This window comes from Camellia sinensis, chromosome 1 (genome assembly GCF_055761805.1).
Source record: "Camellia sinensis isolate YWXY chromosome 1, ASM5576180v1, whole genome shotgun sequence".
Classification (NCBI taxonomy): domain Eukaryota; kingdom Viridiplantae; phylum Streptophyta; class Magnoliopsida; order Ericales; family Theaceae; genus Camellia; species Camellia sinensis.
In genome coordinates, this window is record NC_138961.1 from 247,329,052 (window position 1) to 247,401,140 (window position 72,089).

At 36.0% G+C, this 72,089-nt stretch overlaps 4 protein-coding genes across 5 annotated transcripts; 3 read left to right on the plus strand and 1 right to left on the minus strand.

Moving 5' to 3' along the window:
• The first annotated feature begins 1,945 nt into the window (after nt 1-1,945).
• On the plus strand, nt 1,946-4,735 carry LOC114318457 (putative pentatricopeptide repeat-containing protein At3g01580). Its single transcript, XM_028265357.2, is given in 2 exon segments — nt 1,946-4,151; nt 4,153-4,735. Coding segments are annotated over 2 exon segments (2,046 nt in total). The 5' UTR covers nt 1,946-2,165; the 3' UTR covers nt 4,213-4,735.
• A 2,850-nt stretch (nt 4,736-7,585) lies between these two features.
• LOC114318456 (uncharacterized) lies at nt 7,586-24,741 on the minus strand. The gene is made up of 21 exons (XM_082900799.1): nt 24,377-24,741; nt 24,215-24,276; nt 24,064-24,128; nt 23,589-23,632; nt 23,324-23,366; nt 22,741-22,801; nt 22,589-22,656; nt 21,662-21,713; nt 18,966-19,030; nt 18,795-18,861; nt 18,585-18,645; nt 18,450-18,508; nt 18,285-18,365; nt 18,030-18,141; nt 15,493-15,581; nt 15,204-15,260; nt 9,235-9,358; nt 8,788-8,954; nt 8,591-8,663; nt 8,372-8,501; nt 7,586-8,280 (listed from the first exon to the last, which is right to left on the minus strand). The coding sequence occupies exons 1-21, from the start codon at nt 24,651-24,653 to the stop codon at nt 8,139-8,141; spliced, it is 1,899 nt and encodes a 632-aa protein (XP_082756925.1). The 5' UTR covers nt 24,654-24,741; the 3' UTR covers nt 7,586-8,138.
• Nucleotides 24,742-44,588: 19,847 nt separating this feature from the next.
• Nucleotides 44,589-49,250, plus strand: LOC114312675 (serine/threonine-protein kinase STY13). Its single transcript, XM_028258956.2, has 6 exons — nt 44,589-45,353; nt 45,799-45,931; nt 46,094-46,289; nt 47,930-48,054; nt 48,151-48,309; nt 48,631-49,250. Exons 1-6 carry the CDS (start codon nt 45,223-45,225, stop codon nt 48,937-48,939), a joined length of 1,053 nt encoding a protein of 350 aa, XP_028114757.2. The 5' UTR covers nt 44,589-45,222; the 3' UTR covers nt 48,940-49,250.
• A 3,901-nt stretch (nt 49,251-53,151) lies between these two features.
• Nucleotides 53,152-57,962, plus strand: LOC114312676 (SUPPRESSOR OF GAMMA RESPONSE 1). Of its 2 annotated transcripts, XM_082900808.1 has the most exons (7): nt 53,160-53,514; nt 54,941-55,073; nt 55,367-55,553; nt 55,763-56,244; nt 57,028-57,115; nt 57,200-57,333; nt 57,414-57,962. In XM_082900808.1, the coding sequence occupies exons 1-7, from the start codon at nt 53,507-53,509 to the stop codon at nt 57,477-57,479; spliced, it is 1,098 nt and encodes a 365-aa protein (XP_082756934.1). In that variant the 5' UTR covers nt 53,160-53,506; the 3' UTR covers nt 57,480-57,962. The 2 variants fall into 2 exon arrangements, with proteins under 2 accessions (XP_028114758.1, XP_082756934.1); XM_028258957.2 differs by having other exon boundaries at nt 53,152-53,514; nt 57,028-57,333.
• Nucleotides 57,963-72,089: the final 14,127 nt, after the last annotated feature.

The following is a 72,089-nucleotide window of genomic DNA, read 5'->3' on the forward strand; positions in this document are numbered from 1 at the left end:
ATCAATAAATTGCTTATCCAAATTAGGCACCTCATAAATGAATTTAATTCACAATAATCTTAATTCCTAATCCGTATAACTTAATCAACTTCAATTTGGACCCAATTAATCAAATCTTAATTTTATAAATCTGAATCGAATATTTAATTAAACCCCCATATGATTCAATATTCAAAATTAAAATAATTCAATTCGTCATTTATACTATCTTGAGCCCCTTAGGCTTTCCCTTTCTAATTCCAAAAATTAATCCTCAATAGAATCATATAGGAATCAATCTCCATAATTTTCATAAATCCCAGAGTAAATCATAATAATTGGCAATCAAATTTCAAATCTCCTCAATTAATTAAGTGCTAATCATTATACGTGATGGGGTTGTTACAATACCTGATCAAACTTGAACAATAATCAAACACATGATCGAAGCAAAGTCTCTAAAATTGGATCAACACTCTCAATCTTGATGAAACTCTCAAAATCTAATACAAATTCGTACAAATTTGAAATATAAAACTCTTGTTGATACAGATTTCGAGATTATTGGAGAACATGTGATTAAAGCAAATTTGGTGAGATCTTCAAATTTTGAAATCGACTTTTTACGAGATCTTCACTGATTAAATTTTTACATATATGAGATCGTGTATATATGGATCAGATTTTCAAATATATGATATATATATATATATATATATATGTATATATATGAAAGGGCAATATTGTCCATAAAAAAAGAAAAAATTATGGTATGTCCTTCCTGAGCTACTCTCCTCTTTTTCAAGGACTTTTTGAAGCTAAATTAATTAAGTTATCATTTATCCTAGAAAAAAGTCCAAAAATGGGGGTTCATCAAAAATTACTTAGTTCTTCCAATACAATAATAAAAGTATTTGAATTATTAATTAGAATATATTTTTGGCAACATTAAAAATTATTAATTGACTTGATAATTTATTAATAAAATGAGTCATTTATTATGAAATTAAAAATTTTAAAAGATAAAATGTAATTTCTAAAATTACATGAGCTCTTCATATTTTAAATAAATCAGTGTGTGTATTTATAATTTATCCAATATTTTAATTTGGATTAACTTTTGAAAAGCTTATATGTTACAATAATAATGGGGGTGTTTGGCAACCCAAGTTTAAGCTTAAAATAGCCTCAAACATTAAAAAATCCATAGTTTCAAATAGTATCCTAAACCAATGATTAAAATAAAATAAAAAACCGCTCGGCAGTGGAGCAGCTACACTATCACGTTGACAGTGTAATGGCAACCTACCACAGTCATAATGGCAAGCAAGCGCATTGTTGGTAAATGACAATTTTGCCCCTTTAGATAAATTTTAAAAAAAGTGAGATTAAAGATAAATTTGTCATTTCAGTCTCAAACATCATTTTAAACACGTTTTTTAATATAATAATTAACCAAAAAATTCAACTCAACTTCCCAAACACAAAAACAAAGATAACCTACCAAAATCTATACTATATATTAAGCAAAAAGTGATTTTTAACCCCCAAGGCCTGTGGGAGTTTCAATATGCCAATCTGAATTTTCTAAATTTTTTATTTTTTATTTTAAAAAAAACTCAGCATTTATTGATTTGGTCAAAGTCTCCTGATCAGTATTTATTAACTTTTTTTTCAATCTACACGTTTTTCCACATGCCTGCATTTATTGATTTGGTCAAAATCCCCTAATCAACATTTAAAATCCTCTCATACAAATAATTATAGATAAATCCGTATATAGTTACTGCAGTACCTTTTCAACTTCTCTCATACACTATGCTTAGTGATAGAATTATTAAATTATTTTTATAAAAAAAAATTTAAAAACATAATTTATATATTAAAAAAAAACTAAAATAAATATAAATATGTATAATTATGCCATGAATAACACGGGTAATAAATAATTAAGAAGCCAAAAAAAACAGCCACTTCCCAACAAACACACACACAACATGTTTTGTTTTCTATACCCAGAATACTACCTAAACTAGCAGCGGCTTAACAACTTCACTCAAATACTATCAGACAATATCATATTATACATATTCTATGAACGAAAAACCACCTCAATCTTCATAATTGTATACTTTTGGTGGGTTCTAGTCGTCTCTGCTTGGTGTATTTCTGAGAGAGTTTTCTGTATGAATAAGAGCCAATTTATTGCCAATCTTTTCGAAGCATGTAAAGATGGCAGATCAACCGCCCAACTCCATTCCCAAATCATCAAAACTGGTCGCACTTGCAACACTTTCTTTGCCACCAAACTAAACATTTTATACTCCAAATACACACCTCTCCACACTGCACGCAAGTTGTTCGACGAAACGCCTCACCCAAATGTACATTTATGGAACTCCATTCTCAGGAGCTACTGTAGAGAAAAACAATACGGGCAAACTCTACTTCTGTTTTGTCAAATGCTGTCTGCTGAAAAACCAGACAATCTAACTCTACCCATTGTTGTAAGGGCGTGTGCGAGGTTGCGGGCGCTCAAATTTGGGAAAATGATTCATGGGTTTGTTAAGAAATCTGATAATTTTGGTTTGGATATGTTCATTGGGTCGGCGTTGGTCCAATTGTATTCTAAATGTGGATTGATGGATGATGCTTTGCGAGTTTTTGAGGAATATTTTGTACCAGATGTTGTTTTATGGACTGCAATGGTTGGCGGATATGAGCAGAATGGCGATCCTGAAAAAGCGCTTGAATTTTTCATCCGAATGGTGACAGTGGAAGGTGTTAGTCCTGACCCGGTAACACTTGTTAGTGTGGCATCAGCTTGTGCTCAATTGTTGAATCTAAAGGTTGGGCTTAGTGTTCATGGGTTTATGATTAGGATGGGTATTGATGCTGGCTTATCTTTGGGCAACGCATTATTAAATTTATATGCAAAAACAGGTGCTGTAATTACTGCATTTAGTTTGTTTAGGACAATGAAACAAAAGGATGTGATTTCGTGGAGCACTATGATTGCTTGTTATGCTCATAACGGAGCTGCTACTCAAGCATTAGACATTTTCGATGAGATGGTTGATAAAAGATTTGAGCCTAATACAGTTACTGTGATAAACGCACTACAAGCATGTGAAGCAAGTTGTAATTTAGAAAAGGGCAAGAAGATTCATGAACTGGCTACTTTGAAAGGGTTTGAGTTTGATGTATCAGTTTCTACAGCCTTAATTGATATGTACATGAAGTGCTCTTCCCCTGATGGAGCCTTTGATCTGTTTAAAAGAATGCCCAAGAAAGATGTGGTTTCATGGGTTGCTTTGTTCAGTGGATTTGTTCATAATGGGATGGCATACAAGGCAATGGGGGTCTTCTGCCAGATGTTGTCCAGTGAAATTCAACCCGACTCTATTGCTATGGTGAAGATTCTAACAGCTTGTTCAGAATTAGGAATTCTCCAGCAAGCTTTTTGCCTTCATGGTTTAGTGGTTAAAGGTGGCTTCAGTCATAATGCTTTCGTTGTGGCTTCACTCATAGAATTGTACTCAAAATGTGGAAGCTTAGACAATGCTGTTGAGGTATTTGAAAGCGTAAATTGTAGAGATATTGTCATATGGAGCTCAATGATAGCAGGCTATGGAATTCATGGGTGGGGGGAGGAAGCACTGAAGTTACTTGATCGGATGGTAAGGAATTCACCAGTTAGGCCTAATGATGTAACATTCCTTTCAATATTATCTGCTTGTAGCCATGCTGGTTTAGTTAACGAAGGGATAAAGTTGTTTGACATGATGGTGAATGAATACCAATTGACACCTGATTCAACACATTATGGGATTTTGGTTGATCTGCTAGGCCGCAGTGGAGAGTTGGATAAAGCCATGAGTATTATTGATCAGATGCCGGTGCAAGCTGGGGCCAATGTTTGGGGTGCTTTGCTTGGTGCATGTAGGATCCATCAGAACATCGATGTGGGAGAGCTCGCAGCAAGTAATCTCTTACGTCTAGATCCTAATCATGCGGGGTATTACATCCTGTTATCAAATATTTATGCTGTTGATGGGAAGTGGGCTAATGCAAAAGATCTTCGTACTTTAATTTATGGGAAGAAATTGAAGAAGATGATTGGGCAAAGTGTGGTTGAGGTCAGGAATTGAATCCCTAGCTTTGTAGCCAGCCACTGACAAATTTCACCCTGACTCTTGACAAATTTACAGTTTGCTGAGAAATTGGACGTGAAAACAGAGTAGTGAATTTCAGAGACACAAGTTGTTTGCAGCAGCCCAAACCAAAATCATGTGTCACATGGATTTTGAAAGAGGCAATAATCATGCTCCTCTGTTCTTAGGTCTAGATGATATACCTGCTTAAATAAGGGGTCAATAAAGGGAGATGTTAAGAGAGACGAGGAAAGCCCTTCTAACTTATTTGTAGAGCCTTAAATGTCCTTATTGAAAACTAAAGTGCTAATGAGCAGAAAAGAGAGGACCACACTTGAGTGAGGTACCAGGCTCTATACATTTTGAAAACCACTTTGTCAGCCAACCACTTTGTTTGGAAAATATCAAAAGGTGAACATTTTGTGGCTTCATTGGATGTTACACTTTTGAAAGCGAGGCAAGCTTGGAGAGGACATCGAGTGAGGAAAGATTAAAGAAGTCGAGCTTGGCATCTTCTCGAGCATAATTATTGTGAAAATGGCATCCATAGAAATGAGTCTTGGACAATTTATTTATGAAAAATGCCGTCCTTTAATTTTTAAGGCTCTCCTTGTGATTTTATGTTCTTTTACATGCATATTTTGTCAAGAGGATTAGTTGTGTTGCATAATTGTATAGTTCAAAGTGGAGATATTTGAAGCTTTTATTTATACAGAAATGTTAGGTATCATGAAAAATCTTTCATGAAAATAATCATGAAAGTTTTATGACCCTTGGATTACACTTAGAATAAAGCACCACACACTAATCCAAATAATTCAAGGATCATAAATCTTTCATGATCATTTTCATGATAAAATTTTCATGATCCCTAACTTTTCCCTTATTTATAATAGCAACTGCATAGTAATTATTTTTTCACCAATCAACTTTTTCCCTCTCTTTTAATATTTTATGCAGCACAGGAAAATAATTTAAAATAATTTGAGATTTATAACACTTTACCTTTCAATACTTGATATGAAATTCAAATAAATAAATAAACTTAATATGAAATTATCAAGCATTTTTTAAAGGAAAGATATTACATTCATTATATTTTGTCAACAACTAAAAAGCCACAATTTTTTTAAATTTTTTTTACCTTTAGTGACTTTTTTTTCAAAATTATGTCAATTTTTTTTTAATTTTTTGGTTCATCTTATGTAGACGAATCTAAAAAGTTTTTTTTTTTTTTTGAAAAATTAAAAAAAAATCTATTATTACTTTTTGCTTATTTTTGTCTTTTTAAATTTTTTTAATTAGCTGAATTGAATTTGAAAGCTAAAACTTTTTTTAAAAAATTATAAGTTCACTAAAAAAAAAATTAAAAAAATTAAAACCGAAAGACCATAGTAGGTTTAGGAATAAATTTTTAAGCCTCTGTTTGGGAAGTAGATTGACTTTTTAATTTTTTGACTTTTTTGACTATTTCAGTTTGGGTTAAAAAACTTAGTTTTAGAAGAATTTTTTGACTTTTTTAACTTTTTTGTGAGAGAAGAGTATAATAATTATGGATTGAATATGATATTTTGTTTCTTATGATTAAAATAACTTATTTTATTTTTTGTGACTAAAATAACCCCAAACCTCCTCCCCAAACAATGGCTAAATTTCTTTTACATTGTGTTTGGGAACGTATGAGAAAAAAGAAAAGAAATGATTACTTAAATAATAAGAGAAAAGAAATGAAATGTAATGTAATGATTGTGATTTCTCTCATTTTGTTTGGATAAGGAATAAATAAAACAAAAAAAAATGATTATGATTTCTCTCATTCTTGTTTGGTTAGATTTCATTAAAAGAAAAGAAAAGAAATTATTTTATGTTATATTACCAAAATAATCTTTTTATATTTTTAATCATTTTATTTCTTTTATTTTTGTAAAGATAAAATTGGTATTAAGAAAATAGCGGTTTCTTTTCTCTCACAATCTCTCCACTTTTGGAAAGATTGAAAATGATGTTATAAGAGAAATGAATTTCTCTCCATTTCTCTCAATTTTTTTCCATTTCTCTCCAATTAAGTTATCCAAACAAGTAAAAAAAATACATATCCCTTCATTTCTTTTTTTATCTTTCGTCTCCAAATCACTCAATCCAAACATATCGTTAGATCAAAAGTTTTGCTTCCCAAGCAAGGCAGGCAGACCACTTGTGTAGCCATCCCCGCAAATGCAATCTTGTATCTCCATCCCAAACGAGGAAAAGACAAACCCTAGAACAGAACAGAGCAGAGGCCATGGCATCGTCGTCTCCATCCTTTCCTCATCAACTTCACGAGAGATCCGTGTCCGTTCGAGGACTCTCAATATGTTATTCCTTCATCTTGAATCTTCTGGTTCTGGTGGCAGGAGAGGCTTTGGTGATTACATACATACTCATTGAACAAGTCCAAGAAGATCTCTGATTTCAGTTGCTGTGCTGCGGTGGGCTTTGCCACTTATAGTATGGGCGGTCGTAATTCCTCTTGTGGATTTTCACGTGAGGCTCGTTGTTTGGATACTAAGAAACCATCCTCCTGGCAGAAAAGCCATTCACAGATGCTTAATGGTAGATCATATATCTTCAATCAGTTTCCCTCAATAGGAAGATATATGTGGTAGATGGCGTTTACCATGGGCCGAAGTTTTTGATCCCAAATCAGGTCATTGGGATTCCCTTCCTTCACCTTGACCAAACCCTAAAATGTACGGTTTCTTTTGTGGCTCTACATGACCTTAATAAGGTTCTAGTAGCATCATGTGAAAAAGATGACTTTTTTCACACTTAGGACGCCACAACTAAATGCTGGGAACCATTGGATCATAAGATGAATGATCTCCCCTTTAATGTGAAATCGCAGTTACTGGTTTCGATAAATGGTCCTACTCCGGGTTAATATATGGATTGCGAGGATGGTTCCATTAATGAGTATGCTCCAGTATTGCTTCACGTTGCTGGGGATAAGTTCTGCTTGGTTTGCTTAGAGCCTCTCCGTGTCAAATGGAGTCTAGTCCTGCTGCACAGTATCAAATTTCATGTTTCTAAACCTGTTTTCCGACGTGGCAGGGTATTCTTCGATGCTGTTGTCGGGTCTTATCAAGCCTGTTTTATTAAAATTCCGATAATGATTGATGATGTATCGCTGACCTAAGTGCACATCTTTGATCAATATTAGTTTAGCCAATTTATAGTATTTTTAAATTGGGATCATATTTATTTCAAAAATTTTGATTGCTTAGAGAGATATCTAAGCTAAGAATAAGGCAGGCAGGCAGGCAGGCCTCTTTGTTGTTGGGTGAGAATTGGGAAAAGCCTTTAGAACATGTGGTTTACGGGTCTAGACAGCCGTCAATGGGTTTTACATACGCGCTAAATTCAGTTAATATTCTGCAGAGTTTCTTCAATAATAATAATTTAACTAAGAGATCTTAACAATTACCACAGTTGAGCCTCATCTATTCAATGATATGTTTCTGAAAAGCAAAACATGAAAGTTCATCTCTAAAATCAAAAGACACAACAGATCAAGTGAGACAAATTGAAACTCAGGCTTCAAGTACAACAACTAAGATGCTATCAATTAACCAAACAGCTGCCATCTTGGAATTGGATCTTTTACATCTAATTGGAATCAATCCATAATCTGTATAAGCATTTCAGCATGTCTGCTTCTTCTCACAATGCATTAGTACTTCCAGTTGGGTTGGAACGGGTTTGACGACTGTCAACTAATCAGCATTCATAGTCTCATCTGCGAATGGGCTGATTCCACTTTGGTTCACTCTAGCCATCAGAATTCCACCTTGTACCCTACTTCTGGTAATTTCAGTCCCTGGTGAGTAGGCTAAGTTCCAAAGATCCGGCCACATCATGGATGATGATTAAGAAAACTCTCCTACCCAGTTTCAGTTTTTGGTGAGTAGGCTAAGTTACAAGATCCATCGTTGCCGCAAATGAGAAATGAGCAAATTCATAAAAATATTATCTTTTACCCAGTATCCTAGCGAGATCTCTCACCATTTGAAATCCTGACAAATGAAGCAACACAAGTGGAAAGAAGAAGGTAATCATCCCAATAGTACCAGCCAAAGAAATGGCAAGAAGCTCTTGAATTTTATGGAATCTGCAAATAGACAAAACGTTTAACAAATTAAATAATACGAGGATCTCTAAAGAAAGTACTAGAACTTACTAAAAAGAAAAAGAAAAACAACCTTATGGTGAAGACGGAAGACAACACATTGCAAATCATCTTGCAGGCGACAGTCGTAGTGAAGCCAGATAAAATGCAACAGAGAAGCAGAAGCAAGAGTGGACAAAGTAATGCAGCATAATCAATTACGCCTGTAAACATTTCCAGAAGTTACTTAAAAAACAAATCACTAGTGGCAAATTCGCTTTACATAGACAAGCATTTATCAATTATATTTTACCTGATAGTTTCTTCTGAAGGAGATGGAACAAAATTAATACCGACAAAGCAGTTGTGAAAGATGTTGAAATTGCCTTGGTTAATGCATAAACATTGTCAAGATAAAGAAACCAAAAAAAACAACTCGTGGACATAACAAATTTCTCTCTGCATTTTCTTCCTCTCCAGTTATAAGAAGAAAATAAAATTGAAGCATACCAGTCCCTGAGCTCCAAAATAGAACTTGGAGATGAAAAGCCAGTCCAGGGTGGCATTTAAAGCAGTAGCACCCACACTGACAAGAAAAGGTCGTTTTCCATCTCCAAGGGCATAAAACACCACAACAAGCAACTCTCTGACAATGTAGAACGGTGAGCCAAGAGCATCTGTGAGGGAATGGAAGAACTTGCAAATTAAGCTGCAGAAAATTTCCTAGGTGGTTTTGCTTGTTACAACTCAAGATCAACAGTTAGACTAGAAGTTCACATTCTCTAGGTTACTTGATAAGTTAACCAGGGTACTAAATGACGAAAATAACATAGTCCAGCAGTGACCAGCTCAATTGTGCAGAATTGGTACTATGATGTAATTCAATAGAAGCTAACCAGCAAGAATGGAACAATAGTAATGTTAGATTTTCCATTAAACAACTAATCAGGTACTTACAAAGAATAAACAAAGAAGAAACTAGGGTGCTTGCTGCAGAATCAAATGCATAGCGCTCAAATAAGACACAGATAATTGGCTCTGCCAGCACACACATTATTGTCAAAATAGGCAAGATTACCACCTGCCAAGATAAAGAAATACCAAATCTGTTAAAAAACAATCTGTCACGCTATCCTCCAATCAATGGCAAGGATGGGTTGATGTCTGTAGATAGAACAGGATAAATTCAGACTCCATTGCTTGGGGCAGGCACACCCTAATACTTCGCTATGAAATCATCAAGAATACATTTTCCTCTAACAAAATAAGACTACAAGTTGGTGACATTAAGGACAAAACTTCCACAAGAGGCAACTCAAAACAACCAAATGTCCATTGATCAGTATGCTCATACTTCAAACCTCCATATGCAAATAACAAGGCCCATATATGTCCCTATTAAGTTCAGTGTATAACTTAAACTTAGAAAATATGAGGAAGAAGAACTCCGAAAATATGAGGAAGAAGGAATATATTTCTGTTATATTCAAAATTTCTTATTTTACAAGACCAAATGACACTCCTTATATAGGAGATATTACAAACATCATTATAACTCATTATAAGCCACTTACATATTATATATTACCACTATCTACCACTATCATATTATATACATGCCACTATCTACCACCAACACCACTATCATATTCTATACATGCCACTATCTACCACCAACACCACTATCATATTCTATACATGCCACTATCTACCACCAACACCACTATCATATTATATACATGCCACTATCTTATTATATGCATTAACACAAATTTTCAGCACTCCCCCTCAAGCTGGTTTGAAGATATCTTCCATAGCCAGCTTGCTAGTCAGCTTATCAAATTGCTTCTTGTGTAGTCCCTTCGTTAGCACATCAGCTAATTGTTCACCTGTTGGAAGGTAGGTCATACAGATTATGCCAGCATTGATTTTCTCCTTGATGAAATGTTTATCCACTTCTATATGTTTTGTGCGATCATGTAGAACTGGATTATGAGCTATAGATATAGCTGCTTTGTTGTCACAATAGACCTTCATAGGTGTCGGGTGAGAAAGCTTTAATTCTTCAAGAATTCTTTTAATCCACATTACTTCACAGATTCCATGGGCAACAGCTCTGAACTCTGCTTCTGCACTACTTCTAGCTACCACATTCTGTTTTTTACTCCGCCATGTAACTAGGTTCCCACCTACAAAGGAGCAGTATCCGGATGTTGATCTCCTGTCTGTAACACTTCCTGCCCAGTCTGCATCTGTGTATACTTCAACTTGAAGATGTCCATGTTTCTTGAACAGTAAGCCTCTCCCTGGAGTTCCTTTCAAATATCTTAAGATCTTATAAACGGCCTCAAAGTGCTCTGCCCCTGGTGAGTGCATGAACTGACTTACCATGCTGACTGCAAAGGCAATATCAGGCCGCGTATGAGACAAGTAAATCAATTTCCCGACAAGTCGCTGATATTGTTCCCTCTCTTTGACTTCTTCAGCCTTAGCAGCTTGTAACTTCAAGTTAGGCTCGATCGGAGTCTCCACCATCTTACAACCAAGCATACCTGTTTCTCCAAGGAGATCAAGAACATATTTTCTCTGATAAACGAATATACCTTCCTTGGATCTTGCAAATTCCATTCCGAGAAAATACTTGAGGGCTCCCAGATCCTTAATGTGAAATTCTTTTGCGAGTTTCTCTTTGAGGGCTGCTAACTCTGCTTCATCATTACCAGTTAAAATGATGTCATCAACATAAACAATCAAAATTGCAATTTTACTGTTTTTTGAATGTTTATAAAATATTGTGTGATCTGCTTGACTCTGCGAGAAGCCACAACTGATAACTGCCTTCCCAAAGCGTTCAAACCACGCTCTTGGTGATTGTTTGAGTCCGTATAATGACTTGTTCAATCTGCATACTCTGTCGCTCCCAAGTCTCTGCTCAAATCCCGGCGGTAGGCTCATGAACACCTCCTCTTCAAGATCACCATTGAGAAATGCATTTTTAATGTCAAGTTGATATAGAGGCCAATCTGAATTTACTGCAAGAGATAACAGTACTCTGATGGAATTTATTTTAGCAACAGGAGCAAACGTCTCCTGATAGTCGATCCCATAAGTTTGAGTGAAGCCTTTAGCCACCAGTCTCGCCTTGTATCTCTCAACGCTTCCATCTGCGTTACATTTTATCGTAAACACCCATTTACACCCAACTGTTTTCTTGTCTTTGGGTAGATTAATTATCTCCATAGTACCACTTCTCCTTAAAGCATTCATCTCCTCCATGACTGCTAATTTCCAATTCGGATCATCCAATGCTTCCTGTATATTCCTTGGAACAAACAAGTGTGAAATCCTAGATGTGAAAGCTCTATGGTTTTTAGACAGTCTTTGATAGGAGAGGTAATTTGCAATAGGATGTTTAATGCAATTTCGGACACCTTTCCTAATTGCTATAGGAACATCAAGGTCGGAAATAGAAGGAATAGGATTACCTAAAATTTCGATGCCAGAACTCGGGTGGACATTCGGGTCATTAGGATGGACATTCGGGTCATTATTCCTCAGATGAAATCACTTCCTAGTATAAACCTGAAGCTCAGGATTTAGATCATTTTGTAGTACTTCTCCCCCTAAACAAGAATCTTCTTGACTAGGCACCATAGAACTTGGTTCTCCTAAGTGATCATTATCAAACAGATGTGGTTTTTGAGTAGGATAAATGACATTGGGGAGCGGGATAGAAATATCCCAAAAACGGTCTTCTACTCCACTTGTCTCCCCCTGAAAAGAAGTGTTGGGGAAATAGGATTTTGTTTCCACAAATGACACATCCATACTCACATGAAATTTCTTGGTTTGAGGATCGAAACACTTATACCCCTTTTTGTTTGAGGAATAACCCAAAAAAACACATTTTATAGCACGGGGGTCAAGTTTTGAACGAAATTGACTAGGAACATGAACATAGGCAGTACATCCAAAAACTTTGGCGGGTAAATCAAAAAACAACCTCGTGTCAGGAAAAAAAGTTTTGAGACAATCGAAAGGTGTTTTGTATGTTAACACCTTTGTAGGCATCCTGTTTATCAAATAAGAGGCTGTTAAAATTGCTTCACCCCATAAATATTTAGGAACATGCATGTAAAACATTATAGCACGTGCTACTTCAAGTAAATGTTTATTTTTTCGTTCTGCAATGCCATTTTGTTGAGGGGTATCCCGACATGTAAATTGATGAAAAATCCCCTTTTTTTCCAAAAACTCACCCAACTGCTCATTGAAATATTCTGTTCCATTATCAGAATGTAAAATACACAATTTTGGTTTGAAATTGGTTTTCAATCATATTGTAAAAATTCGTGAATAAATTTTTCATGTCAGATTTTTTATTCATCAAATAAATCCAACATAAGCGGGTATGGTCATCAATAAATGTAACAAACCATCTTTTACCAGAAAGAGTAGTGATTTTAGAAGGCCCCAAACATCACTATGAATCAAATAAAAAGGTTTGGAAGCCTGGTAAGGTTTTAGCAAATAAGTAGAGCAATGAAATTTTGCAAAAATGCAACTTTCACAATGAAAAGAAGAACAATCAATCCCTTTAAATAATTCTGGAAATAAATGTTTCAGATAAAGAAAACTAGGATGTCCTAGCCTATAGTGCCATAGCATTATTTTTTCTCGAACAGAGATTGAACTAGTACTATTAAAGCTCTGAGCTTTTTTATTACTAACAGGTACTTCATCAAAGTAGTAAAGACCTTCAAGCATCCTAGCACGCCCAATCATCATCCCCGAGTTCTGGTCCTGAAATTCACAATGGGATTCAAAAAATGTAACACGACAATTAGAATCCTTAGATAGTTTACTGACAGACAAAAGGTTACAGGCTAAGTTGGGGACGTGAAGAACAGTATTGAGATTAATTTTCTCAGTTAGTTTAATAAATCCTTTTCCTGCAATAGGTGAAAAACTACCATCGGCTATTCTGATTTTGTCATGACCAGAACAAGGGAAATAGGTACTAAATAAATGGGAAAAACTAGTCATGTGATCGGAGGCACCGGAATCTATGATCCACGGAGAGAAGTTTAGGCAAGAGAAGGCTTTAGGATTTCTACCTGTTTGTGCCAACAAAACACTAGGAGTACCGGATGAGGAGTTGGATTTTATCAGCTTTAAGAGTTGATCAATCTGCTCTTTGTTGAAGGGACCTGAATCGGCTTCATTAGCGGTAGGAAAGCCACGATTCTTCTCTCCTTGTTTGCTGCTTTTCCAGTTGACAGGTTTGCCATGGATCTTCCAACACGTTTCGCGTGTATGGCGAGGCTTGTTGCAAAAATCACACCAGACCCGTGGCTTATCATCAAACCTGCGCTGGTAATTTGCAGCCTTGTTGGCCGCAGCATCGCTAATTAAAGCAGAAATTTCAATTGATTCACCAGTACCTTTTTTCTTAAGCATGACGCTCCTTCGGCTCTCTTCCCTTCTGACTTCGGCAAATACTTCGCCAATGGATGGGAGAGGAGGTCTGCCAATAATTCTTCCTCGCACTTCATCGAACTCAATGTTGAGGCCGGCAAGAAACTTGTAAATACGGCTGTCTTCCACAGTTTTCTTGTGGTGGTTGCAGTCGTCAACCGATTTCCATTCGTATGTGTTGAAGATGTCAAGATCCTGCCACAACCTTTTCAACGAATTGAAATATTTGGTGACGGAATCATCTCCTTGACGAATCTCTCCCAACTTCAAAGTTAATTCGAAAACTTGAGATTGATTTCCTAGGTCAGAATACATCTGACTAACATTATCCCACAATTCTTGTGCAGTAGGATAGCACATGTAATTAGAGCTTATATCCTCCTCCATGGAATTAACCAACCATGTCATAACCATGGAGTTTTCAGCGTCCCAACTGTCGAACAGCGGATCATTAACAGCAGGAGCCTTCTTGTCACCAGTGATGTAACCGATCTTTCCTTGCCCACGGATATACATCCGGACAGATTGTGACCAGCGGAGAAAATTATCACCATTTAGGCGGATGGTGGTGATTTGGACAGAGTGAGAGTTGGACGTTTTCACCGGAATGGCAGCGGCAGGGGTTGAAGTGGTTTCGGACGTGACTTCCGACATGGCTATGACGGTTTTAGGGCTGCTGTGTTTTTTGTAGCTCTGATACCAACTTAGAAAATATGAGGAAGAAGAACTCCGAAAATATGAGGAAGAAGGAATATATTTCTGTTATATTCAAAACTTCTTATTTTACAAGACCAAATGACACTCCTTATATAGGAGATATTACAAACATCATTATAACCCATTATATGCCACTTACATATTATATATTACCACTATCTACCACTATCATATTATATACATGCCACTATCTACCACCAACACCACTATCATATTCTATACATGCCACTATCTACCACCAACACCACTATCATATTCTATACATGTCACTATCTACCACCAACACCACTATCATATTATATACATGCCACTATCTTATTATATGCATTAACACAAATTTTCAGCACTTAAACATCATACTTACTTCTGACCCATGTTTAAATCAATTACCATGTCCATCCAGGCTAATACTGGCTGAAGTTGTTTATAAGGCATAAGTTAAGTATTCATGAAGAAATCCATTAGACAGTTAAAATTGAATGCCTTCAATAATCCCTTTTTTTTAAGAGATATTTAGAAAAAAATTCTTTCTTTTAAAACTTCTAGAACTATAAAATACTTCTTTTTCCATTTTTCAATTTTTTTTCGAGTTTCATAAATTGGGTTCAAAAAAGGAATATTGTTTTCAGGGAGAACAAAAGGAAGTTTAGCTTCTTTTGTAAATAGAAATTATTGCAAGCAAGTGCCATCCTAAAATGCACAATGATCCACCACACAGTACAAGAACCTACCATGCAAAGTAGAAATGCTCGTCTTAGATTCTCTACCATGCTTTTCCAGGATGAAGTCTACCAACATCAGAAAGAGAAAAATCACCATAAAAATTTAGGATTGTAGTTATGTAATAGCAAAAACGTTGAAGTATACAGAATAAAAAAAAGTGTGTGTGTGTGTGTGTGTGTGTGTGTGTGTGTGTGTGTGTGTGTGTGTGTGTGTGTGAGAGAGAGAGAGAGAGAGAGAGAGAGAGAGCAAATAGAGACTACCCAGAGGCTACAGGAGCACCCAGGCAGGCTAAAATACCTTTGCCACCTTCGAGAAAGTAGGTAAAAGAGGCAGTATAATTATGCTGGAAAGTAGGCCCAAAGGCGCCATGACCAGAAGATATGCATCTGAGAATGTAGCTATGTTAATCATCCAAGGCACATTGTGGAGATCAAACTCCAATATCTTTCAAGGAAAATTTCATAAAACTTAGCAATGATAAGAGATGCTGTGAGTTCTAATGCAGATTATTGTATTCATTACACAAACATTTATCGAATACAGTTCATACAAGTTAATGCTCTCACATGTTTTCAATTACCCTTTTCAACTTCAATTTTTTTTTTCTTTTCTCAGTACTTTGTATTAAGGTACCTTACTTTCCTCCCTCTGTCACTCTCCAGCTGGATTAAAAGTGGAACCAGCAATCAGATTTTCAAAATCCAATATGAACAACCATATCTGAAGTAACAAACCTTTTATTTCCCAACACATCTGTAACTGAGCTAATTTTAAAACAATGAATTCTGACAGAGCACAAAGATCATGTTAAACAATAGACTTCCAATCATTTCATGTATGAACCCTTTTCTTCCCTGTCAATAACATTATGGTGGTCGAGTTTTTAGAATTTATTTTTTGTAAAAATTTAAAAATTAGATTGGTGAAAATAATAAACTACTAATTTTTTCATTAAGTTTTCTGTTTTTCAGGATGAAAATTATTTTTAAAAATTCAAAAATATGTTTGTGTGTGTTTATTTTTGTCAAACTAATTTATAATTTTTTTTTAAAAAAATGACAAAATAAGTTCAAAAACTCAAGCAAACGGAGTCTTCAAACAGAAAATAGAACAGTGTCTGTCCTGAAGCGCCTTCCCTGTGTGCAAACCTCCCACATATAGAGAAGATAATAAGAGGCTATGTCTATATTTGGTTTGGTTTTCAGAAACTTGTTTCAATTTTTTTAAAACTAAAACTTAATTTGGTGAAAGAAATAAAAAAATCAAAAACACTTATCATTTTTATATAATTTTATGCTTGGGAGGCCATAAATAATTTTTTAAATATATTTTTGATATTTATTTTTATTAAATTACTTTCTATTTTTTCAAAAAAATTTCTGAATTTTTTTTTCCTGAAAATAAAGAAAGAAAACAAACATGGCCGTATTTATAGATAGATTAGGTGAAATGTTTACCAAGTGTCACGCCCCGATAATTTCTGTGACACGAGGAGCAGCATTTGAAGTGGCCAAATGTGCTGGAAGGATCCGGAAGGAGCCAGAACGGGCTAGAGTATGCTGGAAGGCTCTAGAACGTGGTGGAAGGGTCTAGAGTGGCCTGGAAGATTCCAGAAAGTGGAAGAACCTTGAAGTGTCCAGAGAAGCCTGGATGTGTCTGGAACATCCTAGAATATCCTGGAGAAGCCTACCATGTACTACACTAGTCTGAGAGAGTTCTAGAATGTAGTAGATAGGGTAGTTGTCCTAGATAGTTCTATGGAGAGTTCTAGATGAGAGTTTGTAGCCCTTGGATCAAAATGATCCTAGCCGTCCATTAGGGAGGAGGATGGCTATATAAGGGTGAGGGGTCTCATTTGTTAGGCAACCATCCAAAGAGTGGAGATCCAAGAGAGCACTTGTAAGTGTGAGTGTGAGAGCCTTGTAAAGCTTTGTACCCAACTATACTTGTAAAGTTATCTTGTATAGTGAAGGCATTCTTCCACCTAAATCTTGTGAGTCTTAGTGTGGTTGAGTGGGTAAGGCTGACTTAGGTGCAACCACGAGGGTTGGAGACATCTAAGGCCGCACGGAAGGCTTGCGAAGTTTAAGTCCGTGACACAAGGCATATGCGGGTATAAAAGTCATTTGACATTTTAACTAAATAGATTTGACTTGTGTTGATTTCAAGGAACAAGGGGGGTGACAGTGTGATTTCAAACAAATAGAGGGGGTGTTGTAATTTACCCTAAAGATTGCTATGAAGGGTAGTCATACACATGGATCATACTATCACTTTTTTGGGGAGATATCTCAAGTATATCCACTGTGACATCATACCATACTAAATATTTGATTCAGAAAGAACACACAGCAACAATGAAGAACAAGTTCCATCTCAGCACATTGGACAATCGAGGTTCCAATCGGTGTACATAATATCGATGCAAAATCTGAACCATACACTCAGATAACAATGCACAATGTAATATAAGTTTCAATGTATGAAGTTCATTAGAACAGAATGATGATGTGCTCCATCTATTCTGTGCACCTGTCTGTGTTACCATTATCCCAAAAAAATAATTCATATGCACTACATATCCTTTCAGCTTTGCATCAAATTATATGAGAATTACTAAGGAATAGTTGTCAAATTGTATACGAATCGTGTATTATATCTTGCTCTTTTTTCTGTTCAATTCAGAAAATGTCACATTGAAAAAACAAAAATTACAACATTGCACCAAAATCAAGAGTAGCGGACAAAATAGAAGTATGTCTAAAGCTAATTTACAAACTAAAGTCCAAAATGACACTTGCACCGGGAAAAAGTAGCTAGCAACAATTACTTACATGAGAGACCAGCAGTAGCACCAGGAATAAGAGATGAAAAACAAAGATCAGTAAAAGAGGCAATGTGTGCAAAGGCCAGACTGATTGTTGCAGGCAGCAGCAGGGAGAAGAACTGAGCAAAAGAAAAGAAGATGATGTTGGAGACAATAATCAGAATCCAGAGTATGTTCAGTAATCACCTCTGGATTTAATAAGCAAGCTATCAATGCCACAACAATATAAATGCCTAATATCTAGAAGGTATTAGAAAGTAACCGCATGCACATCTTTGTCCTCTAAAATGCTCATCCATGATAATGGAATCATACTATAGTCTCTTCTCCAAAGCACTATGACCTGAGAGCACACATGACATGTCCATTCACAATACAGAACAAGAATAATGTAACACCATAACAGAAAGAAGATAATGAAAAGAACCTGGATAACCCACTGTAGAAAAACACCAAGCGAAGCTCCACAAGATACAAGAATTCCACCTAAATAAAGCAGCAAACATTAACATGAACATAGTTTGCAACTATATAAAGCATTTAAAATGAGTCTCTTACATACCAAATAACAGATCACCAGTCTGGAAAGCATTTAATTGCCTTGCAAAAGCATATGTAAAGCACTGTAATAATGATTAGATAGTAGTTACATTCACATCCTTGAGTATTAACACAACAAGCTTCTCTGTCTACTAAGATCATTTATTAGATTTAAAATAAGAATTTGGAAGGTAAAATAGTGAGTAGCCAAAAATGTTGGAGGATAACTCACACCAGCAATAATGAGCATGCTAGAGAGAACAGGGCTAATAGAGGGAACGACGTTATTTCCCTCTGCACTGAGAACAAGGATTAAACTTGGTTATTAGATTTTTGCACAAGAATTGCATAACCGCCAAAATTATTAACAAATCAAAATGCAATTACAGCATATAGTACTTGCCTCATATATCCAAAACCAAGACCAATAGGGCCAGCAAGAACTATGCAGGGAATCATTATTTTCAGCTGACAATGAAAAGAAAGCAAGCTAATCATAACGAAGTGTTGTGCGTTGGTTGGCTTATAATATGCAATTTCACAAAAATTATTATCATAAAAATTACAATTTAATTATGCAATTTCTTGGTTGGCTTATAATATAATTAACATCAAATTAAAATATGTTAAGAGGCATGTTGAATTAGCAACACAGATGGGCTACCACTGAAAATCCAGACATGACCAAAGGTATTGGTTGCTCGTAAGAAGTTAACATGTGCAAACTTATCCATTTCCTCACAGTTTGTGATCTTATTATTATTATTATTATTATTATTATTACTTTATTTTATTTTGTTTAAAGAAAGGTAAGAATATAATCGGTGATACCATATTATGCTCATCTGCCACACACAGTTTCACCAATAAATACAGAATTACAAGCTAAGCAGTGTAAGATTCGTCTTCCTTCAATCTCCTTCAACAAATGATTAAAGATTTATAAAATAATTATTTCAAAAATACCACCAAGTTTGTAGAAATAAACTGGATTCTTAAAAACGTGACAAAAATTCCAAGTTCCAAATAAGTTTTGGGAATATTTACAGGAGATTTTTTTCCTTCCTCCAGCAAATTTTAACACTAAAATTCCAAGTTTAAAAAGTGCCCATGGATGACCACACACCCGCATGTATGCGCTGTGAACTTAAAACTATAACTATGCAATCCACATTACATGAACATTCTTATATGAATTACATTTTCCAAGCAAAAGAAAAGGCCTTCATTGTTGATGGAGTTTGAAATGGGCAATCTTAATACATCCAGAAATGCAACATTTTATTCCAAACTCAATGCCATTGATGTGGAGGCTCCACTTCATTTACAAACCAATTTCAAAACTTGTTACGAGAGGCAGCAAAAAGAACATTGCACACTATGGCACATAAAGGATCAACTTGACAAAAAAATGAACCACCATGGAAGTAAATCAAATAAGAGGGTCAATTTCCAACCTTAAAAGAAGAAGAAAAAGAAGAAGAAGAAGAAGAAAAAGATAGCAAGAAAGAAAAATCAAATCAAAGATAACCTAAGAGTCTGCACCCAATTTATTAGAATGTATGCCCTACTTAAATTGTATAACTATCACAATTGTAAACTATGAAGCAATGGTACGAGTATGAATACTGATACTGGTATGATAAGGGTACGTCAATAAGGTAAAATTTTTAAAAAGTAGGATACGGGTACGGGTACGGGTATGGCTTTGTACATTTGTAAAAAATATTTGTTTTTAATTTCGAATAATACAAAAATTGATTAAATGGTTTAATTTGTTAAGATCCAACTTACAACTAACATTTAATGCCAAAAGTAAAGGTATAAACTAAAATTAATTGTCATTATATTAAATAACTTACAAACCACAGCTTAATTTCAAAATCATGCCAACCATAAAACTAAAAATAAAAAAGAAGTCTAGTGATAGGAATTTTATCTCTGCGGTAGAAGAAAATATTGTTTCGACGGAAGTACGATACGACTTGGGTATATATTAGGTACGTCTGGGTACACCAAAAATTAAGGAGGAAAATTTTGAAAACGTGTTTCGTGTACCCGGTACATATGCAGAAATACCATACGAAGTATCATTCGGTGATAAGTACCCGGTATGGGTACGGTACGGCTTGCTTCATAGCTTGTAAGATAAACAAACCATATTATTGCCTCTTTATATTCAAGGTTGTTAAAATCGGGATTCTACGTTGGATCGTTGGAGGTGTTTATAGGATCAGATCGTAAAATCGGATCGAGAATCGTAAGATCCTATCGAAAAAGACAAATTACATAATAATTTAATTTAAATAAATATTTCTTAAAAGTATACACAAAATGAGCCTATATTCTATTAAAAAGAAGTGAAGATATTGTGAAAAATATAATACTCCATGTAAAATATACATAGAAAGCTCGATGGTAAAAGTTTTGTATTTCATCCAAAAAGAAGGTGAAGAAAACGAATTCTATAACAAAATACTTTACAATCTACAATTATGTATAAAAAGTGAAGAAAAAATATTTAACAAAGTTGGATATGAAAATAGATTAAGAACTCAAAAGAGCAGCTTAACCGAATGATAAGGTTTGTCATTAGCATCCCTGGTGAAGCGGATTCGAGTCACAAAAATAATCTCTTCAAAAATTGGGATAAGGTTGCAATCATCTTACTCTCCTTAGACTCTGCTAAAGCTAAGTTTGCTTTTCCGACTAGTTAATTTCCTTAAATTATCGTAATATTTGAATGTTTGTTTCCTAATTTGTTTTTCTTAGTCTATTTGATTCAATACTACTTAATTTTTATTATTTAATTTGACCACATAAATTGATATTTAGACAACAAATATAAAATTTACAATAAAATATGTCATACAATACAAAACAAAGCTTGTAAATTGGATCGGATATGATCGGATTTGGATCGGGATTCCACAATCCTATAAGATCCCATTAGCAGGATCGAACAATCCTACCTATAAGGAATTTCTTCCACGATCCGGATCGATTGTACTCAAATGGATCGTAAGCTCGTAGGATCATAAGATCCGGATCGGGATTCTGATAACCATGTTTATATTTACTTAAATGATGCAGACATACCTGTGCACAAGCTATTTCTCTCGTTATTCGACCTTCTGCCAGGACCCACAAACTGTGAATTAAGAAAAAAGATCATATAAAGCAGTCAACAATGGAGTAGATCTTACATAAATTGCTAAGACTACAATGATGTACCATTAAACATGTTTCCATGTGCATCAAGCTTGGCCATACGATAGTATAAAGAACTATTTCATATGTGCAATACTACAGTTTATATGATAGTTAACAAAGCAAGTGTGAGTAAAAGAAGCAATAAGGAAGAGATAAAAAAGGAAGAGTGTGCTACAAGTTAATAGAAGCATCTTCTATCTCCCAAGTTATTTGTAGCAAGAACCGAGGAGCATTGAAAAGACAGAAGAAACATGCTACAAAAAAATTGCCTAAACAAAAACAATATCAAAAGCTTGTTAACATAATAAGCTAATATATCCTGGAGTCATTGTGATGTAAAAAAAGCTTTAAAGAACATAGTCTAAGGATGCTTAAAAGCAGATTTTTTGTGGGTTAGAGTAGGAAAAAAGCTAATAGGGTTAGAGAACTAAAAGGCAGAATAAAGTTTCTAGTGTTTGGAGAAAAAAAGCTGTGAGAATTGGCTTGATTTCCTGAAGGGTATGTTGCAGGATTTGCAAAAAACATATGCTATAAGTTCCTGTGCAACAAATGTTTTAGGTGTGGACTTAAAGGCCAACAGGTAAAAGAAAAGGTTGGGGATGATTTTGGGCATAATTACGTATGGTTCTGGAGATGAAATAGGGTTGTTTTGGGGATGTGAATAGTAATATTGTGAAGGAGAAGAATAATACGGTAATCTCACCTAAAATCCCTTGGGAAAATTAATTCAGAGTCACTCAACACTTGCAAGGTCATTAAATTCAAGCCTTTAGCAAACTAATTCATTTTTCTTCAATCTTCTAGAATTATTACCCGGGTGCATAAAGATGAATGATGAACTCGGCAGTTACAAGCACAAGAGCACCAATAAGACCTCCAACCTGCATAATATAATTATATTCCATCAATACTACAAGGGGCTCCACAAGATGCAGAAGTACTGATTATTATCAATAAAAATATACCAGAAACAGGACAAAATTTATATGTAGAAACAGCTTCTTCTGGCGCTCCTTCGAAAGCTTACTAGTCACACAGCAGATGCTCACAGATATCAGAATTAGACTCAAATGAATTGTTTTAATAACCCTTGTGAAAGAAAACAAACAAATTAAAAACTGAAATATATGAAAACTTGGAGGAAGAATTTCATTCTAATAGATCAGTGAAAGGTCCCAAATAGTGACACAGTCTAGTATGGACATAGAAGACTTGAAACATTCTCTTTGCACATGCATTAGTCCTATTTCTTCTAGCTCAGGTCTTGACAAATGTGAAACATAATATGAAAGAGGAACAAAAAAAACCATTTACGTATGACTTGCCTGTAATAGCCTGCAAAAATCACAAAGCTTTATATACAAGTGCCCAAATCATGATCCATGAAATTAAATAACTATATGACGTTGAGTCAGAAAGAATATATTAATGAGGTGTAAATGACATAATATCAGTAGTCATGCAGTTCATATCTCAAATTACAACAAGATCAGAATGTGACATACAAGTTAGGAGTGAAGTGCTTTTCGCACTAATAGGATGCACAACCTTAGAGTGGTGGCCATAGTAATATGGATGGGACCATTTACACCTGCATGAAATGTTTAACCTGTTACTTATAGGGGAAACAAATGCAAAAAGAAGAGACATAAAAGGAAAGCTCAATGAAGTAATATGGCAAACAAAACAATTGACAAGCATAATGTTTTTTTGTGTTCTACTTCAGAGGACGGATACTGTCCATAATATTATATAGAATGTAAGCACTATCCGAAATCAAAACAACTCATTAAACATTACAAGGAAAACTAACCACCCAGAAGTGATGCAGAAAAACCAGGTAGCACATAAGCATACCTGAAAATTTTACACAGAATTAACCATTATGAGAATATTTCTTTCTGTAAAAGGGAATAACTCCTCAACATAAGTTTTCTCACAAGAACTTCGATCGTTGTTCATTGAACATATGATGAATGTTACTAGAATAAAATCTGGTTTCATTCTCAACAGAAACAACACTGGAAACATCATCATCACAAGTACAGTTTACCAGGGACACAAATTTGCAGGAAGGTGGTTGAGTACCCAACAACATATGAATATTTAAACCCACCATGTCCAAGTGTCCTAAAGATTACGTGAAAATCTCAAGACATGATCAAATCTTTACGAGTGGTTTACAACAATGAAACAGAGAAATTTGGGGGCTGAAGATCTTAGCCTCTATTCAAATAAACACGTAATAAGTATTTACATGAAATATGATTAAAGAAAAGCGTGGTTACTTGAATGCAGTTGCCACTGGACCTATGCCGAAAACTGAAGCCACGATAATCTCCCTAATTAATCCCTGCAATGAAAAAGAATAACAATTACATCAAAAAATTAAGCAAGAACAATCAAAATGTTGAGGTGGTTTTAATCGTTAAAAATCACCAGAATCTTGCTTGTGATGGTAGCGAAACCAATCCACGTAGCATGTTGAATCAAGCCAACGTCTACAAAATTACCCAAATATTAAAGCATTCTAGGGATACAGACTCACATTTATTTGTATATGTATGTATATATCGAGAGTCTAGGGTTAGGAAATTGTACCAGAGGGCGTCGAATTGGTGTCATCGTCTTCGACCTTGGACTCGGATTGGAATGCGTGGCTTGAAGAAGTTTCCACCAAGTCGATTGGAAAATGTACAGGTTCTTTGAAACAAGGGACTGTTTGAATTCGACTGAATTGGTGAAGAATTCGAGCGTGAGAAGGATTTGATGATGATGATGATGAGAAGAGTGATGGGAGAGAAGTGAGTTCACATGGGTGAACTCGGTGGGAGAACCGATGAGTCGGTGAGTTTGGGAGATTGTGAAGCTCCAACATGATGCGAAGCTTGAGGGACTGGAACTCCGTCTCTCTGCAACTTCGTAGTACAGAGCTGTTGGCGCCAATATATAGGGTAATCGGCGGCAATACATATAAATTAGGATTAATTACAAATTGAGATATGAATCGGCCTATAATTTTTAAAATTACAAATACCCCTTTATCATAATTTTTTATTTAACGAAATAACATGGAAAAATAAAATTCAAAATTACTCTGTTACATAATACTATTAAAATTATCTGAATTATTAATTGAAATATATTTTAATATTATTAAAAATTATTTATTTAGTTGATGATTTATTAATAAGATAAAAGATAATTTGATGATTTATTAATAAGATAAAAGATAATTTATCTTAAAATGTATTTTTTTTGCCATTTTTAGTTTCTTAGATCTTAATTTTTTCATTTTGGTCCTTGAAGTTATCAATTTGATTCAATTTAGTCCTATTGCTGACGTCCGTTTACATTAACAACAAAAAAATATTTGGTCTCTAAAATATGTATTTTCTATCATTTTAGTGCCTTAGGCCTCGTTTGGCAAGAGGCTATTTTAGCCAATTAGCCAAAAAGTTACTAAGCCAAAAAGCCAACAACCCATACCAAAAAGTTAAAGATTCTCTTTTCTCTCTACTTTTTGCACATTTTTTCGTAATTAGCCAAAAAGTCATCCCAAACATACAAGTTTTTTTTACCTACCTTTTTAGCCAAATAGCCAAAAAGTTACTAAATTAGCCTGTTCCCAAACGAGGCCTTAAATTTTAAATTTTGGTCCTCAAAATTATCAATTTGAGCTACAACCAAATTGACTCAGATTGATAACTTTGAGGATCAAAATTGAAAACTTAAGGGACTAAAATAACAAAAAATGCATACTTTAGGGATCAAAATTGTCTTTTATCTATATTCAGTTACCAATGTAGACGAACGTTAAACCTATATTGTCAATTTGAGCTATGGCTAAATTGACTTAGATTGATAACTTTGATGATCAAAATTTAAAGCTTAAGGGACTAAAAATGATAGAAAATGCATACTTTAGGGACCAAAACTGTCTTTTATTTATATTCATGTTACCAATGTAGACGAATGTTAGACCCATGATCAAATTGACTCAAGTTTACAATTTCAATGACCAAAATGAAAAAATTAAAACTTAAGGAATTAAAATTTAAAAAAAATGCATATTTTAGAGATTAAAACTGTCTTTTTTCTTTATTAATAAAATGAGTCATTTTGTTATGAGATTGAAAACTTGAAAGGGTGAAATCTAATTTTTAGAATCACAAATGGCAATTTATATTTTAAATAAACCTCATAGGTGTATTTGTAATTTATCCTATAAATTATTAAGGTAAATTATTAGCACCTATCTAATTTTTTGGAACCTCAAATTCTCACCTTTTTTTAAAAAAAAAAAATTACAATTATACCCTAAATTAAAATTACATTAAATGACTACTTTTAATGGAACAGTCACCCACTAAATGAAAACAGTTAGAATGACACTCTACAATAATGTACACACATCTCCATCTCCATCTATACATATTCCTTACCAATCTAAACCATAATCATATAATTCTTCATCACCATCCCAAACTCATGTATTCATCTTCAATAAAAAAAAAACATTTGAAGCTACCTAATCAATTAATGTTTTGTTAAGTGGTTTCAAATGTGTTTAGTGTTCCAAATCAATTAATGTTGCAAACAATCATATTACAGACTCCAAATTTCTACATTTGTTGTCGTTTTCACTATTTGTTGATATTTATAGAATAATAGAGGACGGTGGCAATAACTCTGATAAGGTTAGCTTTACATTGGTAAGTTTATCTATCTTACATTTATGATTCTGAGTAATTGTCGGTTCGATACTGCTTTGTCGACTGTTAAAGTTCTTTTCAGTAATACAGTGCTGAATATAAACATTTAAATCAGTACTGGAATACCGAATGATTTCATCTTTGTAGAATTTTTTTCTCTGTTTTTTGTTTTTCTAAGGGTTTTTTTTCCCCCTCTAAACTCCCCTATGTTGAAGGTTTTACCTTGAAATAAATATATATATATATATGTGTGTGTGTGTGTGTGTGTGATGAGGAGTCAGAGGTTACCTAAGAGAAGAAGAAATAGACCGTTGAAGAGATTTCCAACGAGATTTTCGACCGAGATACTATTGTTCACAGTGATAAGGAAAAATAGACCATCGTTTATGAGAAAAAAGAAAAGAAAGGGACAATCAATTTGTCTCTCAGTCGTTTGTTATTCTTAATCGTCTCTCAATCATTCATTGTTTGCTAAGAGAAGAAGAAGAGAGGGTGTGCAAAATTAGATGGGTGTACACTTTGGTGAAATGATATTTGAATATGGGTAAGATTAATATTAAATTGAATGTTCAAATAAACTTTGTTAAAATTTAGGGTTTAAGGTAGGGGTTCAAAGAAATTGGGAAATCGAAAGAAATTAGGTAGGTGCTAATAGCAGCCCTCTAAATTGCACTTACCTTCTCTTAAGTTTGAAATATATATATATATATATATATATATATATATTTATCATTTTTAACATAATTACATTATTCTTTCTTAAAATTTTAATACACACAATATTTAAGTAATTTTTTATCAGTAATACACGAGACGAATAAATGAAAATTTGATTTTATCATTTTTTTTCTACTAAAGTGTATATATATATATATTTATCATTATTTATTTTGTTGCCTACCAACTATATGTATTAATTTTAATTATTTTAACTTTATTAAAAGGGATATGTCACGACCCAAACCCGCCCCTATGGGTTTAGTACCGTAACCGGCCAGTAATCTGAGATTACCGAAGGCCTGCTTAACAGAAGAACAGTAATACAGAGTATAGGGGCCTGGCGGAAGCCAATACAGTAAATAAACAATGTCCAATGAGCTGTGACAGTCTGTATGCCAAAACGACTTTCATATACATATACATGAACAGTACAGAACAGTATGTACATATTAACAATCATTCGATTCAGGGACCTAATCCCTATTAAACAGTACAGTAACAGTCTATACAGTTATACAAAACAGATACAGAGACAGACGGGGAAATTAAAACACCCCTAAGCCATAACTTGACAGGCTCGGAACCTTGCAGTGAGGCACAGTGGTTGGCTTGACAAAACTGGAGCTTACCCCGACGCTTCTAACCACGGTCTGGTGCCTGTACACTTACATATATATATGAACAGTGAGCTAAGGCCCAGTGAATAACACAATGCGTAAAGAGGTTAAATGAATGTCCTTACAGTAATGAAAACAGTTCATTAAATCAGTATTTTAGTCGTTCAGTCAGTACAGCCATATGTGGTACATCCATTAGCATAACAATACAGTAAACAGTAGGTCTTAAAAGACTGAACAGTAAATGATGGCCATCAATCAGTAACAGCAGTGGTTCCAACAAGGGAACCGACAGAGATCTCTGTAACAGTAACAGTAACAGTAAACAGTAGTTGCTAAGGATGCCACAATACAGTTCAGAATATAGGACATACATTCATTCAATCAACAATATCAGTTCAGAAAGCAGTACAGTTCAATTGTTCAGAAGATAATCATTTTGAACATATCTTTACACAGTTGTTACTCACAGAGTTATGGGCTACAGTAAAACTAGAGCGCGTCCCCAGTCGCCAACCCTACACAGTTACAGATTGAACACACACTACGCTACACAGTTGGAAAAAAATAATAACTTAATCCCTAATTTGTCTCGGTGTGGTTCTACATCTATATCCTCATTAAGATGCCTTAAACTAGGCCTAATAATACCTAGGATGAGATGAGGATGCAAAGATGCACTTTAAAAGCATTTTTAAAATTTTCAGAAAACAAGGGTCACGCTCGAGCGTAGGTTACTCCGCTCGAGCGGACATGCAGACAAAGGTTTCCACTCGAGCGTAGACTTACCCGCTCGAGCGTTCTGCAAAACAGTCAAAAGTGCTGGATAAGTGAAAATCACGTTTGATTGGGCGCTCAACACCCGCTCGAGCATGAGACACAATGTCCCGCTAGAGCGTCAATTATTCTGCTCGAGCGGACTTCAAAACAATGCAAAGTACTGAGGGCACGAATTTCACGCTCAAGCGCCAGTCACCCCGCTCAAGCGTTAGTCCAAATTCTGGAAATTCCAGATTTAAACCTCAAGTTCAAAACCAAGTTTTAAACCATAAATTTCGATCCTCTTGGGCCAATTTTCCAGAAAACATCCCAAAACTCATACTTTAACATGATTCAAAGCTCAATTTGTAAAATCAAAGCCCAATGGTGTTTCAAACAACTCAATTCAAACCAATTTTAATAAATATGAAGAACATGCAAACATGCATGAATTTAAACCATTTCAAAGCTTCAATTTCATGCTCTAATGAGCCAATTCTTCCAAGGACAAGATGAAAACATGGACTTAACATAACTATGAGCATGCATGTGACGATTCTCCATGGAATCAACTCAAAATTCAACAATTTAAACATGCATTCATGGAATGAGCTCTAATTCAACAATTTAAAGTTAATTCATGCCCTTACTCTCTAAACTTCCATAAACCATGCAACATATGACTTGATTACATGAACAAGAGGGTACAATCTCTACCTTAAGTCTTGAATCAAAGGCAAGGAGCTCAATTTTGCAAATCTCCTACAAGTTCTTCAAGTCACCAAGCTAAATGTGTTGAAATCACTCTATCCCTCTCACTCTTTCTCTCTAATCGGCTATGGCTCACAAAAGGGCTGAAGAAAAGATATGCAATGTATATGACCAAGTCTCACAAGTGCCTAGCAAGTGGCCCTTTAGGATGGCAAATTGGTAATTAAGTCTAAGTTGTGCAATTTATCAATAATTAACCTAATTTAATCATGCCAAATCACATTTTAACTAAATATGCCATAAAATCGCATTAATTCTAAGGATCACAAATCATCAATCAATTTCAGATTCGGCCGTCGATAAGGCCTTCAATTCGCAATTTAAACACAAAGGCATGAACAGATAATCATACAGTCAACAGATAGACATACAATTAAACAGATATACTTAATCAATTCAGTTACAGATTTTAGTCAGTCAATTCAGTACTTCAATCAATTCAGTTACCAATCATAATCGGTCACAGTTTAGCAGTAATCAGTGATTAATCAGAAAACAGTGACGAGGGTTGTTACAGGATGTCAATGTAATTATTTTAAATTTACAAGACTAAATTATATATTTTTTTTCATTTTTTTCAAATCTTAAAAAAAGTGAGTGTAATTTATCAAAATTATTATGTGTTTGTCAATATTAAAATAATTTGAATTCATATTCATTACATATTTACAGGTAATATAATACAAATTTTTACGTGAATATTTTTTTTTTTCACTTAAAAATGGCACCACCACTTTAGTGCATAATTTTCTCAATTCTTATTATTTTTGCATCAAATAAATTATTATTTTTTATGTCATTAATTATTTTACCAAAAAAAATATTAATATAATTTAAATTTAAGAAATTAACTATTACGATTATACCTCAACTTTTATAGAAATAAATTTCAATTATAAAAATAAAATAAAATTTTACTTTCTGATCACTTTAAAAAAAATTATAACATGACCATAATTAATTGGATTAAAAAAATAAAATTAAAATTGGCCATGAAAGGTCGGATGCTTGGTTTTATATATTATTATTTTGTTTATTTTATTTATTTATTTGTTGGATTGAGAGTTTGTCTATGTAATAAACCGACTCTCTTACATACTTTACGTCTTTAATTATATGTGTGGTTATATGCTTGATGATAAATTCAACATGGATTTGTCTTTAATTATGTGAATTATATGATTATGAAATTATATCTGTCAGTTATAAGAAAATTTGTTGAAATTACGACATTTGGATGGGAAATTGAAAGCCTTAAAGGCACGATAACCTGAAATTGACTTTACAGTTATGATCAACATGATTTTTAGGACATAATATGAATTTTTGTAAAAATCTAATTCGTAACGAATTAAATTAATTTAAATTGAGCTCAAATCTTAACTAGGCTTATTTGGACTCATAACTTAAAACTTGGTAGATATGGTGGATACATATATGAGCCTAGACACTAAAAAAATATCTTCTGGAGAAAGATAGAGAAGAAGATAAGGGAGAAAAGAGGAGAGAGCTCAACCTAAGTGGAAGATTGAAGAAACTTGAAGATTAATTTAAGGGTTGACTCAAGTTAATATCTTAAATCTTTCCACAATTGATGAGATTCAAGCCTTAAAAAGAAGTTATACATTGATGTAAGTTAGGGTTTTGACATAAAGATTTTGTTTGGGAAAATATCCATCAAAATAATCAAGATTCATTGTCTTTGTCTAATTTGGGAGTTGATCCTTGCATTTGAAGTTTATTTTGATTTAGTTTGAGAGGAACTACCTTCTAATCTTTAATTTTGCATGCTATGGCTCTTCTTATATGTACATATGTTTGTACCTATTTTGATTAACCATGAGAAGATAAAGAAGTGAATGAAATGTGGTAATTTGATTTGTAAATGTGCAATTGAGATGAGTTACGATTTACATGGGCTTGAGATTTATGTTTATTGTGATCATATATTATGTTTTTGAAATGTAATTACTTGGATTGGGGCCTTGAATTGCCTCTCAAAAGTTGAAATTGTTGAATTTTCAGACTACTCAAACAGAGCCCAGAGCTACATGTGTGGGGCCTGTGCGGGATGCACAGTCGCACATGCAAGGCTCACAGCTGCATGTGTGGAAAACAGGGGAGCCAGATTGAACATTTTGAAACAAAAGCACGTGCGGTGGGGGGCTTCCGCACGTGCGGCGAACATGGAAAATTTTTGTCAACTTCTTTGCCTTTGTTTGACCCTCTAAAATTATTACTGTGTACATTTGATCCTTCTGAAATGCTTACAATTGATTACGAATTAAACGAATCGAACATTGAATAAAGAGAAAAGGCAAAAGAAAAGTGATTTACCTACGAGTTGTGTACTATGTGTAGGTCATGTACAGTACGGAACCATCGTTCATCCACATCACAGTGAGTAATAGTAGTGTAACGACATGTTTTATTTATGTATTGTGATTACGATTCTTATATTTCTATTGGTGAATGGCGTATGTTGTATCAATTGCGTTTTTATTGGAATGACGGGAATGATTGAACAATGATATATGCAATGGACTCGAGGTCGTTCTGTTTGATTGTGAATAATGGGCCCAAGGTTGTTATAACATGGACTACTTATGACACATGGCTCTAAGGCCGAGGGAGATGGAGACATGTCGATGTTTCATCTACCCTATACTATTCCGAACAGCTGTTGATATGTTGGGCCCAGGGCTGTTTTGCTATGATATTGGACCCAAGGCTGTTTTGTTATTATGTTGGGCCCAAGGCCGTTCCGTCTTAGTTCCAGAATGATTAAGACTAAGACAGACGTATAATTTAAAATATATTATTTGTGTCTTATGCTCATTCACATGGACTTATTTACATTGCTATTATTCACTGAGCCTTACTCACTCTATTCTTATGTATATTTATGTAGGTAAGCAGCCCGGAGGCCAGCCCTAGGTCAGCTCCATGAGCCTTTTGTTGGTCCAGTTTTGTCAAGCCTCCCAAGTGAAACCCCTTTTGTTCTATTTTGGGTTTCTTTTGTATATTCCATTTTGCTAAGGATATGGATACATTGCTAATACGTAAATTATGGATCATTACCCTTTTGTTTAGATTGCCATGTCGTGGACTTGTTGTTTTATGAACTGTATATGTAGATGTGGATGTATATGATGTGTGTACTAAGATCATGGCATTTAGACCCCGCTCAATGGACGTTTCACTTTGTCATTACATTTGCTTTTGATTTAGGCCTCGATACTATATAAAAATATTTGTTGACTATTTTGTTTTGAGGCCTAAGTACAGGTCGGTCATGTCCAAACTTTTAGGGGCAAGTTTGAGTCGTGACAGTGTAAAAATAAATGGTACAATTTTTATATATTATTTAAATTTAAATAATATCACAAACTCGGATTTAATCGTCAGAAAATATTTTAAATTATTATTTTATGGTTCATATTTACTGTTGGATCAATCTTCTGTGTAAATAAAATAATTTAAAATAAATTCAAATAAAATAAATAAATAACATACCAGATTTATTTATTGAACCGAATTAAAATTAAGACCAAGTCGAGTGTGTGACACTCTGTCCTTAAGACAGATTCGTCCCGCTACGGTGCTTACGGTTAAATGGCGTCTATCTCCCAGGATACAATGATCTTCACAAAATTGTTGTACCACACCAAACAAATTTGTACGGTGAACCAAACCTGTGTTTTAATACTCTCTGAAATTATCTCTAAAACTAATATGAATAAATAATGCAAATAGGAAAAAAAAAAAAAATAGACAGCAAAATGAAAGAATTTCTGACTGATTTTTTCGATCCTAAACCACTGCTGGAAAGTTAGTATATATAGGCACAAGGAACAGACCCGAAGAGGTTTATTTCCAAAGTGAAAAGGTGCACCCCTTGGACAACCTCAGAATTTGAATTCAAAAGGCCGTAGAGACCGTTGATCACACATCCAAACAAATTGAATAATGATCCGTAGGTGCAACAGTTAATCAAACTGTTTGAAACATTTATAATTAAACTATTAGAATAGTTAATTCAATAAAACCTTTCACTGAATGAAATAACTTTATTAAACTATTTAAATAGTTTAATCAAATTTTTAGGAAACCATTTAGGAACTACAAATTTGAATTAAGATTTAAATTAAACTCCCAAAATTACAAACCTTAGGAAACCACTTAGGAACCCAAAATTAGAATTTAGAATTAAATTAAATTCCCACAATAATTTTTATTGAAAAAATTCAAATGAATTTTATCTAAAAAATTAATGTTAGACCCGAAAAAAACGTCAACTTCCCATTCACTCATAAATGGTTTTGACGTTCCGTCTTCGCCGTGTGACTTGCCACGCGACACAGAACACTTCACCTCTTCGGACCCACTCCAAAAAACGTTTGGGGCCCACTCAATTTTGGGCTAAAAAATATGCCTATATTTAAACCATTTTTCCAACAATCCCCCACATGAATGGAATTTGATGGAGAGAAAATGCAACAACATGATCTAATTACAGAAAGTACAAAAATTGAAAATATTCTACAAAGGATAGGTAGCTTTTGGCTTTAAACCTTCCTTTGTGAGACATTATCGGATTTACTAGCTAATCAGTGAACATGATGTCTTGAACTGTTCAGCCGTTTGTGTAAACCAAGACAATAGAACTCACACAGTATATCCCAGACACAGTTTAGTTCTCACTATTGTGTTCATTTTGGCCCTGAACAACCTGATTTTTCATGAGTGCTCTAAAGACTTGTAGCCTTTCACAAATCTTATAGAACCGGCCCAGTTCACACTCACATAGGTGATTCTTATGAAGAGTATCCTGCCATACTCCACTACGTTTACCTAGATATAAGAATCATTAAAATTTTACTTAACCTCAAACGCTGCAGACATCACTATTTCATCAAAGAAATGGGTAGGAGTTAGACTCCCCAGTGATCCTTCTGAGTCATTCACAACTCGGTTATCCCTTTGAACCTAGATCTTGGGATCTCCAGTCAACTAGGTTGGGTTGCCGTTGTGGTAACTCTTATTTCATAGGCTTTAGTCCCATTCCCCTCGATGAATTCTCAACTAGCTCTCTTGCTAACCCTTTGGTTAGTGGATCCGCTATGTTGTCTTTAGACTTAACATATTCTATAGAAATAATTCCATTAGAGAGTAGTTGTCTTACGGTGTTATGTCGACGACGAATGTGTTGTGACTTACCGTTATATATGTGACTCTGTGCTCTACCTATTGCAGATTGACTATCGCAATGTATGCATATAGCAGGCACCGGTTTTGGCCATATTGGAATATCTTCAAGGAAGTGGCGAAGCCATTCTGCCTCTTCCCCTGCTTTGTCTAGAGCTATGAATTTAGATTCCATAGTAGACCTAGCAATACAAGTCTGTTTGGAAGATTTCCAAGATACAGCCGCCCCACCAAAAGTAAAGACATACTCACTGGTGGACTTCGAGTCTTTAGTATCCGATATCGAATTTGCATCACAGTATCCTTCAAGTACTGCTGGATATCTAGTATAATAAAGCCCAATGTTACGAGTAAATCGGAGATATCTTAGAACCCTTATAATTGCTTTTCAGTGTTCTACTCCCGGATTACTCATATATCTACTTAATTTACTTACTGCATAAGCTATATCTGGACGAGTGCAGTTCATCAAGTACATTAAGCTTCCAATAATTTGGGCATATTCTAATTGAGAAATACTTTCCTGTATATTCTTAGAAAGATATAAATTAACATCTACAAGTGTTCTAGCAAGATGAACATCATCTTTGCTGAATTTGTCAAGTATTTTCTCAATGTAATAAGATTGTGACAAAGCATATCCTTCTGATGTTTTGGTAATTTGTATACTAAGTATTACATCAGCAATGCCCATGTCCTTCATGTCAAAATGTTTATTCAACATTTTCTTGGTAGTTTTAATCATATCATTATTACTACCTATGATGAGCATATCATCTACATAAAGACATACAATGACATAATATTTATCTGTGTTTTTAATATAAACACATTTATCACACTCATTAATTTTAAATCCATTTGACATCATTGCCTTGTCAAATTTCTCATGCCATTGCTTTGGCGCTTGTTTTAAACCATATAATGATTTAACCAATTTGCACACTTTCTTTTCTTTCCCTGGAACAGAAAACCCTTCTGGTTGTTCCATGTAAATTTCTTCATTTAACCCACCATTTAAGAAAGCGGTTTTAACATCCATTTGATGAATTTCTAGATTGTATAGAGATGCAATGGCAATTAGCATTCTAATAGATGTTATTCTAGTAACCGGTGAGCATGTGTCAAAGTAATCTAGACCTTCTTTTTGTCTAAAACCTTTGACCACAAGTCTTGCCTTGTATTTGTCTATTGATCCATCCACTTTCAATTTTCTTTTGAAAATCCACTTGTACTCAAGAGGTTTACAACCTGGTGGCAAGTCCACTAATTCCCAAGTGTGATTTTGCAAGATGGATTCAACTTCACTGTTGACAGCTTCTTTCCATAAAGGAGCTTCAGGACTGGACATAGCCTTCTTAAAAGTTAAAGGCTCATTTTCTAACAAATATGTTAGAAAATCTGGATCAAAAGATTTTGAGGTTCTAGCACGTTTACTACGCCTAAGTTCCTCTTCCTCATTTTCATCTAACTCTTGTTATTGATCATGTTCTTGATCCTAACTAGTAATAGCATCAAAAGATCTTTTATTAGTACTAGTCTCTTGTCCAGTCTTCTTTGGAAATACATGTTCAAAGAATGATGCATTCTGAGACTCAATAATAGTATTTACATGCATTTCGGTATGTTCTGATTTATGAATCAAAAATCGATATGCACTACTATTCTTAGCATAACCAATGAAAATGCAATCAATGGTCTTAGGACCTATCTTAGTCTTTTTAGGACTAGGAATAGCCACTTTAGCCAAACACCTCCACACTTTTAAGTATTTGTAGGATGGTACTCTTCCATGCTACAATTCATATGGTGTTTGATTCACTTTCTTTCGGAGTACTTTATTAAGTATATAATTAGCAGAAAGTATTGCTTCCCCCCCACAAGTTCTGAGGTAATTCAGAACTTATTAACATGGCATTCATCATTTCTTTTAAAGTCCTATTTTTTCTTTCAGCAATTCCATTTTGCTGAGGTGAGTAAGGAGCGGTGGTTTGATGAATTATTCCATGTTATTTACAAAACTCACCAAAAGGTGATTCATATTCACCACCTCTATCACTTCTAAGTTTCTTGATTTTCTTACCAAATTGATTTTCAACTTCATTCTTATATTGAATGAAAGTTTCCAAAGCTTCATCCTTGGTTCGAATTAAATAAACATAACTATATCTAGTATAGTCATCTATAAAAGTGATAAAATACTTTTTCCCACCTCTAGTTTGAATTGATTTAAAATCACAAATGTCACTATGTATTAATTCAAGTGGTTCCGTACTTCTTTCAATTGAATGAAAAGGAGTTTTAGATAATTTTGCCTCAACGCAAACTTCACATTTACGATTTGAATCAATGTTAAATTTAGGTAAACATTCCATATTAATTAATCTACGCAAAGATCCATAATTAACATGTCCTAGTCTACCATGCCATAAATTTGAAGACTCAAGCAAGTAAGAAGAAGATGTAGTATTATTAATAACTGAGGGTACAACGGTCATTACATTTAACTTGAAAAGGCCATCAGACATGTAACATTTCCCACATACATTCTGTTTTTGGTAAGTACAAACTTGTCACTTTCAAAAACTACCCTAAACCCATTCTTACTCAACAAAGATTCGGAAACTAAATTCTTGCGAATGTCCAGTACATGCAGCACATTGTTGAGAGTGAGTTCCTCTCCTGACGTCATCTTGAGTACAATCTTTCCTTGTCCTTCAATTTTGGAAGTTGAGGAGTTGCCCATAAAGAGTTATTCGCCATTGTCCACTATAGAATAAGATGTGAACATCTTTTTGTCGGCACAAATATGGCGAGTAGCACCAGTGTCGACCCACCATTCTTTAGGATTTCCGACAAGATTTGCCTCGAAAACAACTGCAGAAAGATTGATATCATCTATACCATTGGAAATATTGTCCACTTCAGTCATGTGGGCTTGAGCAGGCTTCTTGCTTGTTCTTCTTTTGCTTTTGCCTTTGCTACGGCAATCTTTGGCCCGATGTCCCTCTTTGTCACAGATGTAACATTTGCCATTAAACTTGTACTTTTTATTATTCCCCCCTTTAGAGCCTTGTGATGAACTTTCTCCAGAAGACTTTCATTTCTTGATTTTTGAAGCATGTTCCACTACATTTGCTTTAGACTCCATAGGATGCTTACCAGCCTGCTTTTCAGAATTGCGGCTGTCCTCCTCAATTCTCAAACGCACAATTAATTCGTCCATAGAAATTTCTTTGCGCTTGTGTTTGAGGTAGTTCTTGAACTCCTTCCAGCCTTTTGGTAATTTTTCAATTAAGGTTGCAACTTGGAAGGATTCACTGAGAGACATGTCTTCTGCGTGAATGTCACGCGGAATGAGTTGGAAATCTTGAGCTTGGCTGATCACAGTTTTTGAATCAACCATTACAAAATCCAAGAATCTGCCAACCACAAATTTCTTTGAGCCGGCATCTTCCGTTTTGTACTTTTTCTCTAACGATTCCCAAAGTTCCTTTGCTGTCTTGATTGGACTATAGACGTTGTATAATGTGTTTTCAAGTCCGTTCAAGACGTAGTTCCGGCAAAGGAAATCGGCATGTTTCCAAGCATCAACCGCAGCAACCACTTGCCGGTCGGTTTCATCCTCTTTCAAGATAGAAGCATCTTCACGGAGAAAACGAGTCAGGTTCAGAGTTGTAAGATAGAACAACATTTTCTATTGCCATCTTTTAAAATCAGTTCCTGAGAACTTCTCTGGCTTCTCTCCATGATTTATTGGTACTGTCATCACAGGAGAGGGGGTTGGTGCAATTGCAGCCACCACTGTAGTACTTGTTTGGACATTTGTTTCAGTAGCCATCAATTCTAATTTATAAAACAAATTTATAATTAGAATTTTCACTACACAGAAAATTAAACCAAATTCACAGAATTAAATTCTGTAAAAATAAAAGAAACAAGAATGTAACTTTTATTTTCCAATTAATTTGAAAATAAAATAAAATTTTATTTAAACAAATTAATTCCACATAGAAAAATAAATTCTGTAAAATAAAAGAAATAAAAACTATAACTTTTATTTTTCAATTAATTTGAAAATAAAATAAAATTTTATTTAACCAAATTAATTCCACACAAAAAATTAAATTCTGTAAAATAAAAGAAATAAGAAAATAACTTTTATTTTTCAATTAATTTGGAAATAAAATAAAATTTTATTCAACCAAATTAATTCCACACAAAAAATTAATTTCTATAGCACTTCAATAATTAAAATACTAAAACAGAGTTTTAAGTAATGAAAACTCAGAAAATAATTTCTAAAACCCAAAATTAATTTCTAAAAAATTCCACAAAAATATATTCTGAATTGTTAATGACACCAGTATCGTACTACAAGTTGTTGTCAAAGAAAAGAGACAGTATATTACTACTATCTGTCAAATAGCATATAATCACTATTTATTTTTCCAACCAGAATATTATTTTGTAAATCCACAGAAAATAATTTTCTTCCGAAATTATTTACGAAGAATGAAAAAAGGGAAACAAACGAAAAATTCTGTAAACAGAATAATTTGACATGAAGGTTTGTCTTAAGATTGTTGGATCAATCTTCTGTGTAAATAAAATAATTTGAAATAAATTCAAACAAAATAAATAAATAACATATCAGATTTATTTATCGAACCGAATTAAAATTAAGACCAAGTCGAGTGTGTGACACTCTATCCTTAAGACAGATTCGCCCCGCTACGGTGCTTACGGTTGAGTGGCGTTTATCTCTCAGGATACAATGATCTTCACAAAATTGTTGTAGCACACCAAACGAATTTGTACGGCGAACCAAACCTGTGTTCTAATACTCTCTGAAATTATCTCTAAAACTAATATGAAGAAATAATGCAAATAGGAAAAAAAAAAAATTAGACAGCAAAATGGGAGAATTTCTGACTGATTTTTTCGATCCTAAACCACTGCTGGAAAGTTAGTATATATAGGCACAAGGAACAAACCCGAAGAGGTTTATTTCCAAAGTGAAAAGGTGCACCCCTTGGACAACCTCAGAATTTGAATTCAAAAGGCCGTAGAGACCGTTGATCACACATCCAAACAAATTGAATAATGATCTGTAGGTGCAACAGTTAATCAAACTGTTTGAAACATTTATAATTAAACTATTAGAATAGTTGATTCAATAAAACCTTTCACTGAATGAAATAACTTTATTAAACTATTTAAATAGTTTAATCAAATTTTTAGGAAACCATTTAGGAACTACAAATTTGAATTAAGAATTAAATTAAACTCCCAAAATTACAAACCTTAGGAAACCACTTAGGAACCCAAAATTAGAATTTAGAATTAAATTAAATTCCCACAATAATTTTTATTGAAAAAATTCAAATGAATTTTATCTAAAAAATTAATGTTAGACCCGAAAACGACGTCAACTTCCCATTAACTCATAAATGGTTTTGACGTTCCGTTTTCACCGTGTGACTTGCCACGCAACACAGAACACTTCACCTCTTCGGACCCACTCCAAAAAATGTTTGAGACCCACTCAATTTTGAACTAAAAAATATGCCTATATCTAAACCATTTTTCCAACATTTACTTCTTATATAAATTTCACAACACAAAAATTCAATAATAACTGCACAATCTCATTCCGGCTAGATGATGTGGGGTAAATTTCACAATACAAAAATTCAATAATAAGTACACAGTCTCGTTCCGGCTAGATAATGTGGTGTTTAAACCTATGCTTTTTAAATTAGTATCTTCTTGTCATCACACGCAAAAAAAAAAAGGAAAAAAGAAAAAAAAAAAAGTAACTAATACGAGTAAATTAGTTGGAAAATTGGAATAATAGATGTCAAGACTGGAAGGCTAGCCACCGACTATCATCTTAAAGTCCGTCTGTAAAAAGTCAAAATAAATAACATAAGGCGATAACACGATTTATTATTTTCTTTTATATTTTATTTTGACTTTTTTAACGGATTTTTTTAAATGATATTTAGTTGTGTGGATTTAGACTTATACGGGTACAGTGCAAAAAAGTCGCATTGCAATACTAATATGATTTCCAAACTCTTTGGGCTCGTTTGGTTTGATTTTCTGAAAAAAGTTTGGGAAATTTTCTCTACAAATAAGTTTTCAAAAATAATCAAACCAAACAAATTTTCTCAAAAAAATTTCTCAAAACTTGTAAACCAAACAAGTTTTCCAAACAAATTTCTCTCTCACACATATCAAATCAATCACTTTTTCCAAAACTCTATCTCAAAATAATTTTCCAAAACATCTTTTAAAAAAAACCAAACCAAACATGTTTTCGTACTTTTTATCTCTAAAACACATCTCTCAAACACAAACCAAACAAACCCTTTAATTTTTAAGATTTAGTTTAGATTTTATAAATTAATTTAATAAAAATAAATATTTTATTTTTTTTTAAATAAAATATAAAATAATTCGTATTTTTAAATTTTCACCAAATTATCTTCTTCTTTTTTCTTTTAGAAAAAAAATTATCAAAATTGCCTTTCTCAAAATTGTGTTGAATTCATTTTTTAAATGGGATTTTTTTTTTTTTTTTTGGCAGGGGATTGGAGAATTAAATCAAACTATTCACAAATTGACAAATTCAGTGAAGTTTTTATTTTTCTTTTTCGAGCATTTACACCATGGATTGAGCATCAGTTTTAAGTAGTTGACAAATTTTGTATTGACTTTGCTATTTTTCATCTCAACCTCATTAATATCTCCACTTACATATCAAATTAATTGTTTTTTCAGTGTTTCATGGCAATTCACTTTCATTAAAAATAATAATATCAAAATTTGACATCGCTTGCGTGCACTGGTCAAAAACTTCGATACACACAAACCATATGCTCATTCTTTAATGTTTTTATTTAAATTCGATGGTGCTATATATATCAATTAATATATCAATACTAGTTATGACATTATTATTGAACCCACTCATTATACAAATTATAAATATACAAAATATCTTAAATTATGCCACATCATTAATTGGTATACTAGTTGGTACACTAATTGCTGCATATACTATTGTTATATGCATCCACTAGTATACTAACTAACTAATGTACCAATTGATGATGTAACATAATTTAAGATATTTGTTATCTTTATAATTTGTATAATGAATGAGGTCAATAATAATATTATAGCTAGTGTTGTTACAGTAATTAGTATCCTATTAAAAAAAATATCAGATATAGTCAAACCAATGAACTAATATGTGTAGAGATCCAAGTAGCTTGAGGTCAGACAAGTTAGTTAATTGTTAATGCGTGACCCTGCAAGTTAGGTAGCAAATGCACCTGTAATCAAATATATATATATATATATATATATATATATATATATATATATCCCTCTCTTTAAAGTTCACAATTTGGGAAGTGGATATCACCATTTTTGTAATTTAATACACAAATCCTCATACCTAATTTTTAAATTTGGAAAAAAATGATATGATTTGTTTTCACGTGGTTTAATTACTAACTAAGCGTGTTAAACTTAAAATGGAAAAATTTCCTTTGCTTTTTAGTTTTGAGAAATCATCTTAACTTTTAAACATATAAAATAATAATAAGCATAAGTAAAAGCATTTATTTTTATTTATTTTTTCATCTCAAAGCCTAATTACATGACTCATCAATTCATCACATTCAACAATTTGTACTATACACAATCAAAACAATAATAATAATTTGTACTATACAAAAAAAAAACACCTTAAATTTAATATAAAATATATCTAAAAAATAAGACATAACTGATAGGTCATGTTTGATTCACAAGATTAATAGTGAAGTATTAATAATCCTATTAAATTAGTGTGGTATTCACTATCCAATTGGATTAATATCCATTGGATTAATAATCCCACCCCTACCCCATTACTAATAATCCTACAAATTTGTTGGATTAATTATCCATTGGATTAATAATCCTAAATCAAAATGTTAAAACAAACATAGGATAATTGGGCCCACGGATTAATAATCCCAATCCCATACTCTAATCCACTCAATCAAACATGCTCATAGAGTACAATTTTTTTGTTCAAAACCACCCTCAATCAAAAGATCATGTATTGAGATTTGTTTTCATGTGGCATAGATTACCATATTAGAGTGTACAAAATATTTTAGAAAAGTTACTATCTTGAAGGAGATCAATCTTGTTTAAACATATGATAAAATGTTTTGTTTATACATGATAATATGTAATCAAAACACTCTCACTATTTATTGGACAATGATTTATTCCTTTAAAAACAGAGCTCCATACACTTGATAATAAAACAAAAAACAAGATTAAAACATCACATCAATTAGGTGTCACCACTCCTAAAAGCTTCATTACCTTTTAAACATTTTTGTTGTTTATTTTTTCTTATCAACAAAAATAAGTGAAATAAGAAAAAAAAACAAATATTTACAACAGTAAAAACTGAACTTAAACATCAAACCACTTAGCTTTTCTCTTATGAGCTAAAATGGTAGACTATCCAATTTCAATATCAACAATGGTAGAAAATTTAATTTTAGAATTTTAAAACGAGTTTTAATGATGTGGTAAGAAGAGGAAAGAAAAACACAAAAACATAGGCACATATATCACAGTACACATGAGTTCTATTTCTTATCATATCATTAGATTTTCTTTACTGTTTCAAAATTAAAACTCGCAATCTTTATTTTAATATTATTACACATTAAATAAAATTAATAATTAAGGATAAAAAAATATATTTTATTAACAAGTGAGTAAAATAAAATAAGAGAGAGCCAAAAATGTTAAAGAGGATGGGTAGGCTAGTCCCATCATCATCTATCGTTTGAGTCGTCTTGTCCCCCAGATGAGGTTCCGTTTCCATGTGCTGGTTGAAATATTTTTATTTTATTCCAAATAATAATTTTATATATATTTTAATTTAATTTAATTTTCATACACACCATTAGGGGTGTGCATAATACCGCCGAAACCGCCGAAACCGCCAAAACCGCACCGAACCGCACCGTCAAGGCAAATTCGATATTATTTGCCAATCGAACCGCCGGTTTTTGATAAGAAAAATGGCAAATTCTAGTGACACTTTTATCAATCCGCCGGTTTCTATTTTTCTTCCAAACCGCACCGACCCGCACCGCTATTAAATCATGTTTTATAAGATTCTAAAAATTATTTTTTACTTAAGTTTGCTTGTTGTTCTATACCTTAGAATATGGTATTACATTACTGTTCGAGGAGAATTCAAGATGTCAGTAATCCAAAATAAAATTGGATTCCAATTCACTTTTCAATCTAAATACTTTTCAACAGTAAACATTTTCAATATATTGTAAACCCTGAATTATATTAATTTTATGTATTGTATTTGATCATTGTAACTTCCACAGATGCTTGTAATGAACTGATGGCATAGTCGTTGATATTATCATGTTGTTGCTACACTTGCTGCATCAGAAGAAAGTTTCGCAAGATGCTTAACATCACGGTATCTCTCGTCCTTTTTTTATTCTTTGATTTAAGTTTTGTAATTTGAATTATATTTTTTATAAACCGCCAATCCGCCTGAACCGCCAAGGCAAATCCGCCATTATTTGCCAACCGAACCGCCGATTTTTGATAAGGAAAATGGCAAATTCTAGTGACACTTTTATCAATCCGCCACCCGCTATACGGTTTCTATTTTTCTCTCAAACCGCACCGACCCGCACCGTGCACACCCCTACACACCATATCCATCCATGGCATCTAGTTTTCTTTCCCCTCCCTCTCTCTCATCCTTTATTATATATTGAATTGATTGAAACGACGTAAATAAATATATATTTTTTATATATAAAAATAATAATAATAATATAACACATCTATTATTTAATTTACACAATGATTGAGACTCATTTTTAATTGTGAGAATTGCCCCGAAAAAAAAAGAAAAAGAAAGAAAGAAAAAGCAAAAGAGGAAGTGCCAAGTATTTTTATTTAATTTATATCAAATAATGTGACAATATATTCGGTCCTTAAAAATAGTAGACATCACTGTGCTCTGACATCGACTCATTTCTTTGCGCGGATTTTCTTTCTATCTTTCTTTTTTATCTCTGCAGATCAAGAGAACAGAAACCAGAGCAATTGATTCCAATACGCGTAGTGACGATTAATCATACTTCTTCACCCACTACCCAAAACCCCATCTGGGTCGTTGAGTTTTATCTGTAATTTTTCGATTTCCCATTAAAGTCTCTCTTTCTTGATTGTTTTCACTGTTTATCTCTCTCTGTTCCTGAGCAGAGTTTGTTCTGCTTTAATGTCTGTTTAATTGAATTTTTAAAGTTGTGCGTTTGTTGTTGTTGGGTTTCTCTCAAAAGCATGTTATTTGCTTGCCTCCCAAATGAGGGCATCTGTTGAGATTTCTTGATCTGTTTTGTAACACTCATTTATGAACTTGTCTTTTAGTTAATTTTGTTGATATGTGTTACTTGAAAATCGTGACGATGTAAGTGGGTTTTGTATTTGTGAGTCTTTGTTCGGTTCTTTGATAATTTTGATATATATATATATATAGAGAGAGAGAGGGAGAGAGAGAGAGAGAGAGAGAGAGAGAGAGAGAGAGGTGATGGGATCTGGAAATGGGTTCTACTCTGTGGGAGAGTTCAATTTAGATGCCAAGTGGTTGGTTGATCCAAAGCTTCTCTTTGTTGGGCCCAAGATTGGAGAAGGTGCTCATGCCAAAGTGTACGAGGGAAAGTAAGTTAATTTTACTTGCAATACTCCTATTTTCTTTGCATTAATTTAGTGATTTTTCCATGAAAAAGGAGAAATGTGAACAAAGAATTTTACTGATATATTTGCTAGTAAATTGTTTTCTAGAATAATTATTGATTTTTTTTTTTTCCAAGTATGTAGTAGATAAATTACAAATATCATGAGAACTACATCAAATTGAGCGCTGAACAAATACCAGAAAGACCCCAAACAAAAAAATTATTGATTGGATTAGTAGAAATATTGTATTCAGTTATTAAAAAAGGAAAATTGTGCTTGCAAACTTGCAACACCTTTTATTCTGATAAAAATCTCGGGTGAATGCTGATTAGTAATTCCTTAGTTATTAGATTGAATCACTGGGAAATGTGCTGCTGGTTATGGTGGTTTTTGACTAATTGTTGTTTGTTCATTTGGTGTCCATCAGATATAAGAACCAGAATGTTGCAATTAAAATTATTCATAAAGGGGACACCCCAGAGGAGATTGTGAAGAGGGAAGGTCGGTTTGCAAGAGAGGTTGCAATGCTATCTAGAGTTCAACACAAGAACTTAGTGAAGGTTATTTGTTTTAACATTGTAGCAATTTTCTAAAATTTTGTTAATTTTTTTTCATTTATTGTAAATAGAAATAGGAAGCTAATGTTAGTCGTTATGTGGATGATTTTCAATTTGCAAAAGAGACCATATTGACAATGACTGAGTTTTACTGTATGTCTGTAGTTCATTGGAGCTTGTAGGGAACCTATCATGGTGATTGTAACTGAACTTCTACTGGGTGGGACATTGCGAAAATATTTGCTGAACATGCGGCCAAGGTGCTTAGATATGCATGTTGCAATTGGGTTTGCAGTTGATATTGCTCGTGCAATGGAATGCTTACACTCTCATGGGATTATACACCGTGACCTGAAGCCTGGTACTAGTTATTATCAATATTCTTCATGGGATTGTCAAGTTATTAAATTTGAAAATATAGCCTTGTTTAGAGTATTTGATATTTTGGTCCCATATTAGACAACACTACTATCAACTGCAGAGCTTCTGCAGTTGGGTTATTTATTCTAAATCCCCATTGCAACCATGTCAGAAGGAACATTGGAACATAGGAGAAGCAGGAAACTTTTATGGATCCATGTTCTTCTGTTTAAACCTTTATTTCATAATAGAACTTTAAAGCATTCTTCAAAGGTTCACAAACGTGTTCGCCAAATATAGCTATTGCTACTCAAATCTTTTGTGACTTTTGTTGATGTGTTACCCTCAACTTGTGTTGTTGAAGAACTGAGAACTGACACCTAAAAAAATTCTAATGTCCTTGTTTTGAGTATTTGTATGCTCCTTTGATTACATGACTGGATTGATGCTGTGAAGAGAACTTTGCCTTTATGTTTAGCTTGAGTTTTATGTGGGATTGTGATTTGTGCAAACCCAATTTGTGGATGGGGCACAACTGCCCATTTTCATATTATTTGATTGTTCCTTGAGACAAACCAGGCTTCCAGAAAGTCTGGAATGATGTCTAGTCAGTCTATATGATTAAAGCATGATATATTCTTCAAGGGATTGGAAATTGTTAAAATATGTTGATATTCTGATGCCATTGAGATTGAATTGGAAAAAGAACATATGAGAATTTTGGAAAACTAGAGATACCAATAGCTGATAGCCAAATGAATAATCTTTTTGACAAATCAATAGAATCTACAAACAGTAAGTTCTTTTGGGCTAATACTGACTGGGATGTTCTAGAAGATTTCCCAATTTCTGCTACCATAACACATGTAAATGATTTCACACTTGCTAAAAATTTATGCCTTGTAATAAGCATTTTTCTTTTTAAATTATTTCCTTTCAGAGATGATTTAAGGAAACTGGTGAAGACTATTTATTTGAAGACCATGAAATAACCAGCAGTAATGAGTGCAATCCTTCAATCTTACAAAACTATTTCGATTAGTGAAGGATGAACTATGCATGTCTTGTGATGTATAGAAGTAGGAATATTTGATAGGCATTAGAGTGCTGATGCTGTGATCAGAGACTTTCTTTCTGTACAGTTATATCAGATTTACGGTCATGAAATGGCTTGCCTTGTTTCTTTTGATTCTTGACACCTATTTTGTCCCCGGGTTATTTTGTTTTGCTTTGCAACATATTTTTATAAGGATTTACTCGTCGTTGGTTGAGTGAACGAGTGCAAAATGAATGGATGGCCTTGTGGAAAAATATATTGATAGTCACTGACAACTAATGGTGGAGACGCCACTACAGTTTAACATTTCATACGATGTCCGACTATGCCATGTTGTGCAGCATTTTGTCTATAGACAGATACAAGCCTTTTATGCTTTTCTTTGATGAATGGCCAAATTTATAAATAACTGAGCCTAGAATGCTGTTTTCTTTATAGTAACTTGTAGCAACCTAATAGATACAATGTGCCATAATATTCGTTGAATTTTATTCACATTTTTCTCTCTCTAGGTTCCCTTGCCTGTTTTTGGGATCCACCTGTAACAAAGATGGTGATTTATCTTTGATGTTATTGTTTTCCAGATAACTTACTCTTGACAGCAGATCACAAAACTGTTAAACTTGCGGATTTTGGTTTGGCAAGAGAAGAGTCATTAACAGAGATGATGACTGCTGAAACCGGAACTTATCGTTGGATGGCTCCCGAGGTACAATATTGAATGGTGCAGAGCTGCCTTCTTTTTTTTCTTGCCCTTCTTTTCCCTCTCTCATTTTTAGTTTTTATTTTTTATTTTTTATTGCAGCTTTACAGCACGGTTACTTTGAGGCATGGAGAGAAGAAGCATTATAATCACAAGGTGGATGCCTATAGCTTTGCAATTGTTTTGTGGGAGCTCATTCATAATAAGTTACCATTTGAAGGCATGTCAAATCTACAGGCAGCCTATGCTGCTGCTTTCAAAGTAAGTATTCTCTTCCTCGTCCTTCACTTTTGTTTTGTTTTGTTTTGTTTTTTTGTTTTTATTTTTAATTTGCAGTTGTATTGCTTTACATTGTCAAAGTCGTCACCATTTTCTGCAGCGTGGGTGAATGGTTTAAGTAGATTTCATTCTTCCATGATGTTGATCAAATAATGACATTCAGACAAAATACACATTAGTGAACAATTTTCGCTCAAATGTTTGTTTTAAACTAATTTGATGATCAACAGCGGCGAGCTTGTTTGGTTGGGGTTCTGAACAGTTGGTCAGCCATGACTTGATATTTTGCTTTTGTTGTTTCAGAATGTGAGGCCTAGTGCCGATGACCTCCCAGAAGATCTGGCTTTAATCGTGACTTCATGTTGGAAAGAGGACCCAAATGCTCGGCCCAACTTCAGCCAAATTATACAAATGCTTCTAAACTATCTCTCTGCGATTTCACCACCAGAGCCTGCTGTCCCACCTCGGATTTTCGCTTCTGAGAATGCTGTGTTTCCACCGGAGTCTCCTGGTACAAGTTCATTGATGCCTGTTAGAGATGACTCTGCGGAAACAACCCCAATGGAAAACGAGCCACAAGGTTTCTTCTTCTGCTTCCGCCAGTGCTACTGATCCCCAAAGGGCCACAATTACTCCTTGGAATAGCAAAATGAAGTTTGAGGAAGAATAGCCTCAGCTGCCATAGGATGCCTTTTATTTGATGATATTTTTGCTGAAGTTGCATACCAATAATTGATATTGACTTTGATATATGTTCTGACTGAGATACAAAAATAAGAAACAAAAAAAAGAAGTTATTTTGGAGTTGGGGTTGCTGTGATGTATTATAGTTGTAAAATTAGGTCCATCCAAAGGCCTTTGACTCCATTTTTAGTGTAAGAATCTCCATGACTAATGACATTCAGGTGCTATTTCTCTTGTTATTCCTTGAACTTTGAAACCCTAATTAATTAAGGTGTTAAAAATACTGTTTAGGGTCTGAGCTCTGTTGGTCTTGGTGAGAATGGGAAAGAGAATTTCAGCACCAAATGATGTTGAGTGCTAATCACAACGTTAGTCACAAAACTGTGATAGAACTTGGAACAGGGGTCCCTGCTGTGGTGCCTCTGTTTGAGGTGTATTATGGTCTTATTTTTATGATCTAAACTGTTATATTGTAGGGTTTGTTAAGTACTTCATGCCTATTAAAAATCATATTAATCGGATATCAATAACTATATGATCGAATCGCATATTGTTTATGTTATTTCTCAAAAGAAAAACTTATTATTTATTTTTTTGGTTATCGATCATATAGTTGTTGATATCCGATTAATATGATTTTTGGTAGGCATGGAGTACTCAACAAACTCTACAAAATAAATGGTTTGGATCATAAAAATAAGGTCATAATACACCTCAAAGGCACAACAGTCACTGTTGTGCTAAAAAACACAGCAGTGACCCCTTTTCCGATAGAATTGTACATTTCGATTTCTAAATTTTTTCAAATCAAAATAATATATTTAAATTTTGGGCAAATTACAAAAAAAATTTCAAGGTTTTGCGTGTTTTTTAATTTAAATCCCAGGGTTTTAATTTTGACAAATTAAACCCTTAAATTTCTTCCGTGTTTTAATGTGAACCTTCCTTTCATATCCGTTTGATTGAATTAACGGAATCTGGGTAAAATTTTCAAATTCAAATACACATGTTCAAACACTTGTATATTTCTTGCCGTAATTTCATTTCGCCTATTTTTGTGTCGTTTGATTCATCTCATGGCATAGTTTTCATTCCATCTCTCATAAACCTTGTTTTGCTTCTTTTTGCATGCAGTTGGAACTCCAAAAGTTGGCCAAATATATTAGTTTTATCTCTTTAGACAAAATTTTTAGATTCAAACACATGTTTAAGCATTTATATCTCTTTCGTCATAATTCTGTTTTGTCTCATTTTTACGTCGTTAAATTCACCTCATGGCCTAGTTTTCGTTCCACCTTTTATAAGCCTTGTTCTACCTCTTTTTGTACAGAGCTCCGAAAGTTGGCAAAAAATAAGATTTTTTTTCTCTTTGGGGCAACATTTTCATATTCAAACCCATATGTTCAAGCACTTTTATCTTTCTTATTGTAACTTTGCTTCGCCTCATTTTTGCATTTTTAGATTCATCTCATGGCTTAATTTTCATTTCATCCCTCATATGCCTTATGCCACCTCTTTTTGCATGCCATCAAAGCTCCAAAAGTTGGTCAAAAATAAAATTATTCTCTCTCTCTTCTTTTTTCCCTCTATGTTCTATCTCTATACTTCTTCCTTTCTACTTCTTTTTCACAATTATTCTCTTTTTTCCTTTTCCTTCATGGTCCTTTTACCGAGTTCGTGGTGGTCATCGAACCCTTAACAGTAGCGGTGTCGTCGAGTATAAATGTATATGACTTACAAGAACGGAAAGAAACATATGAGTATTTGAATATGTACGTTTGAATTTGAAAATTTTGTCCAAAAAAAGAAAATTCTTATTTTTGGCCAACTTACAGAATTCCAACAGCAAGCAAAAAGAGGTGGAATAAGGCATATGAGGAGTGGAATGAAAATTAGGCCATGAGGTGAATCTAATGACACAAAAATGAGGCGAAACAAAATTACGACAAGAAAGATACAAGTGTTTGAATCTGAAAATGTTACCCAGATTCCATTAGTTCAATCAAACAGATATGGACGAAGGGTTCACATTAAAACACAGAAGAAATTCCAAATTTAATTTGTCAAAATTAAAATTTTAGAATTTAAATTGAAAAACACGCGAAACATGCGAAACCTTGAATTATTATTATTTTTTTTTTTGTAATTTGCCCTTCAATCTTTTTTATATTATGATTTTGGAATGTAAAAGGTGAAATGATTAGTGTCATACATTTTCTAATAAAAAATAAATTGTGAGGCATTTATAGTCCTACTTTCATCATCTTTTTCATTTTTTTTTTGTGGTTGATGAGTTTTTTTTTTTATTATTTTTTTAAAGATCGGGAAGAAAATATTTATTGCAATAATGAATTGGATTTTTAGGCCTCGTTTGGGAACCCTCTCATTTAGTTAAAAAGTCAAAAAGTTACTAAAAAAGCCAAAAAACTAATAATCCATACCAAAAAGTCAAAGATTCTCTTTTTGTCTCTACTTGTTGTACATCTTTTTGTAAAAAATCAAAAAGTCATCCTAAACATACTAGTTTTTTTAACTCATATTTTAGCAAAATAGTTAAAAAATTACTAAATTAGCCTATTCTCAAACGAGGCCTTACAACCCTAATTAAACACTTTGGATCGGTGAAAATAAAAAAAATATAACCTCTTTCATTTATTTGTGAGGTGTTTATAGATCAATTTTCATCATTTATTTCATTTATTTTTATCGTCCGCGTGACAAGCAAAAATCCTCACCGCTATACTACATTGACTTTTGTGTCAATTTTTTTGAATTTTAATTATATCGCTGAAAATTTTCTCATACTTTTGATATGTGAATGAATGTACTCTCTAAATAAAATATTTTGTTGGTTAAATAAAAAATGACATAATTTCTACATCATTTTATATGATCTTTATTTCGAGTAATTATTCTATTTTTTAAAGATTTTATAATGATAGTGTGTCAAATCAATAACAGAGAGTCTAACAATTATATGAACTTAAAAATAAGAAAATAATGGATAAATAACAATACCCTACCTGTGTAATAATTTTTGAATTTCATTGTCCTTTTTTCACATGAGTAAAGGCACCATGAATTTATCAATTTTTAATAAAAAAATGTAAAAAATTATAAGAATGATAAGCTTTTTAATTATTTTTTATCAATTAAATTTTGAATATTTTGAAAAATATATTTGTTGTTTGTATGTGAAGGTCGGTTCCAGAGATCACTCTTAGGTGATTGTTACATAGTAGGGTCATTCAATCATATAACTGTAAGTCACAGACTCATATATGACATAAGCAGTGTTTGACAACTTAGTTTTTAGGTTTTTATTTTTTTTATTTTTTTGACTATAAGACAAATATTTTACAAAATAAAAAAAATCAATCCAAACAAAATATCACACATCAAACCCCATAATCATTTCACTTTTTCTCTCACAAACATCACATCCAACTACAAAAAAACCCAATTATCTTTCCAACCAAATTTTTTTTTCCTCCAATAATATCCTATAACTAAAAAAACTTACAAAAAAATTCACTTTCTAAACACCCACATATATAAGAGAAGATTCGAATGCTAACTCTTAACACTAAGGTCAAGTTTGGGAAGATAAGAAAAAATTAAAAAGTCAAAAAGTTAACACTATTCATCAAAAGTCAACAATTACGGCTGCACGACTCTCAATTCTAATTTTTTCCTACAAACCAATTTTTACAATTTTTTAATACACATTTTTTCATAAAAAGTCAAAAAATTAATCCAAACATCCATATTTTTTTCCTCAATTTTTTAATCTAAAAAAAAAAAAATACATTTATTTAGAATACTCCAAACAACCCTTAGGTACAATTCACCTCAATTTAAAAAATTCATGTTACTGTTATCTGAATGACAAATAAAAACTAGAACCTTATGTCGGAAATGTTACCACAGTGTCACATCCTTGACTGTTGTGTGTGTATTTACCAATTAGTCACATTGTGTGGGGGCACAATCGCAAAGTGTTTAGGGGGTGGGTGTCGTGGCACTCTACAAACGTATAAGCTTGGGGCGGAAGGCAAATGGTGAGCCCACCAATTTACAACCCTGCCATTCCAGCACGATTTTCGAAGAAACATATAAACTCCATCCTACTGTCTCGCCTCCCTAGTGCTTAACAACAAACTTAACAACGTTCGGAGCTAGCTTCAGTCAACGCTGGGCCACACCAGACCTCTGGTTCGGCCCATCGGACAACGAAGATGCCTGTCCGAAGCTCAGGCTCCGTCTACAAACCTCTCACAAACAAACCATCCCACAGCTGCGTTTTCCCGCTCTCTCTCTCTCTTTCACACACACACACACACACACACACACACTATCGCTTAACTTAGCCCAGTAGATAAAGGGAAAGTGTCGAGCACACACAACGCTTCTTCCACTTCTCTCTCTTTCTAGCTATGTGTTGATTGTCCCTGTCTCTCTTTCTCTCTGTATCGACGACTCGCTCTTGTTAGACATGGCAAGGTAAAAAAAAACAAGAAAAGCAAGAAAACATGTTTTTGTTTTGTGAAATCAAATAAAACTAGGTTTTCCTTGGCGTATGTTGTCACCTGGATGCTGGCGATACAAACCAAATTTTGATATTTGAGCTTAATTTTAATCGGAAGAGGACCTCTGTTTTTTCATCGTTTTGGGTTTTGATTGAGGAACCCATATGAACAAATAGCTATTGTGTTTTCTTTGTCTGAGACCCCAATCCATTAGATCACATATTTTCGCCCTCATCCGAGTTTGCATAAAATTGATCGACCATATATTTAGATTATTTTAGCATAACAGTATAGATTTCAATATTTGCTTTCTCGGGTTTGGTTGTCAAAAAATTAAAGGGTGTTTTTTGTTATTTTTAAAAAAAATTCCTTTAGGGGGTATTTTAATTAGGAAACTTTTTACATGTTACGGTATTTTAGGAAATACCCACGTGTACTAGGAGGGTTCTGTCTATTCTTTTCTTTATTTGGGATTTACCTATTTGGATATTTTGAGAAATGCTGACAAAGAGAATCCTATCCAGTATTGGTTGATCCGCATTGATAGATATGTAGATTTTGAGTCATTTAAAGCTTGTATTTTTGGAGTTGTGGGCATAACTGAGGCACCCACTGCCCAGGATTTTTCTTCAGTGGTAGAGGATTGAAGTCATCATGATTGTAGTTTGGTGGTGCTTGAACTTTAGTTATTACTGCACCATGCCTGGTTGGAGCAAAATCATGAACTCTGTTCCTGGGCATTTTGTGGCATTTATAATGACGATTGGAAGTGTCATTGATGACTGGATGGAAGTGGGTTCAATGCAATTGATAGTTATTTGAGTTGGTTTATCAAGCATCTCATTGCCTTAAGCTTAGTGAGGGTCTTGATTTAACAACAGTGTTCTTGATCCAATATTTAGAACATTTGACAGGATGGCTTCTTTGATAGGTGGAAAGGGGTTCCAGATCTTTCTTGGGTTTATGTGATATTTATGTTAAACCATTGATAATTGTTTGAGTTGGTTGATTAGCTAGTAGTTTGATTTTATAACGACATAGTTGATCAAATCTTGAAACATTCTATAGGGTGTCATCTTGGACAGGTGAACAGAGGTTCAAGAACTGCATTTAGTTTTGCAGAAACCCGTTTATACCGTTTAGTTATAGCTAATGATGTCTAGTGCATGTAATTCAATGCACGAGGCTTCCACTTACCTGGGGAGAGCGCAAATGAGGATCCTTATTTGCCCCTTTGTTCAAGTTTGGGGGTTCCCCTGATGTTGTTTACATGTCCAGACATTTTTTTCCCTGCTGTTGATTATATATGCAGATAACCTCCTAAGCTAATTCCTTCATTCTTCTTTAGCTAGAAGTTGTTTTATGATTAATTTTAACGTTTTAGCATTTTGATGATGCAGGAATTGGCTTATTGACTGTAAAGGAATTGCAACAAAAGTGAAAAATGCCAATCTATCTCCTGCATTTCAAATCAAAGACTCTGGAGCAAATCGTGAATGCCCAAAATGCCATTACCGCATTGATAATAGTGATGTAAGCTGGCACTCTTGCATGCTCTTAAATAATTAGCTACATAATTTTATCAGCAAAATTACTAAATGTTTGCGGACTAGCCACTAACATTACTCTATACTTCACATGATACTAATGGAAGGCTAGAAGCACCTGTAAATTTCTTATTGTCTTTCAAGTAATGCTCTTAGATTGGCGGTGTCTGTTAACCATGATGCATTAAGTGCGACAGAAATTTAATGGGATTTATCTTAGTCTTAGATTTACTTGACACTGACCTTTCATTGTCTTTGATGATGCCTTTCTTTGTATAGGTGTCCCATGAATGGCCTGGATTTCCTGCTGGTGTGAAGTTTGATCCATCTGACGTAGAGATCTTAGAACATTTAGCTGCAAAATGTGGAGTAGGAAATTCAAAACCGCATATGTTTATTGATGAATTCATCCCAACAGTTGACAAAGAAGGAGGAATATGCTATACCCATCCAGAAAATCTTCCAGGTAATGAACTCCAAGTTCTCAGATTATATGTTATATTTCGCTATTCCATGGGTTGAACTAAAAAAGAATTGATTTGTTTGTTGGTGTAATTCATGTTGTTTGTTTTGATATAAGTTTTGGATTTTGAACCAGTGTCAGTAAGCTTGATGTGACTCTGGATTGTGGGTGAATCAAACCATTTTTTGAATTGCTACTTGTTTAATTTTTAGGTGTGAAAATAGATGGAAGTAGTGTCCACTTCTTTCATAGAACTATCAATGCATATGCTACCGGTCGACGGAAGCGGCGCAGGATTCAGAATCAACATATCCGCTGGCACAAGACAGGCAAGACCAAGCCTGTGATGGAAAATGGAGTGCAGAAGGGCTGCAAGAAGATCATGGTTCTTTATAAAACTTCAAAGAGAGGTTCCAAGCCTGATAAGTCTAACTGGGTGATGCACCAATATCATCTGGGGACTGATGAAGATGAAATAGAAGGACAATTTGTGGTTTCGAAAATTTTTTCTCAGCCGCAGAAGCAAATTGACAATAGTGTTAAATCTCATGTTGTCGAAGATTTTGATATGGGAACAATTCAAACTAGTCCACGGACTCCGAAGACAAATACTCCCAATCCACCTCGGCCAGGAAAATCTTTTTCATGTGATGATATGATAGATGATTATGCACCCCAGTCATCAGCACAACAGGTTAGTAGCAGCTTCTACTGCACATTGTTGTTTCAGAACCTGAACATGTTACTAGATTCTTCATATGATCAGCCTAGGTGTTTTAGAATGACTCATAGTAGACTTTCTAAAGACCAGTTTTCCTTTCAGCATTGAAGGTTGCTGGGAGGGATGAATTTGAATACAAACTTCATGTTTTCCATTATCTACATATGCAGTATACTTACCCATCAAAAACTGAAATGCTGTGAACACTTTGTGGAAATGACATTTACATACCCATGTTTGGAACCTGTTTGAATGCTTACACAAGATTAAGGGAGTCCATCTTTACCACTTTCTTCACTATCTACATAGAGAATCCAACATTGATTAATGATAGGTTATCATGTACGGCCATGGTCTTGTGTTTAGACTTCAAAAAACTTACTCCTCTTAACACCATGTGTTTGTGTTGAAAACGTGTTACTCTTGTATGTTTCCACAGATCATAGATCATCATTTGCATTTTAGGCATTTGTCTAGTAAAAAAAAGAAGAAGATTAAAATGAAGTCACTGTCCACAAGCAATGCAATGAGAAGTTGACTGATGTTGGCATCTCCAGTGATGATATGATGACATTTTTTTATGAATTTCTTGGTGGATGTTCCTGAATATAAGTTGTCATAAACAAAAATATCTATTATGTTTCTGCCAAAAAGTTACTCCAACATGTAGGATTGTGTTAGTTCCTTGTATTTTCCTTGTCTTCTTTGTGTTAACATCATTAATTTTTAACATTATCAATTTGTTGTGTGGACTAGGAAGCAGAGTTTGCCACAGAAACATCTCATCCTTCTTCCTCTACGCCTCACTTCAAGGACGAATTGGAGACTCAGACTTGGTTGGCAGGTGAATCACAAGCTCTCGATGGGAATGGTGTGGATGACTCATTGTTATGCAATGAGATTTTCAGTTCCTATTCTGCTCTTTCAGGACTAAATCATGGTCCGTTCAGTGACGTTGCTCGCTTCACTAATGATGTTCCTGTGGGAGATAGAAATCCATCTTGTGGAATTGCTGATCTTGAGAACCTAGACCTGGGTACCCCGCCTGATTTCCAGCTTGCAGTAAGTTTCTTCTTATGCTCTTCAATCATTTTATTTGTTTAAGTGAATTATCATTTACAATTTCTTGTCTACTTTTGCAGGATTTGCAGTTTGGCTCTCAAGAAAGCATTCTTGGTTGGTTAGACCATTTGTCAAGCAATGAGTGATGAAACTAGTTTTCCAATACTTGGCAATGAAATCCCAATTTTACACCATCCCTGAGGAAAAAAGAACTTTCATTGTTTTGATAAGGTTGTGATTCAATGGTGAAATGCTGTCGAATTGAGAGACATCTGATGCTATCTGCTAGTGAGTTTTTTCCTAGAAGCTGTGAAGGCAAGTCAGGTCATGGAGTTATTTGCTGTGTGCTACCATAAATCACCGTTGGGAAGCTGGTTCGGTGATCAAGCAGAAATGACACAAATTTTGGTTTTTGAGTTTCAGATGCCTAATCCTTGCGATTCCTCAACCACCCCCCCCACAAAAAAAAAAAAAAAAAAAAAAGAAGAAAAAAGAAAAAGAAAAGAAAATGTTGATTGCTACTTATTCTGTTGTTTATGATATGGATTAATACATGAACATATGTGATTTGGTTTGAACACAAACACTGTCATTTGTATTAAATGGATCACGTATTGTTGTTGTCTTCATCACTTGCTGTTAATTTCATGCATCTTGATGCACTTTTCTTAGAATTTGCTTATGCACTATACTGTTATTCCACTTGGAAGGGTCAAAGGAACTCGCTGTTAATTTCTGACACAGTATGTATAAGCTCCTTAGGAGGGGTTGATTAAAACCTGCACTTTCTTTGTGGTTATAGAAGAACAGCTAATATGGGCAACATAGGTGCTCGAAAATTGAAACATCAAAGATCAAGAAATCCTCGTAGTTCTGTATGTTCAAGGCCGGATGTTTTATATGAGATGGTTGAAAAATATTGTGTAGCATTAGATGCAGGGGCGGAGCCAATGAAAGTCCCGGGGGGTCACCTGCCCTCCTCAATTTTAAATTTTTTGTTTGTTTTTATTTTGTTGTTGAGAGGATAATTTATGTGAAAATTGGGCTGAGCTACGTACAACTATTGAAAAGGACCGAGCTAGGTGCAATTTCTTGGATGTTGTGTTGTACTACGAGCCAAGGTAAAGAAGTTTGGTCCTTTAGCCCGACAGTTCGGTCAGAGGCAGGCTACTAGTAGCCTAGTCTGGCCGTCCTGAGCTGAGGTATTGTAACGCCCTCAAAATAATAACATTAAATCCATCAAATAAGACATGCATTTACATATAAACTAACCACATTCCTTTATTCCTTAGAGTTCCATTACATAAGTATTACATGTTAATATCATAACAAAAATGCCTTACAGGCTTACAGCTTTCCAAGTTAACACTTGGTTACAACAAAAGAGTACTAACTCGATTACACATTAAGCCCTGGGCTTGAAGTTACATGTAATACATCAAAGTTAAGCGACAAAAGTATGTCCGCCACTAGCCTCCCAGCTATGTCCTTGGAGGTGGCATGCTTCCTGTACCTGAAAATGATATTCCCATATAGGGTGAGCCACAGCCCAGTAGAAATACACTAAACCAACCATGGACAATGACTAAAATATTAGCAATTGGTAGATGGTCAACACTGATACATCCACATAAATCACATATATATGTCATACAACTTATGAGTCTAAGTTACCTTTCATTTTCCCTTTTTCAATAGATAAGCATGCTAGCTCTATCAACATTTCCACAGATATGTATAAAAACTATATCTCACATTCAGATAAGCATAAAAGCTATATCCACATTCTCAACAGATATATATAACAACAATATCCCACATTCACAGATAAGCATATAAGCTGTATCCACACTTCACAAAGATAAGCATATGAGCTCTATCTTCACTTCTCTAGACAAGCATATGAGCTGTGTCTACGGAGTTCATCCCCTATCTCCTCCCAATACCTATCCGGTTTAGAGGTACATCCCCTATCTTCCCCTAAACCGCGGAGTACATCCCCTATCTCCTCCTCTACACATAACGTATACAAACACAATGGTTCTATATACAATCACCCAATACATAAAATTAATGTATTCTATCAACCGTCAAGTTCCATGACACATTTCATTGATTAGTTTCAGTTTACCTAATCAACATGCATTGTCTACAACAATCACGACTATCCTCCACCGATAGCCCAAAGCAGTTATTTCTAAACAAAAAAATAAATGCACAAATAGATATTCAATCAACATTTCATTTCTTCATTCTTCTCAATTAATTATCCCAATTAATTAAACAATGTAATTAGGTCGATTCCCATAATTAACATTTCAACCCTTAGGTCCCATTTTCATCAATGATTCAACCATCATTCCATTTTTCTATGCCAAACATGCATCTAGGTTTATTATGAATAAAACCCCAACTTTTGTAAAATTACACAAAAGCCCCAAACTTTCACAAAATTAACAAACCAAGCCCAACATCTCAAAATACCAAAATTTAAAGACAAAACCCATAGAGAGGAGTAGGATATCCCTACCTTGAAGTTTCAGCCAAAAAGGAGATGAAGACTCGAAGATCAACGTGCTCCAAATCCAAACTTTTTCAGATTAAATCGAAACTCTCAACACCCTCTATCTTTTTAACAAAGGCCCTAGGCTAGATTCACACCCTAGGGAGATCAAATCTTAGATAGAGTGCAAGTTTAGAGAGAGAGAGGCTCGGATTTAGGTTTTGCTCAAAGAAAGGGACTGAAAAAGTGATGTTTAAGACGCTGCTGTGCGCTGATATAAAACACTCTCGCTCGAGCGAAGGATTGGTCGCTCGAGCGACCAGACACAGAAAACTCTCGCTCGAGCCAAGAAGTTCTCGATCGAGCGAAGAAAAACCCAGACCGCTCGAGCCACGAAAAGCTCGCTCGAGCCAGGAAATACAACTCTCAGGTCCAGAACCAGGTGCAACACAACGCTCGCTCGAGCGACAAACTCCTCGCTCGAGCGAAGGACCAAAAATCTGGGCAGCAACACTAGGCTCCCAAACGCAACCAACCTGCAACAAACCTGCCCAACGCATCTTATAACTCAATATACCAAGTAAAGAGGATGCAAACTAGAAAATAAACAACTACCAACATTTACGGACACATGTCCGGATCACTGTACAACAAGGGTAAACCCGGGATCGCTATAACCTCCCCCCCTTAAAGAATTTCGTCCCCGAAATTAAGCACAAGTTTTCAAGAACAAGTTTTCCTCCATTTTAAATAATGTTACAATTTAACATTCAACAATTCGACCCATTACTGGTCATCCCATCCCTTTAACAAGAGACATATCACAATATGTAAACAACATATGTATTTTCAACATGCATCAACATTATGCACTATCTGTCCAACTTCAACCATATATTCAACACATATAGTGTCACATTCAACTTCCATATGAGGCAAGTTCCAAAACATACTTCCAATAACTAAAACATTTTCAATGTTTCACAACTTAAGACATACATAAAAGCTCTTAAGTTCAACAAAATGTAAAATTTAAATACAAGATTACATATCAACAAACAAGTCCGGATATTTCTCTCGGACTTCCAACTCATGTTCCCAAGTGGCTTCCTCCACTCCGTGATGTTTCCACAAGACTTTAACCAAAGGAATGGTCTTGCCACGCAGGACCTGATCCCGCCTATCCAAGACCCGAACCGGTCTCTCCTCATACGAGGCATCCTCATCTACCTCTAAATCAGTCCAATCCAGCACATGTGATGGATCTGGCTCATACTTCCGAAGCATACTCACATGAAACACGTCATGCACTCCGGACAACTGCGGCGGTAAGGCTAACCGATAAGCAACCTCACCTATCCTCTCAAGGATCTCAAAAGGACCAATAAACCGAGGGGATAACTTTCCAGTCTTCCCGAACCTCATCAAGCCTCGCCTAGGTGATATCTTCAAAAAGACATGATCACCTACCTCAAACGCCAAAGGCCTCCTCCTACGGTCGGCATAACTCTTTTGTCGACTCTGGGCTGTAACAAGCCTCCTACGGATAAGCTCAACTTTCTCCGTCGTCTCCCTAATCAACTCCGGACCCAACAAAGGTGCATCACCCACCTCGGCCCAACAAACTGGAGACCTACACGGTCGGCCATATAAGGCCTCAAACGGTGCCATACCGATGCTAGACTGAAAACTGTTGTTGTAGGCAAACTCTACCAAGGGCAAGTGCCTCTCCCACGTCCCACTAAAATCAAGGACACAACCCCGAAGCATATCCTCGAGGATCTGAATAGTACGCTCGGACTGCCCGTCAGTTTGAGGATGATAAGCCGTACTAAAGGTCAACTTAGTGCCCAGGGCACTCTGCAAACTCTGCCACAACCTAGCAGTAAAACGAGGATCTCTATCTGAGACGATCGTCACTGGGACCCCGTGCAATCTCACTACGTCCCGAATATACAAATCGGCAAGATGATCTACCGTATCTCTCACGCGCATAGGAATGAAGTGCGCCGACTTAGTCAACCGGTCTACAACCACCCAAATAGCATCACTACCCCGTTGAGTCCTCGGAAGACCTACAACGAAGTCCATAGTGACATGTTCCCACTTCCACTCGGCAATAGGCAAGGGTTGCAACAAACCCGCTGGCCTCTGATGCTCGGCCTTCACTTGCTGGCAAGTAAGGCACTTCGATACGAAAACAGCCACATCTCTCTTCATACCCCGCCACCAAAACTGGCGACCCAAATCCTGATACATCTTAGTACCTCCCGGATGCACTGCAAGGCGCGAATGATGAAACTCTCGGAGTACTTCCTCTCGGCAAGACTCCGGTACAAACAAACGGTCTCGGTATCTCACACTCAGGTCGGGATACACCGTCAAACCCTTCTCAACTTTCCCATTGGAGATCTTCTCTCGGAGGGATTCTACCTCAAGGTCACCTCTCTGTGCCTCTAACACTCTAATCACAAGTGTAGGCTGCGCAACAACAGAAAACAAGGCCGCAGCCTCAACAGATTCGCCTAGTAGCAAATCAAACTCGCCAAGTGCTCCCAACATCTCCCATTCCCGGATGGCTATACAAGCTACATCACTAATGGTTTTCCTACTAAGGGCATCGGCCACAACATTGGCCTTTCCTGGATGATAATGCAACTCAAAATCATAATCCTCGATGAACTCCATCCACATCCTCTGCCTCAAATTCAAGTTTCTCTGTGTAAACAGATACTTCAAACTCTTATGATCCGAGAATACCTCGAATCTCTCACCATAAAGGTAGTGCCTCCAGATTTTCAAGGCAAAGATCACTGCTGCTAACTCTAGGTCGTGTGTGGGGTAATTCTTCTCGTGTATTTTCAACTGACGTGAGCCATAAGCTACCACTTTCCCCTCTTGCATTAACACACAACCCAAACCCTCTCGTGAGGCATCACAATAAACCGCATAACCCAACCCTCTCTCCGGAATAATCAACACCGGAGCGGTGGTCAATCTAACTTTCTACTCTTGGAACGACTTTTCACAAGTCTCACTCCACACAAATTTGACTCCCTTCCGAGTCAGTCTAGTCAACGATGACGCTAACCTGGAGAAATCTTTCACAAACCGACAGTAATACCCAGCTAATCCCAGAAAACTGCGGATCTCAAACACACTCTTAGGCTGTGCCCAATCTTGCACTGTCTCAACCTTGGATGTATCAACAGACACCCCTTCCCTAGATACCACGTGGCCTAAGAATTTGACTTCCCTCAGCCAGAACTCACACTTCCCAAACTTGGCATACAGCCTATGGGCTCTAAGTAACTCAAGCACCACTCTCAAGTGTGCCTCGTGCTCCTCCTCAGAAGACGAATAGATAAGGATATCGTCCACGAAAACAACCACAAATCGGTCTAAGAACTCCCGGAAAATCCGGTTCATCAAGTCCATAAAGACTGCCGGTGCATTGGTAAGCCCAAATGGCATCACCAGAAACTCGTAATGGCTATACCGCGTACGGAATGCCGTCTTCGGAATATCCTCATCCCTGATCCTCAACTGATGGTAACCCGATCTCAAGTCTATCTTAGAGAAACAACGGGAACCCTTCAACTGGTCAAACAAATCATCTATACGGGGCATAGGATACTTATTCTTAACCGTAGCCCGATTCAACTTCCGGTAGTCTATACACAATCTCAAGGCACCATCTTTCTTTTTAACAAAGAGGGCCGGTGCTCCCCATGGTGAAACACTAGGGCGTACAAAGCCCTTATCGAGCAATTCCTGGAGCTGAACTTTCAACTCAACCAACTCTGCTGGAGCAAAACGGTAAGGTGCCATAGAAATCGGCGCCGTACCGGGCACTAAATCAATAGAGAACTCTATCTCTCGGTGAGGTGGCAAACTAACAAGATCTTCGGGAAAAACATCCGAATACTCACAAACCACCCTCGGCAATACATGCTGGGTCTCACCACTTTCACCACTCTCAAAGCTGGCAAGTAGACTACTAAGCTCACTTCGCCCTCGCGAATCATACCCCGGTGGCAAAACACTACCAACCCGGTCTCCCAAGAAATGGAACCACTCCCCGCTCAAGGTACATAACGTGACCCTCTGGCGGTAGCAATCAATAACAGCCCGGTATGACGATAGCCAGTCCATACCCAAAATAACATCAAAACCCTTCATGGGCATGACAATAAACGGAAAAGGAAGCCTATAATCGGCGACCTCAATATCACATCCTCTAACACCCTGTTTCAGGATCAACTCACCGCCCAAAGGCGATACCACACAAATAGGAGATGCTAACTGTGCTAACTCCAATTCCAAAACAGATGCAAATGCAGCAGATACAAAAAAATGAGATGCACCCGTGTCTATCAACACATTAGCAACCGAGTTGCAAAACAGAAAAGTACCTCTCACTACTGATGGAGCCGGTACTAAATCCTGCGCGGTAACAGCATACACGCGCCCCGTAGGCCCCTGGTCTACCTGCTCACCTCTCGGAGCAAAAGACTACTGCACAGACTGGGATGACGAAACTCCCGGATTGGCCCTCGAGGCCTGCACAGACTGAGCTGGCTGAAAACCCTGCGTCTGCCTAGAACCAGACGCTCCCGAAGTGGCACTCAACTGTGGGTAAAACCTCTTCAGGTGCCCAGGCTGTCCACACTGATAACAAGTCAAGAGCTGCCCCCTGCCCAAACTCTGACTCTGCGGTCTAGCTGAAGAAGATGCAGCTTTCTGACCCCCACCCTTCTGCGGGCAAACTGAAACCTTGTGACCCAGTTGGCCACACTTGTAACAAGTGAATTCCCCCTGACTGCCTCTTCCCGAGCCTCCACTCGGCACTGGAAAGGTCGATCTAGAGACTGCACCCTGAGACTGCTGAGGGTTAGAACCCCTCTGCCTCCTGCCATCACTCTGACTATCCTGGCTCCTCTTGGAGCCTCTCTGACCCTCATCCTCCTCCTGCATCATAAGCTCCATATGAGCTGCAGCATCTACCAGGTGTCTATACTCTCGGATGTAAGACCCTCCAACCATCAACTTGAGGCCCCGCCTCAACTTCCGCTCAAACTCATAGCAACGGCGTTCCTCAGACGCCACCAGTTCCGGTGCAAACCTGGACAGACTGGTAAAAGTAGCCTCAAACTCGGCCACTGACAAGCCCTGCTGATTAAGCCGGCTAAACTGATCCCTCAGCTTCTCCCTAGCTGCTGCAGACAAAAACCTCTCCTGAAAAGCATTCAGAAACGCCTCCCAAGTACCGCCCACACGAGCCTTCTCGTACTTCCACCATTGACCCGCATCTCCCTTCAGCTGGAAGGATGCCAAGGTCACTTTCAGTGCTCCGTCCTCGATGCCAAGCATCTCGAACGTCTTACTTATTTGCTCTAGCCACTCATCAGCCTTCAGTGGCTCCTTCGGATCCCCGATAAACTCATCCGGATTAGACCGGAAAAATTCCCTCTTTAAGAAAGAAGGCCCTGCCTCAGCTGCCTGATTCCCAGCTCTAAGAATACCCAAAGCTCCTGCTATCTCTCTGGCTAAGGCACCCATGGCCTGCTGACCCACTGGCTCAGCCACATTGGCCTGCCCAACTCCCTCTTGCACTGCCGGAATCTCACCCGGTAACGGTACTTCCTGCCTCGCAGGTCTACCACGCCTAGCTCCTCTTCCTCATCCTGACATCCTAATAAAGGCAACACAGAACGTTAGCACATTCACAAATGTGCCGAAACTAAACACTCATGTCCTAATACATGGACAACTGTAATTCACTCCACATAAGCACATAAACACATAAGCACTTACGAATTTCATTCCCGGATAATGATAGTCCCAAGGCGTTACTAGAGTTCCGGTTAGAAACAGCATTGATCAAGTGCTTTTCCAACAAGACTCCCAGAAACTCAAGGATCCAATCAATATCCCAGAAATTAAATCCCATACCCACATAGTCACATAAGCATGTTATCACTTAAGCACATAACATATGATACTACATCTAAGTCTCTATCAAGCGAGACAAACCCATTGTGATCCTAATCACTTCCCACGTACCCAAAGTATTCAAACCCGGTACGCTCTGATACCAAGTTGTAACGCCCTCAAAATAATAACATTAAATCCATCAAATAAGACATGCATTTACATATAAACTAACCACATTCCTTTATTCCTTAGAGTTCCATTACATAAGTATTACATGTTAATATCATAACAAAAATGCCCTACAGGCTTACAGCTTTCCAAGTTAACACTTGGTTACAACAAAAGAGTACTAACTCGATTACACATTAAGCCCTGGGCTTGAAGTTACATGTAATACATCAAAGTTAAGCGACAAAAGTATGTCCGCCACTAGCCTCCCAGCTATGTCCTTGGAGGTGGCATGCTTCCTGTACCTGAAAATGATATTCCCATATAGGGTGAGCCACAGCCCAGTAGAAATACACTAAACCAACCATGGACAATGACTAAAATATTAGCAATTGGTAGATGGTCAACACTGATACATCCACATAAATCACATATATATGTCATACAACTTATGAGTCTAAGTTACCTTTCATTTTCCCTTTTTCAATAGATAAGCATGCTAGCTCTATCAACATTTCCACAGATATGTATAAAAACTATATCTCACATTCAGATAAGCATAAAAGCTATATCCACATTCTCAACAGATATGTATAACAACAATATCCCACATTCACAGATAAGCATATAAGCTGTATCCACACTTCACAAAGATAAGCATATGAGCTCTATCTTCACTTCTCTAGACAAGCATATGAGCTGTGTCTACGGAGTTCATCCCCTATCTCCTCCCAATACCTATCCGGTTTAGAGGTACATCCCCTATCTTCCCCTAAACCGCGGAGTACATCCCCTATCTCCTCCTCTACACATAACGTATACAAACACAATGGTTCTATATACAATCACCCAATACATAAAATTAATGTATTCTATCAACCGTCAAGTTCCATGACACATTTCATTGATTAGTTTCAGTTTACCTAATCAACATGCATTGTCTACAACAATCACGACTATCCTCCACCGATAGCCCAAAGCAGTTATTTCTAAACAAAAAAATAAATGCACAAATAGATATTCAATCAACATTTCATTTCTTCATTCTTCTCAATTAATTATCCCAATTAATTAAACAATGTAATTAGGTCGATTCCCATAATTAACATTTCAACCCTTATGTCCCATTTTCATCAATGATTCAACCATCATTCCATTTTTCTATGCCAAACATGCATCTAGGTTTATTATGAATAAAACCCCAACTTTTGTAAAATTACACAAAAGCCCCAAACTTTCACAAAATTAACAAACCAAGCCCAACATCTCAAAATACCAAAATTTAAAGACAAAACCCATAGAGAGGAGTAGGATATCCCTACCTTGAAGTTTCAGCCAAAAAGGAGATGAAGACTCGAAGATCAACGTGCTCCAAATCCAAACTTTTTTAGATTAAATCGAAGCTCTCAACACCCTCTATCTTTTTAACAAAGGCCCTAGGCTAGATTCACACCCTAGGGAGATCAAATCTTAGATAGAGTGCAAGTTTAGAGAGAGAGAGGCTCGGATTTAGGTTTTGCTCAAAGAAAGGGACTGAAAAAGTGATGTTTAAGACGCTGCTGTGCGCTGATATAAAACACTCTCGCTCGAGCGAAGGATTGGTCGCTCGAGCGACCAGACACAGAAAACTCTCGCTCGAGCCAAGAAGTTCTCGATCGAGCGAAGAAAAACCCAGACCGCTCGAGCCACGAAAAGCTCGCTCGAGCCAGGAAATACAACTCTCAGGTCCAGAACCAGGTGCAACACAACGCTCGCTCGAGCGACAAACTCCTCGCTCGAGCGAAGGACCAAAAATCTGGGCAGCAACACTAGGCTCCCAAACGCAACCAACCTGCAACAAACCTGCCCAACGCATCTTATAACTCAATATACCAAGTAAAGAGGATGCAAACTAGAAAATAAACAACTACCAACATTTACGGACACATGTCCGGATCACTGTACAACAAGGGTAAACCCGGGATCGCTATAGGTATTGTTGGAAGGAGGACCGAGGTATTTGATAGCTTTGCAGGACGTCGTCTAAACAGTAAAGACTTGTAGAGTAACCTGCAGTAGCGTCGAGCTATGTAAGCATGGTTAGGTCTAGCGTAGGGCGCGACCATGCTAGCTCGGTTGAGCTTTTACTAAACCGAGGTAAGGAGGTTTAAGTCATCTCACTTGGCTAGCAGTGAGTAGGGTGTTATCAGGATGAGCATTATCCTTGAGAGCGTGATTCTTAGGAGGACTCTTATAAGGAGAGTTAGAGTCCTACTAGGATTGTGCTAGGCAGAATTTATAAAAGTTCATGACATGACCTATGTACAAGTATCACAATTTTTACTCTCAAATACACAGAGTTTTTGTGCCTATTGTCTATTTGCTGACTTAGGCATCGGAGAGGTTTTCAGCACACACCCTCCGGCTAGCTCACGTTTGCGTTTTCAGGTAGTAAAGCGACGACGTTTGGAGGAGTGCAAACTTAATCAATAGGATTATACGAGAAGATTATTTCGTGTTCGTACAATTGGTGTCGTCTGTGAAAAAGACAATCACAAAGAACAAAACCTTTTGATCGAGTTTTCCTCTTTAGTTGAAATCAATGGCGCACAATGAAGATTTGCCACAATCTGCTACTGATGGGCAAACCTCGGAGGGGGATGGGAGACGTGAAGGCTTACTTGTTATCCCGCCCATGGCAGAGTTAGACGCCCACCGACAGAACTCCCGAAGGGATACACGGGAGAGACGGGGCTCTAGTCCTCGTTGCTCTCAAAGTCTTGGAAGGCAGAGGAGGTTGAATCCTCAGGTTCTGGAGGATCGCGTGAGGAAGCAAGGCGAATTGATAAGGAGGATGGCGGCAGACATGGAGACTATGAAGCACTAGATAAAAGGCAAAGAGGGACGAAAGAAGAGGTGGGCAAGAATAGGGCGCATGTAGAAGATCGTGACAAGCAAATCACACCGTCCTAGAAGGAAAGTAAAAGCCTAAGGACAGGCGATACACAATCACGAACCTCTAGGACTCGTTACTCCAGGTCTGAGAGAACGAGGACTGAGAGGTCGTATACGGAGGGAAGCAGTTATCGACCCTTGCACACGTACCAAACGACATCTAAGCACACGGAGTTACCTAGGTCAGCAGACCTGCGAATAGTGTTACAGGAGAGGGCCCGATGGAAGGAGGACACCAGGGCTCGTGATCCTCGTAGAGTTTCAGCTCTACAGCGATTGGCCCCTAAGACACGTGGAAGTGTCGAGGTAGGGATGCCAATGCCACGCCTTACTTACGAACCAGCAGATAAAGTGTTAGCAAGGTTACAAAACTCACTATTCATTTCAGCAATTGAGAATGCATCGCTACCCTCAGGCTTCCACCAGTCCAAATTCACTACTTATGAGGGGAAGTCAGATCCCTACATGCACTTAAGCCACTTTCGCCAGGTTATAGCCGTGTATCGACGAAACGAGGCCCTAATGTGTATCTTTTCCTTCCAGCCTTGGTGACCTGGGTTTAACATGGTTTGAAAGATTGCCAGAAGGTAGCATATAGCTTCATGGGTGCAGTTGGCAGAGGCATTTGTGACCAGATTCATAACAAACACCAAGACACCAGTGGAGATTGACCAGCTACTCTCCATTGACATAGGCGAGAAGGAAACATTGAGGTCTTACAACAGTCGGTATTGGGGGACTTTTAATCAGATTGGGAATTGCCCTACAAACCTTGCCATCGCACAGTACAAACAGGGTTTACCGGCCGGTAACAAGTTGAGGGATTCAATGATGATGATGCCACCCCTCATGATGGACGCCCTAATGGAGAGAGTGCATCAGCACATCCGGATAGAAGAAGATAGTGCCCGTGCTAAAGCAAAAACTGGCACAATAGCAATGCCCGATAGAAAGATCGCAGCAAAAGTCAACATAGTTGAACAACCAAGCAAAAATGGGCGAGGCAGATGAGCCAACATAGAGGACCCCCAAGCAAGGAAGTTGAGAGTCCACACTACCATCACCACAGTATTCAATAAACCAATCTATTGGATTCTTAGTGAGATACACGATGAACCCTTCGTTCGGTGGCCAGCCAATTTGGGAGAGACGCAGAGGGGTTACGATGAGAGGTACCGTTGCACCTTCCATGATGAAAAGGGGCACCGAACTGAAAACTGAACGCCATTACGGCAACATCTAGAGGAGCTAGTGGCCGCAGGCCACTTGAACCAGTATATTGAAGGGGGAACATAGCCACCCCCCAGGATCGCAATAGGTCGGATGAGATGCCGGTCGACGGCCTTCCCCAAGGCATAATCAATGTAATGCATGGGATCATCGAACTTGAGCGGTATGTGAACTCAGAGGGATGATCAAAAAGGCTAAGCACATGAGGGAGGTACTAAGTGCACAACCTACAGTCAAAAGGGGAAAAACAGAGGCAATGAACATCATCTCCTTTTCTGACAAGGACTTAGCAAGGTTACAATTCCCTCACAATGATGCACTGGTGGTTACTTTGCGCGTCAAGAACTTCTACATCAAACGGGTCCTAATCGACCAAGGGAGCTTCTGTGAAATAATGTACTACGAGACCTTCAAGCAACTAAAATTGGAAAACGGAGACTTGACACCCGCAACATCCCTCTTAGTCGGCTTCAACTCAATGCCAGAATGGCTGGTGGGCAAGATAATTCTACCAGTTAAGGCAGGAACGATGACGAAGTAGGTGGAGTTTTGGGTATTGAAAGCCCCTTCCACTTACAACATAATCTTGGGAAGAGCATGGTTGCATGCCATGCGATCAGTGGCATCAACCTACCATCAAGTGTTATGGATGCCCAACGAAACCGGAGTGATTGAAGAGGTCTTAGGAGACCAAATCATGTCGAAACAGTGCTTTGTCACAGTAAACGACATCTGGGCTGCAAAAGGGTTTGTACAAATAGTAGAAGAGCCAGAAAGCAACGAGCTGTTTGCAGACATCGGCACAGAAAGCGGTAGAAGACTTGGTAAATGTAAGACTAGATGAAAAGAACCCAAAAAAGTTCTTTTTGCTCGGCTTGTCTCTGTCCAGCACCAAGAGAATAGAGATCATGAAAATTTTGACCTTTAACATCGAAGTGCTAGCCTGGACACCGTATGACATGCCTGGAATTGACCCTAACTTCATCTGCCATCAACTTAATGTCCATCAAACTGTTAGACCAATGATACAGCGAACTCGCTGATCGACACTCCACCACACAGAGATAGTGGCGCAGGAAGTGGGAAACCTACTGGAAGCAGGAGCAATCAGAGAAGTACACTATCCCAGGTGGATTTCCAACACTGTAGTGGTACTGAAAAAGAACGGAAAATGGCATGTTTGCGTGGACTACAAAACAGTCAACAAAGCATGCCCAAAGGACAACTTCCCTCTACCACGAATAGACCAACTGGTGGACCTATCACCAGGGCATAACCGACTTAGTTTTCTCGATGCGTATTGCGGTTACCATCAGATCACTATGTATGAACCGGATCAGGAGGTCACGTCATTTACAACACCCAGAGGACTATGCTGTTACAAGGTCATGTCTTTTGGCCTAAAGAACGCAGGGGCTACATTCCGACTGATAGTCACCAAAATGTTTGAACCATTGTTAGGCAGAACAATGGAGACTTACATAGATGACATGGTGGTTAAAAGTAGAGATGAGAAGGACCATCTCAGGGACCTAGATAAAATGTTTCAAATTTTGAAGTCCCACAAGTTGCATCTGAACGCATCTAAGTGCACATTCGACGTAGGGTCAGGCAAATTCCTGGGCTTTCTAGTTACCAACCGGGGTATAGAAGCTGATCCCTCTCAGATTAAAGCCATCCAAGATCTCTGTCACAACCCAAACTTGCCCCTATAGGTTTAGCGTCGTAACCGACCAGTAATCCGTGATTACTGAAGGCCTGTTTAACAATACTGACAATAATACAATATAACGGGGTTGGCGGAAGCCAATCAATGATAACATGCATCATCCAATGAGCTGTGAGGACCTGAATGGAGATGTACTTTCATGTACATAGCCATATTCATAACCATTTATGCCCATAAGTATATATATACAAGACAAAACATAAGCTAGAGAATAAGAATGGCAACAGGGCGGGGTGGGGCTGGGGACTACACTCC

Coding starts and splice junctions, on each gene's coding strand:
- LOC114312676 (XM_028258957.2), top strand. Junction 55,074..55,366: donor ACCGCATTGATAATAGTGAT/GTAAGCTGGCAC, acceptor TTCTTTGTATAG/GTGTCCCATGAATGGCCTGG. Junction 56,245..57,027: donor CCCAGTCATCAGCACAACAG/GTTAGTAGCAGC, acceptor TGTGTGGACTAG/GAAGCAGAGTTTGCCACAGA.
- LOC114312675 (XM_028258956.2), top strand. CDS start 45,223: ATGGGATCTGGAAATGGGTTCTACTCTGTGGGAGAGTTCAATTTAGAT. Junction 45,354..45,798: donor GCCAAAGTGTACGAGGGAAA/GTAAGTTAATTT, acceptor GGTGTCCATCAG/ATATAAGAACCAGAATGTTG. Junction 46,290..47,929: donor ACACCGTGACCTGAAGCCTG/GTACTAGTTATT, acceptor ATTGTTTTCCAG/ATAACTTACTCTTGACAGCA.
- LOC114318456 (XM_082900799.1), bottom strand. CDS start 24,653: ATGTTGGAGCTTCACAATCTCCCAAACTCACCGACTCATCGGTTCTCC. Junction 23,633..24,063: donor CCAGTGGCAACTGCATTCAA/GTAACCACGCTT, acceptor TAAAATTTTCAG/GTATGCTTATGTGCTACCTG. Junction 15,261..15,492: donor CTTTCTCGAAGGTGGCAAAG/GTATTTTAGCCT, acceptor TGATGTTGGTAG/ACTTCATCCTGGAAAAGCAT.